This window comes from Lactuca serriola, chromosome 2, assembly GCF_051521515.1.
Source record: "Lactuca serriola cultivar US96UC23 chromosome 2, Lser_US96UC23_V15, whole genome shotgun sequence".
Taxonomy (NCBI): domain Eukaryota; kingdom Viridiplantae; phylum Streptophyta; class Magnoliopsida; order Asterales; family Asteraceae; genus Lactuca; species Lactuca serriola.
In genome coordinates this window covers 172,540,606-172,592,333 of record NC_136409.1, presented here as the reverse complement: position 1 = coordinate 172,592,333, position 51,728 = coordinate 172,540,606, and the positions used below count along the sequence as shown (strand labels likewise).

The 51,728-nt window shown below is 33.3% G+C and overlaps 6 protein-coding genes and 2 non-coding genes across 8 annotated transcripts; 6 read left to right on the top strand and 2 right to left on the bottom strand.

The window, feature by feature from the left end:
• The first annotated feature begins 16,387 nt into the window (after window positions 1-16,387).
• Window positions 16,388-17,902, top strand: LOC145087426 (protein C2-DOMAIN ABA-RELATED 3-like). The gene is made up of 3 exons (XM_079025372.1): window positions 16,388-16,660; window positions 17,215-17,307; window positions 17,414-17,902. Exons 1-3 carry the CDS (start codon window positions 16,550-16,552, stop codon window positions 17,702-17,704), a joined length of 495 nt encoding a protein of 164 aa, XP_078881498.1. The 5' UTR covers window positions 16,388-16,549; the 3' UTR covers window positions 17,705-17,902.
• A 231-nt stretch (window positions 17,903-18,133) lies between these two features.
• Window positions 18,134-20,347, top strand: LOC145087424 (pfkB-like carbohydrate kinase family protein). The gene is made up of 6 exons (XM_079025371.1): window positions 18,134-18,609; window positions 18,853-19,064; window positions 19,152-19,364; window positions 19,456-19,653; window positions 19,737-19,874; window positions 19,967-20,347. Exons 1-6 carry the CDS (start codon window positions 18,417-18,419, stop codon window positions 20,216-20,218), a joined length of 1,206 nt encoding a protein of 401 aa, XP_078881497.1. The 5' UTR covers window positions 18,134-18,416; the 3' UTR covers window positions 20,219-20,347.
• Window positions 20,348-22,863: 2,516 nt separating this feature from the next.
• LOC145090597 (polcalcin Syr v 3-like) lies at window positions 22,864-23,418 on the top strand. Its single transcript, XM_079028742.1, has one exon. The coding sequence runs from the start codon at window positions 22,905-22,907 to the stop codon at window positions 23,151-23,153; it is 249 nt and encodes an 82-aa protein (XP_078884868.1). The 5' UTR covers window positions 22,864-22,904; the 3' UTR covers window positions 23,154-23,418.
• Window positions 23,419-24,787: 1,369 nt separating this feature from the next.
• Window positions 24,788-24,861, bottom strand: TRNAN-GUU (transfer RNA asparagine (anticodon GUU)). The gene has a single exon. It is a non-coding gene; the product is annotated as a tRNA-Asn (tRNA).
• An 811-nt stretch (window positions 24,862-25,672) lies between these two features.
• LOC145087423 (pentatricopeptide repeat-containing protein At5g15010, mitochondrial-like) lies at window positions 25,673-28,245 on the bottom strand. Its single transcript, XM_079025370.1, has 2 exons — window positions 26,593-28,245; window positions 25,673-26,504 (listed from the first exon to the last, which is right to left on the bottom strand). Exons 1-2 carry the CDS (start codon window positions 28,150-28,152, stop codon window positions 25,938-25,940), a joined length of 2,127 nt encoding a protein of 708 aa, XP_078881496.1. The 5' UTR covers window positions 28,153-28,245; the 3' UTR covers window positions 25,673-25,937.
• A 13,783-nt stretch (window positions 28,246-42,028) lies between these two features.
• LOC145087421 (uncharacterized) lies at window positions 42,029-44,686 on the top strand. Its single transcript, XM_079025368.1, has 6 exons — window positions 42,029-42,214; window positions 42,910-43,169; window positions 43,250-43,460; window positions 43,552-44,296; window positions 44,389-44,464; window positions 44,549-44,686. Exons 1-5 carry the CDS (start codon window positions 42,166-42,168, stop codon window positions 44,441-44,443), a joined length of 1,320 nt encoding a protein of 439 aa, XP_078881494.1. The 5' UTR covers window positions 42,029-42,165; the 3' UTR covers window positions 44,444-44,464; window positions 44,549-44,686.
• Window positions 44,687-45,189: 503 nt separating this feature from the next.
• TRNAL-CAA (transfer RNA leucine (anticodon CAA)) lies at window positions 45,190-45,273 on the top strand. The gene has a single exon. It is a non-coding gene; the product is annotated as a tRNA-Leu (tRNA).
• Window positions 45,274-47,101: 1,828 nt separating this feature from the next.
• LOC145087422 (putative aquaporin NIP-type) lies at window positions 47,102-48,355 on the top strand. Its single transcript, XM_079025369.1, has 5 exons — window positions 47,102-47,265; window positions 47,331-47,552; window positions 47,654-47,851; window positions 47,935-47,996; window positions 48,089-48,355. Exons 1-5 carry the CDS (start codon window positions 47,170-47,172, stop codon window positions 48,273-48,275), a joined length of 765 nt encoding a protein of 254 aa, XP_078881495.1. The 5' UTR covers window positions 47,102-47,169; the 3' UTR covers window positions 48,276-48,355.
• Window positions 48,356-51,728: the final 3,373 nt, after the last annotated feature.

The following is a 51,728-nucleotide window of genomic DNA, read 5'->3' as shown; positions in this document are numbered from 1 at the left end:
TTGTTTTAACAGAAAAAAGTACAACAATACTAATGAAGTGGGCTGAAGATATGGTTAAAAAAAAATAAAGAGGGGATTCAAGGATGGTTGGTATCCAGTGTTGACAATACAACATATCAAGTGCATGACTTCAAAAGCGGTGGCATAGTGAATTTAAGGGAAAAGACTTGTTCTTGCAGATATTGGCAACTAACTGGTTTGCCATGTGGTCATGTGATAATGGTTTTAACGCACTTGAAAAATGATCATTGTGACCATATAGCTATAGATGCTTATAAAATTGAAACATATCGAAGAACGTACAAGCAGGCCGTATACCCTCTTTCAGAACTTAGTGATTAGGAGGTTCCGAATGACCTTATGGTTGTTAACCCTTCTGTGATGGAAATACGTCAAGTCGGTAGGCCAAAAAACACCAATCGTATTCCATCTTAAGGTGAGGAACCAAAAATAAAAAGGTGTACTAGATGCCATAGCACAACTCATAATGCAAGGACGTGTAAGGAAATCGTTCCAAAGAACCAAAGTAAAACTAAAAAAACGTATTGGGGCTTCAGGGAGTGGGACAAAAGCGACAGAAGAGGAACAAACGCAAGCGACCGAAAACCAATGGCAGCATGAGCCAGAGAACCAATGGACACAACTTACCGAACAACAATGGCAGCAGCAGCCAGACAACCAATGGACACAACAAACCGAACATCAATGGCAGCAGCATCCAGACAACCAATGGACACAACAGACCGAACATCAATGCCAGCAGGAGCTACATAACCAATGGGCGCAAGAGACCGAATACTAACCGCAGGAAGAGCTACAGAACCAATGGCAGGGTTGCACCGAGTACCAATTGCAGCAAGAGCCAGATAACCAATGGACGCAAAAGACAGTAAACCTAGGGACACAAGCAACAGATAACCCATGGTCAGAATACGAAAACAGATCAAAGTTTATGTGGTTCGATTTGAATGAATGAAGTTTATTTCAAAGTATGTTTATTATGAGGGTTGTATGTTTATGTTTTTTAAGGTATGTTTTGTAACCTATAAAAAACATGGAATATTTGTATAATTTTAATTAGGTTATTTATATGCACCGATTTGTATTACGTTATTTATATGTATTTGGTTTGTATTAGTGTGTTTTAAAAAGAAATTAATATTAATAAACTAAAATTAACGGGAAAAAAAACGAAAAAAAAAACTTTTTTTGTCAAATTTTTTACATAATAATCACACAATGTATTAGTGTATTTAAAAAAAAATTAATATTAATAAACTAAAATTAACGCAAAAACATGAAACAAAAATTTTTAAAAAAAATTAAAAAAACAACATTCCGCAGAGGTTTAGCAATTCTGCAGAGGGCTTAATAGATTCGTAGAGGGTGCTCTGCGGATCCTTTGGTCATTTTTTGAAATGTGTTTTTCCTTGATTATTTTCTTCAAACCATCTATTGTTTTTTGTTATTATCCGAATTTTCTCTACTAAAAAACATTAAAGTAAATAATTTGTGAAAAAACATTATATATATATATATATATATATATATATATATATATATATATATATATATATATATATATATATATATATATATATATAGAGGGGAACGTTCAATCGAGAACATTTCTTATCGCGAGAACATTTGAGAACAAAATTGGACAACACGATTTTTTAATTAAAATTATAAAATGCTATTCATATAAATCGAAAAATTAGTTACAAACAATTAAAAAACTCACTAACTAACACCACTCACCACCCAACCAACACCACCCACCACCAACCACCACCCGCCACCACCATCACCACCCAACCACCACTACCCACCTCCACCGCATGCCACTACCACCCACAACCCCTACCTACCACCCATCACCACCACCGGCCGCCACCATCCATCACTACCCACCACCACCAGCCACCACCACCAACCACCACTCACCACCCATCACTACCCACCCACCACCACCACCATCACCATCACCACCCACCACCATCACCACCCAACCACCACCACCCACCACCACCACCAACAACAACTCCTACCTACCACCCATCACCACCACCAGCCACCACCACCCGCCGCCACCACCCACCACCCTCCACCACCACCACCAACCGCCACCCGCCACCACCACCCATCACTACCCACCATCACCAACCACCACCACCTATCACTACCCACAACCCACCACCATCACCACCAACCACCCACCACTCATCACCACCCACCACAACCACCAACCACCACTCGCCACCACCATCACCCACCACCCACATCCACTAGCCATCACCACCGCCTGCCACCACTACCCACAACCACTACTTACCACCCATCACCACCACCACCAACCACCACCCGCCACCACCACCCATCACTAACCACCACCAACAACCACCACCCACCACCCATCACTACCCACCACTACCACCAACCACTACGCACCAACACCTAACCACCACCACCCATCACTACCCACCACCACCTGCCACCCATCTTATCCATCACCTACTACTACCCACCACCATCACCACCCACCACAAACACCACCACCACCAACCGCCACTACCATCATCACCACCTAACGAGCACCACTTGCCACCACCACCCAGCAAAACCATCACCTGTCAGGCCGTCACTATCACCACAACTTGCAACCATCACCACCAATCACCACCACCCTGCCTCCACCACCCGTCGCCACCACCCCCACCCCCACCTACAAAGATTTTATTATTGTGTTTTTGATTCATTAGGTTTTCTCTTATATATAATCACATGTGATTGTATGTATCGAGTCCCATGTGATTATATGTATCGAATTATACATCTAACTCCTCAAAATTCTGCAAGAATCATCGAAGCAACAATGGTGGGTTGGAGGATTAGAGCAAACATGGAAGAAATAGACGTTGAAAAATATTACGGGAACCCCTTATCTTCTCCATCAGATTATTCTAGGTGGGAAAACTTTCCACGTCCAACCACTTTGCTTCCTCCCAATCATCATGTCCCTATTGGAAGACCAAGGAAGAAAAGAAGGAAGTCAGTTGTTGAATTAGAAGATATGGTGAAGGGTGGTAAGGCATCAAGGAAGGACAAGAGTGTGACATGTTCAAAATGCAAAAAGCTTGGTCATAATAAAAGAAGCTGCAAAGGTCAAAGTGTATGTGATGATAGTTCGAGCAAGAAAGGGAAGGCTGGGCAAAAAGCTAAAAGTGTAGGTGATGGTAGTTCAATCAAGAAAGGGGAGGATGGGAAGAAAGATCAAAGTGCAGGTGATGGTATGTCACACCCCAAAACCAAGAACGGTGGAAACGTTCTGGGGCAGAGGACGTCATGTACAGTATCACAACCCAGTAAATGTAAATAAGCAAACAACATCATCCATTGCATTAAATATATAATTTTAATACAAGCGTGTTCTGTACAGTTTTAGACACCAAAATATAATGTAAATCAAAATAATATGATGAGTCTTGAAGGCGCTCCATCTTCTCAAAAGCTGGCATCGGTACCTGTCTACTGATGACCTGAGAATACAAGTTATTTTGAAAGAGTTTATCAGCATTAAGCTGGTGAGTTCATAAGTATTTTAGTGTCGATGTTTGTTATCAAAACGTTTGAACGTGTCTCAAGTATAAGTTTGTAAAATGTATGTAAGTGTTTGTAAAAGTTTGAATCTCTCAGAAAAACCTATATTTTCTATTAAAGTAGCCTTCTACCAAGGCTTAACTGTTTTGTATGTTCGTTTGTTGTAAAAGTGTGTAATTTCCCAAGTGTAACTATCATTTAACAAAATATAGTTTGTACATTAACGTTTAAGTGAGGTTATCACTAAAAATATGTAATGGGTAAATCATTGTAGTACTGTAGTTTTGTATTATAGGAACTACTGCTGTACTAACTACCTTAAACCGGATTTATAATAAGGTATAATGTGATAATTGCACCATACTATCGACTGGTAACAACGACATACGAATGGTCGTAATAACGAAATGACGTTTGGCAGCCGCAGACCTGCAGGTCCGGCTGTAGCTAGCAGCAAGGTGTAGGATAGTCAATCCAGTATAGATCTATATGCAAACTCACGCTCTCCCTCCAAGAGAATTTTGGCTACAACTCAGGCCATGACATTTAAGGCATGCTCCGATTCAGTGGATCACAATTGTTATCGTATTCTTGTATATGTAATGTTTCTCGTTCTAGTATAGTTGTATATGTTCTCCTCCTAGTATAGTTGTATATGTTCTCTTTCTAGTATAGTTGTATATGTTCTCCTCCTAGTATAGTTGTATATGTTCTCATAGTAATGTAATGTATAGACTCATGAATGAACTGACTCATTGATCTAACAGTTGTAGTAGTATGATCCTGTGTTACCCCGATGGTAACTTACTAGTAATGTGTATAGTACGCATGAATATGGAAGTACTTTTATGTCTATATATGTATAATTGATATATAACTAATATTGAAACGACCTTCGGATGGTCACCCGAAATCCCACCAGACCACATCCAAATCGAGAAAAAGGAAATAGGGCGGATGGCCTTCCTAAGCCCTTTAAACATTGCTTATATATCTATACATGTATGGGCATGCAATTTATAAGAAGTATAACAAAGTTTAAATAAAAGTATTTGGTAAGTAAAAGAGTTTGTAAAACATTTCAAAGTAAAGCAGTTTGATAAACAGTTTGAACAGTGATAAAAATCATTGGTTTTCTAGTTATTAATCACATGTGATTAATGCAATCACATGTGATTGGTTTCAATAACTATAAGCATTGAACTTGTATCCCCCCCATAAAGTATTTCAAACATTTAAAGTATTTCAAAGGTTAATTTAAAGGGTTATGAACTCACATGCGGTGAGTGGTTTGGATTGTAGTGTCGGATACCGTGCTAGGTGGCAAATGGAGACTTGTTCACACGCACGAGCCTAGTTATCATATAATAAGCATATATATAACTAATTAGCCAAATAATAACTTAATGAAATAAGTTGGGACACTTAGGAACATGTAAACACTTTGTATAAGTGTTATAGGTCCTAATGGTTGCATCTAAGTTGCTACGGGACAAGGCTAAAGGGGGTTTAATGTACCAAATGACCTTGTATATGAGTTTACCACCCAACAAAACCCACCTTTGGAGTTTACGGTCGTAAACCCTTGAGTTTACGGCCGTGAACTCTTGACTTGGTGGTTTTGGGTGTTTTAAAGTGTTAAATGAATTCTAGAATAAGCCTAGCATTTGTGGTTTAATCCTTTAAGTAGTTTAGGGCCTTAGAATGCTCCTTTGAGGAGTTTAAGGCCTAAAGACCATATCCACTAGAGTTTACGGCCGTAAACTCCTATGGGGTGGGTGTTTTAATTCTTTTAAGCCTCTTGCACACAAAGGATAAATTCTAGACTTTTGTTTAAGGCTAAAAGGGACTTTAGGCACACTTTGGTGCCTTCACTTGGAGTTTACGGCCCAAGAGTATTTATTGGCCGTAAACTCCCTTTTAGGGATGATTTTGATGTGATTTACTCCCCATTCAAGCTACAAGTAATAGAGGGTTATTGTCTAAAGCCTTAAGGGGTGTTTAGGGCACTTTAAGCCCTTGAAAAATGGTGTTTACGGTCCAAGAAGCTCTTGGGCCGTAAACTCCAAAAGATAAGTGTTCTTGATTATGTTCTAGCCTTAAAAGATCATACATAATGTCCTTAACTAGTTACCTAACAAGGAAATGGGACTAGGTAGCTTTTAGGCTTCGTTTTGGAGTTTACTCCCCAAGAACGTTCTTGGGCGGTAAACTCCCGGATCTTACAAATTTGACATGTAAACTATGTTATTAAGCATATAACATGCATTAAAACACAACTAGGAAAGTAGACTCACGATTTGGGATGAAAACCCGAAGATCCGTGAGAGAGAAATTGGCTTTTCTCTAGTTGGAAATGTGAATAATGAATAATTTAGTTCAAAAATCTATTTATAGTCCTGAAATATTTTGGCAGAAAATATTTTATTCTGGAATTGGACTCTAACATGATGAAGTGTTGAAATGCTCAAGTTTCACAAACCCATGAGCATCCACTCTCCTGATATCTCCTTAATTGTAAACCCTAATGTACACAAACTTATTCGGAAAAGTCTGAAGTTCATTGAAACTGGACTAGCTTCTATTGAATAATTAGTGTTCGTACAAAATGGAAATTTTGGGTTGTCACATGGTAGTTCAAGCAAGAAAGGAAATGTTAGGAAGAAAGCTCAAAGTACAGGTGGTGGTAGGCAAAGTTGAACTCAAAGTGCATGTGATGGAATTTCAAGCAGGATAAGGAAGGTTGGGAAGAAAGGGAAGAGTATTGCATAGTTATGATTGTGTTTTCATATGTTTTGTCTGTGTTATGAACCAATTATGGTGTTATGATCTTTTGTGTTTGTTATATTTGTCATTATGTTTTGTGTCTGTGTTATGAACAATTAGGGTATGACTTTTGGGACCTGTTGTCTATGTATGGTATGACTTTTAATGTATCTCTATTTTCAATTATGGTATGAACAATTGGTGCTATTAATATGTTGCTATGTTTTTGTTTTAATTCCATTCCATCTAATTCAATTATATCCAATCATTCAATTCAATTCCATTATAATTCAATAATATTCAGTTCTATTCAATCATTCAATTCAATTCAATTCCATTCCAATAGAAAACCAATCAATTGCATTCCATTACAAACCACTCACTTCCGTTCCATTATAAAACAGTCAAGTCAATTCCATTCGATTATAAAACAGTCAACTGCATTACAGTAAAAACCACTCAATTCCATTCCATTACAAACCACTAAATTCCATTCCGTTATAAAACAATCAATTACATTCCAAAAGAAAATTGCAATCCAACAGACAATTCTATTCCAATAGTCAATGTCATTCATACATTGTCATTCTATTACATTACTGCCTTGATGAAACAAAAGATAAATACATTGATAGCATAAATTAAAGCTTGTAAATTAAAATTGACACAAAAAACCCAACTGGACACAAATAACAGCCTCAAGGCCCTATACTCATGTTGAAGCTCGTCCAATGACTTTTACAAATCAGGGGAGATACTTTTTTCAGTTTTTTCATCATTAAAGTTGTCCTCATCAACCCAATCTATGAAACCACATGTTGCTTCTTGCATTTTGAGTAATTTGTTGTATGTTAAAGGTATGTGATATATAGATATACTTAAGAAGAAATTGCCCTTACCTTCCAAATACAACACTAGAAAAGTCTTCCAGGGTTTTTCTTAGTAGTCGATCTTCGTATCACACCAACTTGACACACTTGCAGGTTTTTTCTATTAGGGTCGATTGACACTTCACAAAAGAGGAAATGAAAGAGACGAAGAAATGGTGCATTTGAAAATAGAGAGAATCAGGGTTTAGGGGTGTTCTAATAGATTTTTATATAAAATGACAAAAATACCCCTCATATGCAAAGCACGTGGGGGGACTTAACGTTTGGAATTGACGACTAACGTACCAAGGGACCAGGTGGGTAAAAAAAGAAAACCTGAGGATGGTCCGAGTGTAAAACAAAAGATAGAGACCAAACCCACAACTTTAACCAAACCACAGGGACTATTTTCAGTATATATATATATATATATATATATATATATATATATATATATATATATATATATATATATATATATATATATTGAAAGAGGATACATTTTTACATATTGAATTTAAGGGTATTGAAAAAGAGTAAATCGTGTATTTAGTCCCTAACTTTTTTTTTTTTTTTTTTTTTGCATTCGAACCATTCCTATGATATGATTTTGTTACGTTTCTCGTCCATGTACTACGTAAAAAGACTATGGAAAATCTCCAATAAAATCCCAATATTTTGTGTTAGTTATGGTTTAATCTCATCTTTTATTTTTTGAACAAAAAAATCTCGATTATTTTATATTTTGTCCAAATTAACATAACAATTCTTTTTTTTTCAACAGAAAATAACATATTATCGTATAAGTTTAGATAATCAGGATTTTTTTTTTAAATGTTCGGTTAAACCGTAAACTGACCCAAAATATTAGAAATTTATCGAAGATTTCCTAAAAGATTATTTTACCCTTTCTATATTTTCTTAAACTCTTTTAATTATTAATGTTGCTTTTTATATTACTATTAAATGTCGTGGGCCCACCCATACCACAAACACAAACCTAATAACCGCTTCCTTCTTACTCTCCTCCATCGGTCAGTCCTCCTTCCTCTTTACCACTGGAGTTGCCGCCTGAACCACCATCGGAGTTGTTGTCGGAGTCGTCAACTCTGTCACTCCATCGCCACTCGCTTCAACAAAATAGTCAATCTTCGGTCCGATCAATACCCATCTTTGCCACCTGTAAGATCCTGTTTTTGGGGCTAAAAGTTTTAGGCTTTCTGGTAAAATAATAATCTTTCTTTAATTTGAAATAAAATAAATCAAAGTGAAATAAATTAAATAATGGAAATGTGAGGTTAGGATGGAAAGGGGCAATTTTGGAAAGTTGTTGGTTGTTCCTTAGTTAGTTTGGAGTAATTTTGAAAAGGTTTTTTCAAGGAAGGACCAAAGTTGCTTAAGTAACCAAAGATGGGTCTATTTGAAGTCTTCTTCTTCTTCTACATTTTCCCCTCAATCACGTTTTCAACCATTTTCCTCCCATTTGAACAATTTGCCACCTTAAATCCATGGTTTTTTTTTGTTGATTGGAATTGTTTGATGAATCTCTACTCAAATCCTTCCAAAATATTGCATCAAAGGTATTCTTCTTCCTCTTTTTCCCCAAATTTGAATTAGGGTTTGGATGAAATGGTAAATATGAATTTCATACTATAATTGTGATGTTTACATGATTTTAATGATGTATTTCCTTTTCCTTAATCCATCTCCAAGCTCCAACCAATAAATGGTTGAGAGATTTGTGAGGTTGGAGTTGTTTTGATGAGTTTCCTTAACCATCAATGGTGAAATCCAAATTCATGATTAAATTGGGTTTTTGTTGTGAAATAATTGATGTGGTTATACTCCTTGATCCATCTCCAAGCTCTAACCAACAAATGGTTGTGATATTTGTGAGATTAGAGGTTGTTTGATGGATTTTCAAACCCTTGCTCTTAAAATTCAAATTTGATGCTCCAAGAAATGATATGAGCTTGAGCTTATCGTTAGATGCTACATTTCACTTCAATCGATGATCCATTTGTCAACCCTTGACTTATGGCAAGATTCCATGATGTTTGAATCAAGTTCTAGTACAAATGGTAATAATTTGGGTATTTTCAATTCTAGGGTTCATTGATTCAAATTATTAATTTGAAGCAATGATATAAGCTTAGATTGTGACTAGATTGCTTATGTTCTTTCAAATCCATAATCCGTTTGTTAATCCATGACTAATGGTGATATTTCTAGTGTTTTATTCAAGTTTAGCTTTCATGTGATGGTTTGGGCACTTTTAAATCCTAAGTGTTTTAGATCAAGTTTCGGACTTCGATCCGATGTAGCGGGCAAGGCCCTAGTTATTCTGGACTTCGGTCCGATGCAATGGGCGAGACCCTAGTTAGTTCGGACCTCGGTCCGATGCAGTGGGCGAGGCCATAGTTAGTCTGGACTTCAGTCCGATGCAGCGGGCAAGGCCCTAGTTATTCCGGACTTCGGTCCGATGCATGGGGCGAGGCCCTAGTTAGCCCGGACTTCGGTTCAATGCAGCGGGCAAGGCCCTAGTTATTCCGGAATTCGGTCCGATGCAACGGGTGAGGCCCTAGTTAGTCCGGACTTCGGTCCGATGCAGTGGGCGAGGCCCTAGTTAGTCTGGACTTCGGTCCGATGCAGTGGGCGAGGCCCTAGTTAGTCCGGACTTCGGTCGGATGCAGTGGGCAAGGCCCAGTATTTTCTTTATATATTATTGTATGGTATGTGGTAGTTTGGGGGAGCTCACTGAGATTCGTGCTTGCAATTTTCAGTTTTGGTTTCAGGTAATTTCACTAGCAAAGGGAAGGGCTCGGGATGATCGAATGGCACACACCACAATCTTTAGCCTGGGAGTTTTACTCTGATATTTTGATATGACATTTGATATGTGATAGATATTGTGAGATTTTGAAACACATAGTTTATGATTTTATACTTTGGTGATGAAATGATGGTTTTAATGATGTTTTAAAAACGAAATTTTTGGGTTGTATTTTTGGGATGTTACAATAAAGTTGGAAACTTTATCCATCTAAACATCATATTGATTCAGATCTAAAGGTTGGAGACTTGGATTTAATGGATTAAGTTGATAAAGATGCATTTTTGGTCCCCTTGAGACTTAAAGACTAAATCTTGGTTGTTTGGACCATTTTAATGGATAAAGTTGGAAACTTTATCCATTATGGAGTTATTAGGAACCATAAAAATGTGATCTTAGTCCTTCTATTCCTTCCATGCATGATTTGGTGGTCTTTTGTTGAAGTTAGAGATTTAGGGCTTTGGTTTGGAGACCATTAAGCCATGCAAAGTCATAAAGTCAGGAACTTTATGACTTAGGACGTCCCATAAGAATAAGATTTGGAAGTTATGCATGTTGTCTTAAGGCATTAAGAGGTCTGGAACGGTTTTTTTTAGGAATCATCATTATACGCTGGGCATACCAGGTTGGTATGTTGTACTTACGTACCTGAATGGATTTTGGGCCTTGAGTCATTTTGGGTTTGGGCCTTGCTTTGTTGGGCCAAGTATAGGAGGGGTAAAATAGTCTTTTACCTATTGTTATGAGGAGACATGAATTGGACTTTGGATTATGGGAAATTACCTTAATTATTGATTAGGAATAATTTGGTTGTGTTTAGTGTGAGGAGCCCGGTAGCAGCTGCGTGTGAGTTTCGATTATCTTGGATTGAGGTGAGTCTCCTCACTGTACCCATGGGTTGAAGGCACCACTGTCGGCTTACTAGGATATGTTATATGCTAGCTGTCTTTGTGACTCTTGTATGATATGTTGGGCGAGGCTCATTGTATGACAGGATAGGCACATTGTATGACGGGCTAGGCCCATTTGTATGATGGGTTGGATTCATGGATTAGGAAGAGCTAGGCCCAATGTAAGTTATGTAGGATGCTAGCTGTCTCTGTAACTCTTGTATTGTAAGTTGGGGCTAGGCCTATTGGTTAGGAAGGGTTAAGCCCATTATTGTAGGTTAGGCCCATTGCTAAGGTTATGCTCAAGGATATGTATGGTATGTGGTATTTTGGGGGACTCACTAAGTTTTGTGCTTATGTTTATGGTTTCAGGTACTTCCGGTTCGAAATGGAAGGGACCGACGTGACTGCACAACATCACCCAGAGTTTATTCTGCATTGATAATTTTTACTCTAATGTTGAAATGTTATTTTTATCTTGAATGGTTTTAAGACCAATTTGTTATATAAATTATTGTTTTAAAAATAAAAATTCGGGACGTTACAGATCCGAACACTCTAACCCACAAGAACATGAAGATTTAGGGACAACAAATAAGATCTAGCAACATAACATGATAAAAATTGAGTGTTAGACACTTACAAATGTCCAGAAGATTGCTAACACCAAGGATGAGGACTAGTTTATGAGTCTTAGCTCACTTATTCTTATTTCTTCTTTCCAAGGCTTCAAGAACACCAACAAAGGCTCAAAATGTGAGAGAGAGAGAGAGAGAGAGAGAGATAAAGATATATATATATATATATATATATATATATATATATAAAGGGGGATTTAGTTGTAACGACCCAATTTTCACGTCCAAAAATTTCATTTTTGATTAAGTGATTTGCAAAACATTTGTAACAAAATATCATCTGATCATATCATTTAATAAAAACATGTCTCGTATCTGAAAACCGAATCATAAAAACATAATAATGTCAGAGTACAAATCCCAGAATATCTCATAGTGCGGAAAACAAAGAGCGTGTGTATGATGTGCTGCTACCGCGCCAGCTCCTTCTCATTCGCTGAAGAGGTACCTGAAACCAAAACTGTAAACTGTAAGCACGAAGCTTAGTGAGTTCCCCCATCGTACCACATACCATAAAATCACATAGCATACATACTGCCATACAATTATGGGGTGCCCGACCTACCCGGTATGGCCATTCTGGGGCGCCGACCTACCCGTACAGCCATTATGGGGTGCCGACCTACCCATGCGGCCATTCTGGGGTGCCATCCTACCCATGCGGCCATTCTGGGGTGCCGTCCTACCCGTGTCAAGCCATTCTGGGGTGTTGACCTACCCGTCGGTCCTAACAACCGACCCTCGGGGACTATTCCACCCCTTACTGCTACTATCACATATATCATAACATAAACATATTATCAGACATATTTGGGGTGTCCAAACTACCCTTCAGTCCTAACAACCGAACTTGGGGACTATTCCCCTTTTACTACCACTATCATATATAACATATCATGCCAACATATAATCATATCATCACGTACTGTCAGACATATCTGGGGTGTCTGACCTACCCTTCGGTCCTAACAACGGGAACTCTACCACTATCACATATAACATATCATGCTAGCATATAACATATCAGGTAGTAGCAAACCTAGATGAATATCACAAAGACAATCATCTAACATACGACTCCTACTGGTGGCCCGGCATTGTGGTCGTAGACCCACCGCTACTGGAAGGTAACTCACCTCGAACAAGTAGTTGTTGATAATCTGTGTGGGAAGTCTCTGTCTGCTGCTGCTCTGGAAATCCTTCGGCTACAATCCCCCACAAACACTTAGTCAGAAACTGACATCTACTCTCAGGGTAAAATGACTATTCTACCCCCCCCCCCCCATTTAAGTCCAAGCCAAAGTCAACTTCAAGTTGACCCGACTCGCTGAGTTGGGTCGTCAACTCACCGAGTCCCTCACCCTTTACTCGTCCTTATCCATGACCCCACTCGTCGAGTTGGGCCGTCAACTCGACGAGTTCTTCCCTTATATGAACATCACATGAAAACTCATCCGACTCGCCGAGTTGATGAACAACTCATCGAGTTCACCTTCATCTGAAGAACAAGTTCTATCCTCGACTCGCCGAGTTGATGAACAACTCGTCGAGTTCATCTTCATCCTTAAGAAGATTGCCTTGGACTCGCCGAGTCTGCTCATGCACTCGCCGAGTCCCATGAATTTCCAGAACAATGGCTTGACCCAGAATGTTGGGTCACTCCCCAGGACTCCCTCAAACCTTTCCACACTCAACTGGGTCCTTTTGACCCTCAACTGATATGGGACAGAAACCTTGGACTCGCCGAGTCCAAGGATGGAATCGTCGAGTCGGCCACATCTTCTCACTAAATCTTCGATTTCTGAAGTACAACCCTTGATCAAAAGATAGATCTATGCTTCTACAATCGATCTAGCATGTAAAGTTACAACCTTTACGTGCTTGCATGGGACTTTGAGCTCAAAAGGTCCTTAAACAAGCTCTTACAATGCATGGGGCCTTCTTTGAGTGCAAAAGCCACTCCTTTCTGACTTGCAACCCCTCCAAGGACCTAGATCTGAAACATCAACCCCTAACCATGCTTGCAATCATGGTTGGTGACCAAAATGGCTTATAAAAGCCCTAAAACTCCACAAAATGGGATTTATCAAAAGAACAAACGAGGTATAGACTTTATACCTTCTGTGGACTGCAAATAATGCTCAAAATCGGATCCCTCTAGCCTCCTCTTGATCCTTCAAGCCTTTCCTTCCTTCCTTGGGTCACAAAAGCACCAAAATCACTCCAAATGCCTTAGATTGCTTCAATAACGGCTAGGGTTTGCTATGGGGGTCTTCTGGGAGCAAATGGGACGAAGGAGGCCGAGTTAAGGTGTTTAAATAGGGTGCAAACCCTCGGATTAGGGTTTTTGTCCAGACAGGGCCTACTCGCCGAGTCCGGGACCCGAGTCGTCGAGTCCACTGCTTAAACCCCGCGTCTCATCCCGCTTCTACTCGGCGAGTTGGTCCTTCAACTCGCTGAGTCCAAGGCCAAAATGCAAAATATTAATAAAAGAATATGTACCAAGAACCAGATGCTACATTAGTGTTTCATAGGTCTGATAGAGGCTGGTGGTGAGCAAACCCTAGCCCCCCTCATTCCTTTAAATAGGGAGCAAAACCCAAAAAATATGGTTTCTCACTTCCCAACTGCCACGTTGTGGCGACTTAAAGGAAACACGCGGGCAAATCTTAACATGCCACGTCGTGGTGCCTCTCCACCACGTCGTGGCGACCCTATAAAATGCCAAATTTTGCAAAATGTAAAGTACTTCGGGATCCGGATCACCGGATGTTACATTATTTTCATGAGGAGAGACTATATGTTATGTTTTTTTTCTACAAGGTACAATCGAAAAGAAATCAATGTATTGTCATTTTCATTCTTTTAATAAAGGTTAATATTATAAAATGTTTTATATATTAATGTTTTTTCTTATTAAATCTCAATTTTATTTTATTTTCTAAAAAAAACCTTTTATTTTTATTTTTATTTTTGATTTCACCATTTTGTAGTTTTTTTTTTCCTAAAAGATTGATCTCAAAGATCTTTTTCCTAAAATTCTCGTTTGGTGCATTTATATCATAATCATACTTTCCCCTCAATGAATATTGAATTTAGATTGGTCATCGAATCCGAATATGAACTATTCGGAGTCGTAATTTGACAAAGAAGTCTTGTACAATGTGTGATTAAATAAAAAAATAGGTTCCTCTCTCCATCGGAACAATAGGGACGTTATGCTCATTACTAAACTTGTTGAAGAGATGAAATATAACCAAGGTATATCTTTTTGATCAGAGGTTGAATCGATCATCAGAAGAAGAATTAGGCCAAAAATTAGGATACATTCTGGGAAAATCAAACTTCCATCAAAGAGAAGCAAATGAAAGGATTTCATAAAAATTCTTGTAGAATCGAGAATGAAGTTTTCATTCTGTACATGCCAGATCATGAATTAGTAACTGCATCCGATTTCTAAAAAAATCTCAAAGAACCAGCAGGTTGATGGATCATTACCCTGATGATATAAGAAAATAAAAGGTTTCTTTATTTCGCATGATAAAGGGAAGATAAAACAAAGATAAAATAATAACAAGAAAAAAGATAGAATCGAACAACCGTGCGGGCATTATGCATTGCATACCGCTCTACAATAAAATAGACCCTTACCTTACATCAAATAAAGAAAAAAATATGATCGATCAGACCCCGATCGGTAAATGATCAACTTACCACCCTTCCTTACGGAGGAATTCAAAAATACTATGATGGCTCCGTTGCGTTATATATTTATTTCATTATATTTTTTTTTGTCTGTGATTTGTCTGTGGTTAAGCAATCCCAAAGTTGCTTTTTTATTTGATCAAATAAACTAAGAAAAAAATAATCTTTTTTTTTCGCTCTATAAATATTGTTAAGAGACATATGGTATGCATTTTATGACATTTTAATCTGCCAATAGCAACATAATAACATCACCTCAAATTTTTATTAAAAAAAAAACAAAAACAAAGAAAGAATGGGTCAAGTCAAATAGTCTTCTTCACAATCTAGATACCGTGGCTAGGAATGTGGTACAAAGAATTCCTGGCATCTCGTAGAAAAAAAGTATAAACAAACAAAAAGCTTTTTACAATTTTATTTTTTATCATAGATAATCATAATTACTAAAAAAAATTGGTTCTTAAGGGTTTCTCTATGGAAAAAAGGATTTTTTTCAAAAAAAAAATAATAGTATATTTTTTTTAATATTTGGGATCGGTATAATTTTAAAAAAAATGTTTGTGAATGGAGACTTATTAAAGAGTATAAAATAGTTTTATAAATATTTAAAAATGTTTTCTAAAAGAAATTGAACAAAATGCGGTTTTATCATTTGTTGCTATTTAAATTCTAAATCCATTCACAAAAGTAAAACCCAAGGAGAAATATTAGAAATAATAGAATTCAAATCAATTTTAGTTCTGCCAACCAAACGTATGATTAAAATTGAATTCTTATGAATTTCAAAACCTTTGAACTTCAATTTTTTAAGAAATTCCAAATCTTTTCAAAACAATCTACGAAGTCCTTCAGTTTAAAGAGGCAACTTTTTACAAATAATATTCAATAATCGTGGGGTTATTTTTACAAATATCATGATAACTTTAGTGTTAGCCAACTTTGCAATTTAATCTTTTAAGCCGTGTCTATTAAACTTCAATTCAATAAAAAAAAATCACCACATTCAAACAACTAATTAATATAACTTCAAACAATGTAAACACATCTAAAATAATTTCTCATTAAAGTCGCTTTTATTACAAGTGATTATCGGAATCTATTACTTTCACTAAAACAAAATAATTGGATCCTTCTTTTTGTTTGGTCTAAAGGACATCTTCCACCATATCTCCCTTCCCAATTCTTCTGATCCTCACAAATTTGCAGGTTAAAACTTTCAGAAAACACTCACACAGACATCGATCTTCAATGGATTCCTTATTGGGATTATTAAGCATTCATGTACACAAAGGAGTAAACCTTGCATCTCGAGATATCGGAGGCAGTGACCCTTACATCATTTTCAAATTGGGTGATCAGGTCAAGCTTTTGTTCATCTTAACTCTGTCAAACTACTTGTGTTCTTCTTCTTCTTCATCTTTGATACGATCAAATATTATACTGCTAAGATACGCCCTCCCACCACCACCACCACCTATGTGAAATTCTTGAATACATCGATGGTGGTGGTTGCAGTTTCTGTTTATTCATTACTCTGTCTCCGGTGGCTGTTGATCGAGTAAAGGGGTGCTTTTCATTTTAATATGATTTTGTTTCTATCTTTTTAGATATTTATATCAGGATACACTATACAGGCATTATAAACAGAATATCTAATTCTCTTTTTCTTTTACTATTTTACTTGTCTTTCTAATTATAAGTGCGAGACTTTTTTAACAAGAAAAGAGCATATCACAATTTTTTTAATCTATTGTTAAATAATACGATAAAAGTATTATTGCAAATAAAAGAACTAAGAAGATATATATTTTATATCTAATATTAAATAATAAAATAATTTTTTTAAAGGTGATTTTATATTTATCTATTAGATTTTAGATAATTGAAATTTATCATATATTTATATGATGCAGAAAGTGAAGACTAAAGTGGTGAAGAATAATAACAATCCTGTGTGGGATGAAGTTTTAACTCTTGCCATGTTTGAACCTCTCCCAATCAAAATGGTAATTTTCTTAGTTTTATTATAGTTTTATATTTATTTCTCAGATTTCAATTTCTTTTATAGCTTTTCTATATTGATTATATGTTTTGATGAATTTAATATTAAAGGAAGTCTATGATAAAGATACATTTTCACAAGATGATGAGTTGGGGGATGCAGAATTTGATATTAACCCGTTCCTCGAAGCATTAAAAATGCATTTCAATGATCTTCCAGATGAGACAATCATTGCAACTGTAAAACCAGCCAGGAACAATTGTATAGCTGAAGAGAGTCACATAAAATGGACAAACGGAAAAGTTATCCAAAAATTGGTTCTCCGATTACAAAATGTCGTATCAGGTGAAATTGAGATTCAACTAGAATGGGCTAATGTTCCTGGTTCTAGAGGTCTCTGATGATTTCATTTGAACATGTATTATAGATACCTATTTGTCTAATAAAAACATGTATTAGTATATTCATTAAGTTTGTGTGTTACATGTATCTTATATTTTGGTTCGGATATAATTTCATAAACGGGTTGTAACGAGTATATGTTTAGGAATCAAGTTAAATAATGAAATAAATGATTTTTATCTTTTTTTTTTTGTTAATTTCGCCATATGATCTGCATAATATTTGGCTATGACATTGTATTTATGTGTATTATTTCTAATAACTTATAAGAAAAAAAAAATTATGGATGACAATAGTTTTATTCCATTTATCATGTTTTATAAAATCTTTTAAAAATAAATAAATAATGGTTCATGGATACAAAAAAGAAAAGAATTTAAATAATGAAGGGACGTTAAATTGCCGTTAAGACCGAAGGCCGTTGGTTTGGAGTTTGGACACACTTGACTCGACACTACTACTACTATCCTCCTCCCTACCTTGGCATTCTCCGCATCTCTTGGCCTCATAAGAACTAGGGTTTCTGTTTTTTTCTTGAATTTTATACGGTTATTTCAATGCGAATGTAACTTCAATAACCAGATTCCATTCGATATCCTTATTCCTTACTACCAAGCTGTTTTTAATTTGTAACGAAACTTGATTAGTTGCTGAGAATTGGGATCTCTGGTAATTTGTTTGATCCACAATCATCGATCAACTCTGTGATTTATGGCTTTAGTTCAGTCCTCTGCTCTCTGCTTTAGTGCTATTCCTTCAAATTTTCGACCGTCTTCTTGGTCGAATCGGTTGTCGAGTTCATTAGATTCGAGATCGTGTAGTACTGTTAAAGCCTCCGGCTTAACTTCAACGCCATCGACTCCTCCATCCTTCCGGTTTTCTTCTTCATCTTGCTCACAACCAGGTACTGCTGATCACTTGATTTTTCCTTTACCCATGCTATTTGCTAATTAAACTACTAAGCCGATTGCTTTCTTCATATTATTGAATCTGGTATGATACCCGATGTAAATTAAACATAACATTGATCTCTATGTTGAAAGGAGTAAACAAGAGACAGCAGAGTTTTTTACGCTTTACATCATCCTTTCTAATCATAGTTCATTTCCATGCTTTGACTGGTAACTTTTTGCCTAATTCCTTTCAGGAAAAGTTTTTGCAAGTATTAAAGGATCAGCTGAAACCGATGAATCCTCACTTGTGGTCTGCTTTGGGGAAATGCTGATAGATTTCGTCCCTACAATAAATGGGCTGGCATTAGCTGAAGCCCCTGCCTTTAAAAAAGCACCTGGTGGTGCACCTGCAAATGTTGCTGTAGGTATTGCTCGCCTTGGTGGTTCATCTGCTTTCATTGGAAAGGTAATCCACCATATTCATTTCAATCTTCATCAAGTTATAAATGAAAGTGTTTATCTTGATTAATTTCATATATCATCTGGTTTTCAGGTTGGAGAAGATGAGTTTGGTTACATGCTTGCTGATATTCTAAAAGAAAACAATGTAAACAATGAAGGAATGCGGTTTGATCCTGGTGCTCGAACTGCTTTGGCTTTTGTGACACTAAAGAAAAATGGTGAACGTGAATTCATGTTTTACAGAAACCCTAGTGCTGATATGCTTTTACAAGAATCTGAACTTGATCTTGACTTAATAAAAAAGGTATTCAAATTCAAATTACATCAATCTCCTTACATACACTCAACTAAAACCAAACATCAAATGCTCAACATACACTTCATGACTCTTTCAGGCAAAAATATTTCATTATGGATCCATAAGTTTGATTACAGAACCATGCAAATCGGCTCATATTGCTGCAACAAAAGTTGCAAAAGATGCTGGTGTTCTTTTGTCTTATGATCCCAATCTTCGGCTTCCTTTATGGCCATCTGCAGAGAGTGCAAGAGAAGGAATCTTGAGCATTTGGGATACTGCCGACATCATCAAGGTAAAAACTATTTTCTTTATCTTGGACGCTTTTACCCTTTTGTCCTATGGTATTGAACTATTGATAATATTGTTGATGATTAGATAAGTGAAGAGGAGATTGGCTTTTTGACAAATGGAGAAGATCCATATGATGACAATGTTGTACGAAAATTATACCATAAAAACCTCAAATTGCTACTTGTGACAGAAGGACCAGATGGATGCAGATACTACACCAAGGTAATAACTTTTCATTCTTTTTTTGTGTAATCATTTTATAAAGATTAAAGTTATTTAACTAATTGTGATTTTTTTGATTAAAAATTTTATAGGAGTTTAGTGGGAGAGTGAAGGGTATGAAGGTGGATCCTGTGGACACAACGGGTGCAGGGGATGCTTTTGTGGCTGGAGTTTTATCAAAACTTGCTGAAGATTTGTCACTGTTGCAGGATGAGAAGAGGCTGAGAGAGGCTTTGAGTTTTGCAAATGCTTGTGGTGCAATTACTGTGACAGAGAGAGGGGCAATTCCGGCATTACCCACTAGAGAAGCTGTTATGGATGCTTTGCTCAAGGCTGTTGCGTAACTTTGCTTGCTAATTGAGGTTGTATATTAGTTGCTTTTAAAACCACCTTCTATTTTTTTCAAACTAAGTAATTTTTAATAAAATGTATGACGTGGCTAAATTAATAAAATTTATACTTGGCCCCCAGTATCCCAATTTCTTCACTCAGAGCTCTAAGCCTCTAACCCATAAATATGTTCCTTTCCAGACAAAAGGTTATACAACTCCCAAGGAATGACTCATCAAGTTATGGATATTGGATCCACTAAGGCCCAATAATTCAATTCAACCATAGAAACGGATTAACTCCAACAGATTAACAATATAACACTAAAATTAAATCATAAACATATAGAATCATGGAGTGTCAACATCAATTCGAGATTAGTGAACTAAATTTGTGGGTTGTCATTGATGGAAGCTCCAATTCTACAACTAAGCAACAACAATGGAGAAAAAAGCTACCTCAAAGTCGTCACTATAAGTATTTGTTGCTAGCTCTTGATTTGGATCACTAAATGCTCCATAAATTTGAAATCTCCTTAATGTTTCATGCCCTCCTTCTCATATTTAAGTGTCAATCATTCAAACGAGGGAAAGAAGAGAATTTAGCGCTTAAGAGATATGCAATTTCAACATTTTGCAAGAGTAGTCCCTTATTTCCCATTTTTTGCAATTTAACCCCTTGGGGGATTTTTATCAACAAACTAAGTCCCTTTGTTTCAAGTTTTCCCAAAATCCAATATTTTTACAGATGAAATCCCAATCTCATTCAAAAAGGTTAAGTCAAATTACATATCTCAGTTTCTATGCTCAGACTCAAACCTTTTCTTCAGTTTATTAAAACTTAAATTATAATCCTTCAAATTAACATGTTTAACTAATTACAAGTGTTTAACTTATATTTTAAAAAATCTACATGCTAAGATTTACACTTAAAGGTTAAATCCTCTGGCCCCAAATTACGAGTGTTACAAATCTCATCTACCACTTGTAATGCATAAGTCATCATGTCCTCGAAACCATATTGAACCAGCTAAATTATTTGACTCCTTGACCTATCTTGAGTTATAAGAGAAAATGAGTTTCACTACCAGCTTGTGAACTCAAACCACCTTCACTATTTCAGACTTCGAAACCACGATATTGTTCGGTATGCTTAATGACCCCAATTTGGTCACTATTTTTATGTCACACGCATCATATGATCCATGCCAATTTCATTTCGTCCAAGTTTCCTCCCCAACGAAAATCACCATAAGCACTTTCGAGAACCTCCAAAATTGCCAATAGTATATAAAAACAAAAAAAGAAGTAAACCCCCAAGACTTCTCAAAACTACTTTGAGAGGAGGTAGGATATCCACCTTACCCCATAGAAAAATTTTGTACTTTCCACCTCGAAAGCTTACGATTAATTTTTTGAAGAATTGGAAGTTATGTCAAATTTTTTGTCGTAGGATTCCCAAATAGTTAAAAGGAAGGATATCCACCTTACAACCCAAAATACTCACAAAATCGTTACTTTCCTCCGTAGGGATGCTAATGTGAAACTACCTACTTTTTGCTAGATTTATGCATAGGTGCGAAACCAGATAAAAAAGGTGCAAAATATGAACAATGATATACTGAATTTTAACAACCAAACTCCATCATTAAGAGCATCATGGGCATAAAATAGACTAGACAACTCCATCCCCTTCGAACGCACCATGAAAAGTTTATAAAACATCTTAATGTACGTCTCTTTGGTTGATCGCCATGTTAAGACCTTCCATCACAACTAAAAAAAAAACGGGGAAAGTGGATCACCTCGACAAGGCCTCATTCAAGAGGGAATTGTTTTGAAGGTGGCCCGTTTACTAAAATGGAAGCCATTGATACATCTTTTCCATCTTGTGCCAAAAATAATATCTTCCATAGTATTAATTAGATACTTTCAAGTAATTGTACGACATGTCTTTTCGAAATCAAATTTAAAAAGCATCAACTGCTCTCTTTTTTTCTTTGCCCAAGAAACAACCTTGTTAACGATCATCAAACTATATATGAAGAATGGTATGTTTTATTATTGACAAACGTTATACATACATTTGATATTTTGTCTTGTCATGACATGTCATGTTGGTTTTGTTTAGTCTTATATTATTCTTTCTCATGTAGCATGTTAATGAGGTAAATCACAATGTAGAGACAAAAAATCGAAGTTTGAGTATTATTTAAATATCTATATATATAACCTTAATAAAAGCAAAAATAAAAACCTTGCGGACTAAAAGTCGGTTAGTATATTGTAGTTACAGTTATTATAAGGTTGACTAAGCATTTATAAATTTATATAGAAAAATAATGACAAAGATAATGTTATCATAATATCATGTGTTAAGACAATCCTTTTTTTTCTATTTAGGACAGAGTATAAGAATAAAGTAAACTATTTCGTATTTCCTCAAAAGAAATGAAGTACAAAAATTAGAAAACAATTTTAGATTATGCTTGAAAACATGCATCAAAGGTGGAGAACCCAAGAAACCATCTTTAACCCTTTTCTCTCGGACAGTTTAATGATGCATTCTTTGTTTACACTCCGAAGTCTAAGGCCAACCACAATCTTTGTTCTATACAACCAATTTATAAAGCCATATTTTCCTTAATCTTTTAACAAAGAAAAAAGAACCAAACAACCACAAATAAATTAACCAGATAAAATGGCTGAGGATGACCAGGCTCACCTTGATCGAATCTTCAAGCGGTTTGATACAAATGGAGATGGTCAGATCTCTTCAACCGAGCTTGGAGAAGCTTTGAAGGCACTCGGCTCTGTGTCAGGAGATGAAGTACTACGTATGATGGGTGAAATTGATACAGATGGAGATGGGTTTATTTCGTATCAAGAGTACATGGATTTTTGTAATGCTAACAAGGGATTAATGAGAGACGTTGCTAAAATCTTATGAGTCTTTTTGATGTGGTTTCACCATATATATAGTTCATGTTTTTTTGCATGTAATTTACTCCTATTGATCGTCAAAAGAGATGTTGAATATTTCATTCATATTTTAAGAAACAAAAACGTAAATGTGAAGGTGAAGTTGTGTCGTTTATGAAGAAGGAAAAGGTGTCTTGGTCATTGTGATTTTAGAATTTTGACACTTGAGTCGTATAATTTGTATTCTCAATGATTTGATCAATGTGATTGATGTATTTTACTTTCAACAATGGACCATCATTATTAGTTGTTTACTTAATGTATAGAGGTGTATATGTTGTTTCTCTTATACATTGTCCAATATAGTTTAATACAAATTATTCATGAGACTTGCTCTAAAAATTACATATTTTTTTGAAACAAAGTGAATGTAAAATATTTGAATTGTTAAAAGTGCCACTTTTATTCCATACTAATATATATCTTACAAGTTACAACCAAATGTTTTAGAATGTGTTTGAGACACAGCTTTTAAAAGATTTTAGCTATTAGCTTTTAAGAAAAAAAAAAACTTAAGGTTTTTTAGAGCTTTTTAATTACTTTTAGTTTGTAACAAATTTTATACATACAAAAGGTAACAATTATTTTTGTCAAACGTTTTTACATTACTAACTGCAAACTAACAAGCTATCAGTTCCCAGCATAAACTTTTAATTTTTATTTTAAACAAAAATATATTAGATTTCAAAAAGCTAAGACCCAAAATGTGTTTTTTAAACTTAAAGGCTTTATACATTTATAAATTTAAATATGTCATTCTTATAGAAATTTACACATAAATTATGTTTTATCATCTTATTGTTGATTATTTTTTTATCATATAAAAAGATTATTTTTCATAAATAAATCTTCAAATTTAAATCTTGCTATTATAATTCTCAAATTAAATTATGACATAAAAAATATGTTCTATTTTTCTTTTTTGATTGATTTACTTTTCTTTAGAACAAATGATCATTAAAAAACTAATGAGGCGTTAGAAAAAGTTATATATTTAATATCATCCACCGTCTTAACAAGATTGCACCTCAAGTTTTTGAAACTAACATCAGATCATTTCAATTCAAATCATCTACAGAACAAAGTAAGACAAGGCCAAAAACCACCCCCAAATGGTTTTAACATACTGCCAATTATACAAGAGACAATCAACTTCTTCCTCATCGTACAAACAAAACAGGCAAAGTGAGTTGTTTTAACTTCTTACACATTTATCTTGAATTGACTTTTTACCTCTAAAATAAAAATAGTTTATCATCTTACTCTCAAATTTCTTTTAGACAAACACATAATGAGATAGTGTTGCCTTTTTAATTGATTAACTCTAAGTTTATATAAATTGTATTATTCTGACTACTAAATGTCTAAAACGGGCAGTTATTAGGATAAAACTTTCTATGATGATTTATGAAAGAAACTTCAAATAAATATTAGATTTATTTATGTTAATTATATACTATTAATTTTATGAGGGGACGTTTGGTGATTATCTGATACGAGTTTACTACATTTAAAGTTTTAAACTGGGTAAAAATATAATTTTATACAAAAAAAAAAAAAAAAAAAAAAAAAAAATCATCAGCGAAAACCGGCAAAAAATATCGCTAGAAGGAGGGGTCGAACCTCCGACCTTGTGGTTAACAGCCACACGCTCTAACCAACTGAGCTATTCCAGCTTTTGTTTATCACGCACTCATTTATAGATAAGCATGTTAATGAATTTGCAGAATTCCATGAACACCATACAAAAAGAAAACTAAATTTATGTTTTATTTATTTTCAGCAACCAACAACAAAAAATACTTAAAATTTTTAAACTTTGTTTTAAGGTTTTAATAAGGATATTGTTTTAATATGATGGGAAAAATGTGTTAAGTCGGTTAGAAACTTAACACGTGAAATAGTTGTCAAATGTCAAGTATGTATATTCTATTCCTATTTCCTACCTCTAAATATTACAAAATTATTTTGTTGATATAGACAATCACTATTATTCAAGAAAATTAAGTCAGTGCTTTCACGACTTTTGCCATAATAAAATAAAAAGCTAACACACCATCATCTATATCAAATCTTTTTCCATAAGTAAATGAAATAACTAAACCAATGGGAAAAAAATGTTATCCTATAATATAAAAACATTATTTATAATGACAAAGTATTTGGAATGTCTAAAATAGCACTCCATGTGGATCTTCTCACTCCAACAACATAAAAAGCATTTGTCCAGTGAAACCATGAAATAAAGAATATATACCCATCTATTTAGTAGGTCATTTACCAGTTTAAAAACCTAGAATGTACAAAAGAAAAAGAAATTACCAATGACGAAGATCAAAATGAATTAAAAGTGATCAAAAGGAGCATACAATCCCTGGGGTTTTTTTTTAAAAATAAAAAAAATAAATAAATAAAAAAAAAAAAAAAAAAACGCTATCACCATACTTCCCACAGTTATTTTGAATATTTTGACCACCAAATTTAAGATTTTCGTATAACATAAACATGCAATAGCACCCAAAGTAGGATTTTAAGTTAAATACATCTGCCATCATACACAAGTATTCTAACGTTAAAAGGGTGAACATCTTGAACATCATCTTTCTGGTTTAAAAAAAAAAACATTTCATGTATGTAACATATTTACCACTACATCAACATTATAATTAATAGCTAACATAAAAATTACAAAGAAATCATACATGTATACATTTTTTTTTTTGTGTCGGATTTGCAACCATGTTACACTCATTTATTTACCCATGTTCTTGTTACCATCTTGGGGACAATCCGCTTTTACATGGTCAGGGGATTTACAAACAAAACATAATTTTGCTTTGCAATCCCTACTAATATGATCCTTCTCCCCACACTTGAAACACATCCTCTGTCCTACCAAGCATTCTCCCTTGTGGGCCCGCTTGCATTTCACACACCACTTTGACTCAGTCGCAGTCACAGTCACAGTCTCAGTCTTTTTCCCATTTTTTTTATCTTGCGGACAATTGGCTTTCACATGGTTAGGTGAATTGCACACAAAACATAATCTCGCTTCTTCCACGCAATCACTACTTTTATGACCATGCTTCCCACACTTGTAACATGTTTTTTGCCCTAATTTGCATTCTCCCTTGTGGAAATTGTTACATTGTTGACATGCATTTTTGCTCCTTTTTGGTTTCTCATTCTTCACCTCTTCCAACTTTCTCTTCTCCAAATTTATCTTCTCACCCTCACTATTCCCCAAATTTACGTCCTCACCCTGGTGATTATTCACCTGTTCACTACACGCCTTTTGGGATGTACTTGGATTCTCAATCTGCACACGTTTCAACAAAATGTCAATAAAGCAGAAAGCAGATACTAGCAATTGTATTTGTAGCAATAAAACTTGTCTAAAAACTAACCTGATGAAGACTCCACTTCTTCCAAAGAGCATCATAAACAGGTCCTTTTCCAGCTTTTGCAAGACCTTGTCTTATCTTTGACAATGTATCAGAAGTCAACTTAATCCCTCGGTCAATAATATCTTCTGCATACTTTGCTGCTTCAGGAAGCCAATTATGATCACGTAAACCACTAACCAAAATATTCCCCGTTTCCTCAAGGTCAGTTTTGTAATTTTCAACTGTACATTTCCAAACTTTTATAGCAGTATAAGGGTCTCCACCCTCTACAAAAACCCTAACTGCCATACAACAATTGTCATGAGTTGGGACAAATTCGTTTTTAATCATCTCAGTAAACACCAATTCAGATTCTTGAACTTTATTTGTGTTAATCAAGAACTGAAATAAAAGATTATAACTTTGGGAATCAGGGAATACCCCATTCAAAACCATGTCATCTAACATTCTTCCAGCTAGCTCATCGTCTTCAAGATTCAAATATACAGAAATCATCAAATTGTACATTTCAGTGTCTGGTTTGCAACCTTCTTGCAACTTCACTACACCCCATAGCACAATAGCAGACTTCATATCGCCCTTTTTCACACACTCATTTAATGCAGTTTTGAAAAATCTCATACCTGGATAACACCTTCTATCCTTTAAAGATTCAAAGAACTTCATAGCCTCTTTTAACCCATCAGAACCCTTGAGTAAAGTGTTTAAAAGAGAATCATACGCAGGGAAATTGTTGGGGTCCCACCCGATTTCATCAACCATTTCTTCAAAAGTTTGTCTAGCGTTAACTGCATCTTGTTCATTCTCCCATCCCTCTAACAAGATCGCATATGTATCAGCATCTGGTCTAATGTCAGACTTGGCAACCTGCAAAAACTCCTTGGCGTCTATGGTTTTTCCATCTCTACAAATGGCACTGAGAAGCGAGTTCAAAGCTACAATATCGCGTACACAGCCATAGCGTTCCATTTCATAGAATGTCTTGAAGGCTCCTTTCACCTTATCAGCAATGACATAACTACCAAAAACAGAAGCGAATGTGGCGAGAGAAAGTAACCCTTCTTTATGCATAGACTCGATTGCTTTCCACATGGCGTCGAATGACCCATTCTTTCCTAACATATCGACGATTAAATTCCAAGCGTAAGGACTATGTCTATCGTGCAATTGATATCCCGACCACCGGAAAAACTTACCGGCGGCGGATGGGTGTGCATATGATAACTTGAGGACATCTTCAACAATGTCTGTAGAAACCCTAATTCCAGCATCTTCTAAAACCCTATCTACTTCTAGTGGTGGCGTCTGTACGATGATTTCACATAGCAACTTCACTTTAACGGGTAAATTAGGGGTGTCGATATATGAAGCGAAAGTGGGACGCTTACCCGTTGGTTCTTGTTGGTTGATCCGATGGTGCTTCGGCTCCGAACTTATCGGGGGACGGTGTGAGGCTGAATATGGTGAATGATCGGCCTTTTGGCTGCTCCGATAACGCGAGGGGCGTGGTGGAGAATCATGACGTTTCCGCTTTCTTCTGGTTTCTTTGGTTCTCGTCATAATCTTTCCGGTTGATCGTCGTTTACAGAAAACCCTAACCAAAGAAGAAAGGTGGAGACCGTAATGGAACAAAAATAATAATAGGGTAAAAAAAGAAAAATATAAAACTCCATTCAATTAATTGAATAGACAAATCTGCAAAAATAGTTTTGTCTTTGTAGTTTTTGGCAAAATCAAATAGTTTTGTGGTTTTAAATTCTATCGTGTTTTTATATAAAATGACATTTATATCATTTTTAATTTATTTTACATTAATTAAACCATTTTTAAACCAACGGTGGTATCTTGCCGCCTACTTCCTACTTCTAACATCATTTGTGACTTTCGTCGTTAAAGTGGTTGCCCCCTCCATCCTCGATGATTTGGATTTCCCCAAAATCAAACCTCCTTGTCGCGTGACAATACATCACATCTATAAATTTCGTTATGTTTTTTTTTACGATCCTTGTTATCAAGCAAATCACCAATATCTCCTTCATGTTCTCCGGTAAGAACTATTTTTCCTACAAACACTTTTAACACTAAAATTTCCGGCAATAACTCCACACTCCCCATTTCTTCACTCATCTCTCTTCCATTGCAATTATATGTAGGCATGGAGGATCAAACCATTTATCTCTTGATTGCAATATTTCTACCTTAGAAAGGTTAAATTTCTTTAGTTCTTGTAGTAAAAAATATCAAATTTTGAATCTTTTTGTGGGTGGGTTTTGATTGAAACATAATACCAAGGAGTTAACAGAGTCTTTTCTGGTCACAACAATGGAGCTTGAAGCAGCGAGGTTCAAAGCTCAAGAACTTCAGCTAAAAGAAGATCAATTTATTCAACTCAAGCATCTTCTGAACACCGCCATTAATGAAAGAAATGAAGCTTAAGATATATATATTTGATGCGTAAATAGTTATGCACTAGTTTAACCTACTAATGTAACTAATTATTACTCCTAAGACAGTACCTAATTGAAAATAGAACAGCACAAATAGTCGGGTATCGAATACAGGGAACCGAATGATTAGCTAATTTTATCTACTAATTACCTAAATTACTATTTAAATAAGGAAATGGGGTTTTCTTTAGTTTTGCAATACTAGAAACTTAATTAATCAAGCTAAACTAACTATCAACTAATGAAACAAAAACTAAAATTAAAAGCAAGAAACACAAAAGACGATTTTAACCAAGATAATTGAGAGACTTTCGTTTAGCTTCGATATACTTGTTATTATGGTTGATTTAATGGAAGTGCAATGGATTAATGTTTCGTTAGTTACTGATTCCTAAGATGACCAGGTTAATGTTCACTAACCTAATCTTTTAGCAAATAAGTTAATTCATAAGGTGATCAGACGGATAAACTAACAGTTAGTAGTGTTTGGTTCGAGTTAAATTATACTTATAATGGATCGGTCAATTTGGTTCATTAAATCATTTCAATATATGATTGTTCGTCATATATTAGTTTCTACAATTAATTACCCACTTTTATATTTAACCTTAGGTTTTGGTCAAAACATTAGTCCTATAATTTTGCAATTCACAAAGATCATAAGATTCAAGTTTAATGAGGAATGATGGTCATGCAAACTAAATTAAACTCAACAATAAACAGAAAAGTGGTTCTCATGAGCATAGAGAGGTTTTTTAATAAGCTAAAGTAACAAATAACCAGCTAATCATAATCCAAACCATAAATCAAACCATAAAAAGTCAAGTAATCTAATCTAAATGAAATCATAGGTTTTTAGCCCTTAATTTCAGCAGGTAAACACATAAAAACGAAGTTCAACTTAATATTCATGATTAAACACAAGAAGAAAAATGTAATAGGAAGTTGTTTTCCCTCAAATCTCTCAAATCTAAGCTCTAATAAATCTTCTGCAACTCCAAGCTTCAAAGTATGTTCTTGGCCTTCAGAAGTCAACAATATCTCCGGTAGAAGTTTTGTTTTCGGAGGAATGTGTCTTCTATTTATAATTTTCTCGAAGTCGGTCCACCACGATTTGGTCTTCAAGTTTATCACGTAATTCGCAAGTCTTTGGGGTTTGACAGGAAACTTTAAAACATCACGTCGTGGTAATGTCACCACGTCGTGGGAATGGGTTTTTTCTTCATTTAGCCTTGATCAAAGATCCTAGCTTCCAGCTTCCAACTTCCTTTTTGCTCTGAACATGTCTTTTACCACTACAACATAACATACAATAGATTAAGTATCTTTTCTTCTATAATGGGCATAAAAATGACTAGTAATATTAAGATATGATGTGAAATATATGTATAGATATGCACATATCAAAATACCCCACACTTAATATTTGCTTTCCCCTAAGCAAACTGATTTTTATCTTACCAATATTGCATAAAACAATCCACTTTAAACTCAGCCATTATCCAAGACCACAATGCATGTATTTGTGTCTATAATTCCTAAAAACTTCACATTCCTAAATACTCATAATCCTTATGAACTTTCACCCTTAGCTTATACGAAATTCATTTTTGCAACCCTCCGAATCCATCCCCAAAAATCTTTCTTAACCTCAAGGTATTTTTAGTTAAACTACCAAGCATACATAAATTATAGAAAGAATTACAACTTTGATACCGCGATGGAGCTCTTTTGAATTCATATCTTCTTTGATATTTGCTCTTCGATTTCTTTGAATTCAACATCTTCTTGATTGATTTTTGGTATCTTTGATTTTTGATTCTGCAAAATTTTTGATCTTTTGATTTTCATACTTTGACAGCTCCAAAATTCCTTCAACTTTTTGTGATTTCTTTTTTTTTCATCTCAATTTTTTATCACTCAAATCCTACATGCTTAAGCAAGGAGCTTAACTTCAACATTTATTGGTTAGAATTATTAGTCTAAGTGCAATGACTACATAAGCTCTCTTCGATGGACTTCAGTTACAAGTTGTAAAGCTTATTACATCATACAAACTACCAAATTATATTTCATATCTCATGAATTTTCACTCAGAATGGGAAGCCACAAATACACTATAACATATGTTGGCCCAGGTAAACATTTGGGCGTTCATCGGATCATCCCATACAATACTAGCCACAAAAAATTTTAATACTAGATTTTCCTAAATTCTAAACCAACGGCGGTATCTCGCTGCCTACCTCCTACCTCCAACATCATCGGTGACTTCCATTGTTAGAGGGGTTTCTCCCTCCATCGTCGATAACTTGGATTTTCCCAAAATCAAACCTTCTTATCGCGTGACAATACATTGCATATGCAAATTTCGCTATGTTTCTTTTACGGTCCTTCGTTTGGCGAACCATCAATATCCCCTTCGTGTTCTCCGGTAAGAACCTTTATCATTATTATGCAAACAACTTTTTCCTACAATCACTTTTAACAATACAATTTTCGGTAACAGCTCCACCCACTCCTCATTTCTTCACTCATCTCTCATCCATTGCAGTTACACCTAACCATGGAGGATCAAACAATTTATCTTCTTGATTGTTATATTTCTACCTTGGAAAGTTAATTTTCTTTAGTTCTTGTAGTAAAAAATATCGAATTTTGAATCTTTTTGTGGGTGGGTTTTGATTGAAACGGAGTACAAAGGAATTAGCATAGTCTCTTCTTATCCAACGATGGAGCTTGAAACAACAAGGTTCAAAGCTTAAGAAGAACTTCGGCTAAAAAATATCAGTTGATGCAACTCAAGCAACTTCTAAACACCGCCATTAGTGAAAGAAATGAAGCTTACGATAGATACTAGTCACTCTTTTAGCATCACCCTAATGATCGCCACTAGACCCACCATCAAACCACCACACCTCCATCATACTCTTTCGTTCAACCATGGAATATGAACCCATCATCAATGGTGCCTTCTCTTCCTTAAATTGTAACAAAAGTGTTGTTTCATCATCACTGACTAAAACCCCAATTTGATTAACACCGTCAACGTTGTCGCTGGAGTAATAATTAGGATTTCTGGTGAAAGCATTACCGAAAAAGGGAAAGCTTTTGGAAGCGGTGATAAAATCATGGTCGTTGTTACAAAACCTCATCCTTGTTGGACCACTTCCACATTGGTGACACCCACCTCCGTCACTAGACACCTGTCATATTTCCAACATTGTTAGTGGTGCTACAAACTCCTTTATCGATCAACCATTTGTCGAGACATTTAACAATAAAAGGGCATCTCCAGAAGGTTCTGATTCTTCCATAGATAGGCGGTGGCGATGATTTCCACCGTCGAGAAGAGAGATTAACGAGAGAGTGGCAGGAGGGTATGGGTAGATGGGGTTATGGTGAATATGATTGCCTTTAGGATTGGGGATATGGGTTGTTATTTATTTTGTTTTTTTTCAAAATAATTTAATTAACGAATATATAAAATAAATTAAAAAGGGGATAAAGGTCACTTTTTATGGTGGGGGGTCAACCACGATAGAAATTGAACCATAAAGAACTTTCATGAGACCGAAAAAATAAAGACTAAACTTGATATTATAAAAAACCACATGGACCATTTATGTAGATATGTTAAAATAATACTACCATAATTAAACTAAAACTTTATGGGGAACATAAATAAAACTAGGAGAGAACTTTGTATTCAAATGAGTGTTTTAAGATCCTTCTATGTTACCAGTTTAAACAGTATTTTTTGTGAATACTTACTATGTTGGAGATAATGAAGGAAAATTTGTTCGACAAAAACAAAAATAGCAATGTAATTTATGTTTTGCCACACACATACACATCCATACATGCACATAACAAAGTCATGCATGCACACATACATAGTCACATGCAAAAAGACACACACATTTTAAAAAACTGAAAATTGATAATCCATTTGGCAGTAATTGATAATCCATTTGGTTGGTCCATCCCTAATCAACTTTATCACTCATAACAATTTTCTTAAATGATGATATTTGAAATTAACGTTGACATACATCTCACTAAGAGAAATTCAATTTGAAAAGACTTTAGTGAAGGAAAAAGGCCAAATATAGTTGACTTCCCTTATTTAGATATCTATTACCCGTTATTTGTTGTGCGCATGTAACATTTAGATACCGTAAACCTTTTTTCTAGAATATTGAAGCACGGTGTGCCTTCATGAGAAGATTTTATGCATTATTGCTAGTTTGTATATATTTTAGTACAAATTGTTTGTCCTTTATCAGCTTTTGAGTGTATACAAAGAATCTTGAAGGTATACATTCCATCCTATCACTTTTGATATACCATTCTTTTATTTGAGTGACACATGTTGCGTTATCTTCGTATATTAAAGTTGGAGTTTTATCATTATCTAGTTCAAGCCAAGTTGAGTTGCATTAACACTAAAGTTGGAGCTTTATTATTATCACTCACAACTATTGTTTCGCCAAGCTTAATTGTAGCGGTTTTTACATGTATAATATTGGATTATGATGTTATTTACTGGATACCTTTTTTTTCAAATTTGTAGTTCACAGTAATATGTTTCTTTTTTATTTTATTTTTTTGTTAGAGTTGACTAAGTTAACTATGTGGAATTTAATCTTGATAACTAAAGTTTGTTTAATGTTAAAGTATGTATTTTTTGGAATGTATGAGCTCTTGAAACCCTGATTGTGAAAACATATATAATCGAATTGTAATTTTGTTGATCTATATTGGATTTTGATTTAGTTTGTATTATTCTGATGCATATTTGGAAAATCACAATCAATTTGGATTCACTTGATTGGATTAAATCGATGCATTCAAACAAACACCATAACCACATATGAGCAAAACCTTGCTAGCAAATTCATATGAAAATAAGTGGCAGGTAGGTTTAGTATAATTGGCTAGATACATAAGAGCCCCGGTTCCGTTAATGTTTACTTCTTTACTAAGATGTTCTTCAATTATCCGAATGACCAAAATAGACTATTGATTTATTGTTAATATTTAATGATTAAACAAATAACTATTAGAATGCTTAAAAAAGGTTTGACATTGTTGGGTCGTATTTTGTGTTGCATCTATTGGGCTCGTTAGCTAGTCCAATATATATCTCTGGTATGGGCCTGTCCATCCGTGAGTTTTGTAGGGTTTAGTATAAATAGATGCTTGCATGCATCTTAGAACAAGATGATGATTAGTATCGATTAGAAAAGTATTGTTCAGCAATATCATTGTTCTTATTTTGTAACCCTAGAATCCTCTATAGTGGAAGTTCTTAGTCGAGCTCTGCTGAGGATCGAGTAATCTAATCATTCGACACATTTTGATTCATACTTGTGTTTTGTTTACTGTTTTTACGTTCATCGCTTACCTGTTACGAAGATCTAATCGATCATCGAGTTTATTATTAACTCATCAGACATTCTTCATATTGATACGTTTCAAGACATTTTTTGTATAGTTTAATTGATGCAAATGTACTCAATTAGACACACCTCAATCTTTAAGACAAGACAAATAGTTGGTTTTTCCAATATTTTAAATTTGAAATTATTTCTTTAAAATTCAACCATTTTATGGATTTCCTTATTCGTCAAAATGATGTTTTATCATCAACATAGACAACGATGATCATATATATATATATATATATATATATATATATATATATATATATATATATATATATATATGAGAGAAGTTTTATGTACAAATAGTATTATCTATATAACATATGTGTAAATAGTAGTATTGTATAGCATATCTATCCACGCCTTCCAATATACCGGTTAAAGAAAGAGAATACTACTGGATTCAAATCAATAATGTAGACTAATGGGTAAAATGCTACAAGATTTTGATGTTGTTCTATGTTTTGCTTTTCGGTTCAAATTATGAGTGGATGTGTTTTTTCATAGCCTGCAGATAGGACTGGAACATACGCCAAGTCTTGTCGGGTTCATGTCAAGCTTAAACATTAAATTGAGAGAGTTGGACCGTAATTTGATATGTTTAATTAACACGTTATGTCATATCAACTTGTTTATTTTTTTTTTTGTCTTGTTTGTGTTGGGTTAGCATGTTAGGGTTTAGGCTTTGTAAATATGTTGTTTCATGTCAAGTTGACGCACTAAACAAGTTGAAAGAGTAGGAGTTGCGAATAAGAGAAATAAACATGAAAAATAAAAAGCTTAGGAGTTGGAGTTGGAGTTGGGAGTTGGAAGGGAGAGGTCATGAGGAAGATGGATTGTTTGAATGAGACATTGGAGTATGGAAGAAAAAAGAAAAACTTACAAAATAACTAAACCCAAAAATTTTCTTTTATACATGGTTTTCATTTTGTGTCTATTCAATTTATCTATAAATTAAAAAAAAATGCATATAAATAAACAAGACATTTTCGAGTATAAATTATCAACCATAACCTTATATGTTTAATTTTTGTGTCATGTTATGTCAACCATTAAATAGATTGAAACCTTTTACCTAAACATGTTTATTTGATGTCGAGTTCGTGTTAGATTAACATGTCGTATCAATTTTTGATATCTTTTTATCTATTAGAGGGAATGAATCCAAGAAAGAGAAATACATTAAAAAAATGTCATATGATACATAAGTATTTAGTTGTTGATATTACTAACAAGCAGCAAAGTTGACTTCAAGATAGTTTGTGATGGAAATGAAAGTTAAGTTAAAGATAAGAACATAAATAATAATTAATGTTAATTCGAGCTGAACGATGTTGCTATGTTTCACTATACACTCCGATCTTTACTAGCTAGAAATGAATGAAGTGAGTGGACAAGAATAGAACTAAAGCAACTTGATATATTTTTAATGAATTATTTGAAGTGTGTGATTATAAAAAATATTGATCTTTATATATAATAATTATTTATAGTTATTTGTTTAATCACTATAATCTATTATATGATAATGTTGTAAAATTTATGTTTTTGTTTTATATAAGTATTTTTTTCATTGTTAGCTATATTCATTTTATTTATCTGTTATATCTCACACTAATGGTTCATCAAATTATTAAATCTGTTTAATAAACATTACGATAAAATTATAACAATTAATTATACATTGACTATTTTCACTCATTTGTGATTCTATTTCAATCAAATACCAAAGCCCTTTTGTCATCCGTTTTACAAATGTGAAATGTCCCTCTAGCTTTTCCGTTTTTTATGACCACAAATCGACCCCTTTAATACAATGATCTATCGTTATTTAATCACATAATATCTTTGTCTTTTACTCGTTTTTTTATAACTAAATTTAGTACATGGTAAAAAGAATTTTTTATTCTGTTTTCGTCAATAATTATGGTATCATTATATTCTTTTCCATTAATAATCAAACTTTACTATTAATATGAAAAAAAAAAAAAATGCAAATTCCATGTTTGGAGTACGTTGAATATGGATTTCGATAGAAGCGCACTTTTGTGATTTTGTCTTTAGAACAGTTATAGGGGCCCATTCGATCAAGTATCCAAACAATGAAGGGCGTATTTTTGTTAAACTAACATAACGGAGGGCTGTTTGTGAATAGTTTCAAAAAAGAGTTCATCTTCAGCGAAGCCTCTGGACTTGATGACATTCGACCTGAAAATATAAAGTTCCTAAATTGAAGTCTCGCCTTTCGCCACTCCTCGCCGTCGAGTACGCGAGAAACCAGACAAATAAAGATGCCGACAGTCGACTCTTCATCTCAGCCTTTAGCCACCGGTAGATTTATCATCTCTTCTTCGTCTTCCTCTCTCTCTTTCCTTCATCTGTGAGAAGTTTTTAGAGAATGCAAGTACAATAACCACGTTTCTCTTCATACTTTTTCATTATTCTTGAGATGCGAAGTGATTTTTCACTAAAACAAGTTGAAGGCATGACTATCTAAGAGTATTTTAACATTTACTAGTTACATAAGTTTTAATTTACTTTGATTATATTTTCAGTCATCATGCAAAGAACAATCAACATGTACAACGATTATGTAACTAGTAAATGAGTTCCTTATATTTGATGGGAACATATACAGCAATTTAGACTTTGTATGATTATACAATACAACTTTTTAAAGTATAAATATGGAGAATTTTTTTTGTATACAATGAACCTCGATTTCTGTTTTTTTTTTTTTTGGAAGTTTGGTCTACAAATTCTTACATTTTGACTGCAATTTCCAACAAGAAATTATTCCAATAAATCAAACTACTCCTGTGCCTATACAGACTCCTCCAGTTACTTTTTCTAATGTAGTTCAGCAAGGCACTACAATCAGTGAAACACAAACACCCACTCCAATTGTTTTGGAAGAAACCCCATTTTCAGGAACAGATGATGCAGCTTTTATTCCTCGACTCAGGCTTCTAGAAATGTTGTTCAACCAATAAACTCAGAGCCCCACTTGTAACTGTTGCTTCTTCACTTCCAATATCGGCTCCAATCACTGTCAACAACAGGAAAAGTGAAAACAAGAAAGTATGGAAGATTGATATGTATATTGACTTATTTAACCCTCCACTTGGTTTCTCTAATTTTTCGGTGGCGGTGTGTTGGAAAGACATTGATATTAGGTCTCTTCCAAACCTGTCCTCTCTGTTTGACCAAATTGTATAAATCTCAAAATTTTGTATGTAAAGGAATTTCAACAATGAAGTTGTTCTAACGTATATCAATTCCATATTTTATAACTGCCACAAACAACCCCGATACAAACCCATGTTATATTAACAAGATCAAAAATGGTAACCTGGACAAATTTGATGATGAAATCAGATAAAAAAAGATATAAAAAATTGGCTCAAAAAATCAGACAAACAGACAAATGAAAGTGGATAATATATATATTTTTTTATCAAAACAATTTCTTATAAGACAACAGTCCTCTACATTGTACCGATTTTTGCAATATGGATTTTGATTATCGCACTCAACATGACAAAGACAATACATGTTTTTTCAGAATATATAATATTTTACAGGTTTTCACAGATGACGTCATTTTTCGTATATGCCCTAAAATTAAAAACGTGGAATTTAAGAAAACTCACACGCCACCTAGATTTTCGTTGATGATGGCCCATAAAAATGGTTGTCATTTTGGGAATTTTTCTGATTTATGGCTATTTTATGGAAAACTTTGGAAAATTAGCTATTATGATCATTTTCTCAACAGTAAAAGTTCATTAAATTAAAATAAGATTACCATAATTAAACTAAAGCTTCATGGGCATAAATAAGACTTTTAGAGAATTTTGTATTCAAATAAAGTATTTTTCATTAAAAGACATTTGATCTAATAGTATCGTGAAGTGTTATATTTTAATAGGTAGTTTTAATAGTAGATTAAAGTGTCTGACCCGTTCTAAAAAAATAAAGAGTGTTTGAAATTAAAAATCTTTTTAATTAATTACTATTTATATTACAAAATAGAGTTATATATTGTTCATCGTATCATCAAAATAGAAAGTACATAATTAAAAATGTTTAAAATTGATAATCGATTTGGTTGGTCGATCCCTAATCAACTAGATCAAATTTAAATAACGCTCTGCATATAATCACTTTTTTTAATAATAAATTTGAGTTCAACGTTGAGTCTTTGATATACCATCACATTAGAAACCATGCTAACAAAAACTCAACATGAAAAACTTTAGTGAAGGAAAAAAGAATGTACTATAGTTGACTCCCTCATTTGCATATCTATTACTCATTATGTGTTGTGCACATGTCGCATTTTGATACCGTTGACATGTTTTCTAACTATTATACTAGGATGAGTATTCGTAAAAAGATTTGTTGCATTACAACTAGATTGCACATATTTTACTTTAATTTGTCTGTCCTTTATAAGCATACCAGAGTACACAAAATTTTGGAGGTATACATTTCATCATATCGTCATGTTGCATGTTGCGTTATCTTCATATATTAAAGTTCAAGCTTTATCACTATATACTCCAAACGAAGTCAAAATGAGTTGTATTGATTCTAAAGTTGGGTTATTATTATTATTATTATCACCGACAACTCTTTCTACATTAAGCTTAATTGTAGCAATTTTTATATGTATAATACTACATTTTGAAGCTATTTACTTTGTACCTTTTTTTAAATTTCTAGTTCACAACTAGCATGGTTCTTTTTACTTATTTTCATATAGTTGACTAAGTTAACTAGGTGGACATTAATCTTGATAACTAAAGTTTGTTAATATTAAAGTATTTATTTTTTAAAATGTGTAGGCTCTTGAAATCCGAATTGTGAAAACTGATCCAACTGGATTATAATTTGTTCAAATTGGATTTTGATTTAGTTTGTACTATTCCAATCGAAAATCAAATTGGATTGACTTGGTTGAATGGGATCGAACTAAACCATTCAAATAAACACGATTGTTGCAGATGCACAAACCCTTGCTAGCAAATTTATATGAAAAGAAGTGACATATCTAGTATATATCGGTGAGATACATAAGAGCCCCAACTGCATTAAGGTATGGTACTTGTTTCCCAAGACCTTTATTTTCTTCGGATGACTGAAATGAATTATTATCAATATTTAGCGATTAAACAACCATTGGAGTGTTATGGTTGTCTTCTTCTAAGTTGTTGGTGGAGCAACGTTAGAGTGGTCTTCTTCCAAGGAAATGCTATTAATTAGTGCAAGTTATGTGATCAGTCAGAATGTACAGATTCATTAGTCCTTTTGAGGATTGTATGGGTTAGTTGTAGTTTATCACAAATTTCGTCTTCTTCTTAGGAGTTCCCATAATTGGTGTTGAGGCAACGTAAGGGGGTGATCCTCCATAAGGTATAACTTTTTATTTTGTATAAGTATGATCAATATCTTATGTTTTTCCTTGTGTCCTTATCTAAACATTGGCAATGAGGACATTAATTTTACTAAATGATCATTACATGGAAATGTAAGTAGGGATAAGTGTGACATCTTTTGTGTCTAAGAGAGTTTACATAGATGGTAGGTGGGTCACTTGACCCACCTCAATTTTCATATCTTATACTAAGTTATATAGGAAAAAATTTAGGAACCATCTTGAAAAATTTGTAGGGCCTATCTTATAATGTTTGATCAAAATGGTTGATCGGTTTTAACAACCTAATTAGTTGATTTATAAATTTATCTATACCTAACCCATATTGGAATCAAAGTAAAAGTTATGTGATTTTTGTTAGTTACAAAAGGGAAGGGTGATGGGAAGGTTTATTATGGATTGTTTAAGCAATACATTTTTCTATCTCCCACTCCAACATTATTGAATGGAGTTATTAAGGGAAAATGTTAACGATTAAAATCTTAGACTTGGTTTATTACAAGTTTAAATTGGTTTTAGTCATTTAATATTATTTTTTCATGTTGAACCGATTTTATTAGTTTAACCATACTTTAGTCTAAAAAGTGATTGTTTTTTAGGTTGAATCGGTCTGAGTTGTATTGAGTTTGAAAGACTTGTGATTCTCTTGGTCAAGTAGGAAAAACTCGCCTTTGTAGAAAGCTGAGCACGAGGAGTACTCGATCGAGTTATCCGAGTTTTACAATAGTATACATGACCCAACCGACAATTAGTAATTTTATTTATTTCATTTTTCCTGGTTTCACTTAAATAGGGAATAACATAGTTTTGTTTAAAACTCGCCACTATCTAAGAGATAGGATCTTGATTCATTTGTGTTTTCCATTGGTTTGCCATTAGTTTGACTATGCTTCCAAAGTTTTGAGCATGTATTTCATTATCTCGGTTCATCTCATTTTGGACGTCATTTTTGTTGGTGCTTGTATTCTTATTCGAGTAGCCAAGTACATAGCAAGTTATATGGTTTGATTTGGTAGGAAGGCTGGTGATGTAGTTCTTTTGTTTGACTAGTAGTCGTTTGACTTCTAGTTCGTTTAGGGTGCATCGACCATTCCATGTGATTACATGGATGGTTTTGTTTATTTGTGTATCTTTTGGTCTTATTTTTCTTTATGAGTATTTTTTTTTTCTTTTGGCTCGGTGTTATGATTTAAAATCTTTTTTCTTTTTCAGTGCCTTAATAATCATATTTGAACTTAAATGGATAAATGGTGACGATTTTCATAACTTTGATGGTCAACTAATTCATAAGTATTTATAGAAATGAGAATACGTGAAATAGCAAGTAAATTGAAGCAAAAATGATAGGTTAGTGGCTTAATTATCAAAATTAAAACTTTGATGACGAAATAGTGACATTCTTGAAACTTTGATTATCAATTAAGACAAAACTTTTATTTATTTCATTCATTTATTATGTCTTACCTACCAATCAACATGGAATAATGATACAATATGTAACAAAATACGACAATAAAGTGATAGTAATTAGTTTCATTATTTGGTTTACTCAATTATATTAACTATTTTATTCATTTGCCATTCTGTTCCATATGATCAAAAGGGCTTTTCTGCGTCTCGTTTTCACAAAATGCCCCTCTAGTTTTTCTATTTTTTTTACGACAATCAAATCTACCACTATAACACTATGATATACCATGTATTTAAACAAACAATATCTTTGCCTTTTCTTTGTTTTTATATAGCTTAAATTGTATATGGTAAAAAAAGATTTCTTCTTCATCAGTTATGGTATCATTATATATATATATATATATATATATATATATATATATATATATATATATATATATATATATATATGTTTAATCAAACTTTACTATTTATACATATATATAAAAAATGCAATTTCCATGTTTGGAGTATGTTGAATATGGATTTCAATATAAGAGCAGTTTTGTCTTTTGAACAATTCTAGGGGGCTATTCCATGAAGTACCCAAATGATGAAGGGTGTATTTTTGTTAAAATAACATAACAGAGGGTTGTTATGAATAGTTTCAAATAAGAGTTCATCTTCAATGTTGGAATTAATGACATTCGACCTGAAAATATAAAATCCCTAAATTGAACTTTCGCTTACTCCTCACATTGTTCACAAGTACACCAGTTACGTGAAAACCCTCGTCTGACCACCACTGCCGTCGTCAAGTACTTGAGAAACCAGACACATAGAGATGCCGGAGCCGGAGAAAGTCGACGCTTCGTCTCAGCCTTTAGCCACCGGTAGATTTATCATCTCTTCTTCTTCATCTCTCTCTCTCTCTCTCTCTCTCTCTCTCTCTCTGTGAAAAGTTTTTTGAGAATGCAAGTACAATAACCTCGTTTCTTTTCATAATTTTTCATTATTCTTGAGATGCGAAGTGATTTATCAGTAAAAGAAAAATCATACCCGTACATAATTAACTAAGATATGTTCAAGATATGACTTATCTAAGAGTATTTTAACCTTTACAAGTTGCACAATTTTTATTGTTCTTGATTCTGTTTTCAGTCATCATGCAAAGAACGATTAACATGTGTAACGATTATGTAACTAGTACTTGAGTTCATTCTATTCTATGGCTCTTCCGAAATTTCATCACATCCTTCTATTGAACGGACTATGAATGTTGTTTTCCTCATCAATGGATATATTATATGGAAAAAGCTATCTGCTGTCAAACATCAGGAAAGTTCTGATCTTGTAGCTGTATGGTAAAATTTACAAGTCAAACTCACTTCAAAAAACTTATAAATTAATCGGACTTCTGGCTGATATCAGAAAGTGAAGGTCAAGAATCAATTACTACAACCAAGAACAAACAAGAACATTGTCTTTCTTAAACTTGATGTGTAGTATAAGTATATCACAATAACAATATAACATAGCTAAGATATGATCTAATTTCATATTCCTTTTTTGTTTGGTTTGTTTGTAGGAATGCAACAACAATTATACAAACGTCTTCTGAATGAACAGGTTCAAAAGCTAAGGAAACAAGTTCCAGTATATCAAACTAACAATGAAGGAGCTGGACATCAACCAAAATTCAGAACTACCATTTGGATTGATGGAGTGAAATACACATCCCCAAACACATTTCACAACCGTAAACTGGCCGAGACAGATGCTTCTAAATTCACACTTTTTGCTATAAGACAGAAGCTAAAAGACGAAGCATTGAATCATCTTTGTGAGGTTTGTGCATACACTGAATCTTGCTTTTGATTTGAGTATATAAATTTAATGTACAAATTTCCCTTTACATATATGTTCAGGATAAAATTTTCTGCAAGGCTATTCTTATGGAATATGCTGTGAGGATGAATACACAGAGACCCACTTATCAGACAACTCAATTGGGGTCATCACCTCCAGTTTTCCGTTGTTGTTTAGTTTTTAATGGCGCTTCTTTTACTGGAGATGACTGTAGAAGCAAGAAGGAAGCTGAACAGTCTGCAGCACGTGCTGTTATTTTGAAATACTTAGGTACCTTTACCTAGCTTTCTATATGTTGTTTACCATTTTGTTACTCAAAACTCACATACATAATTGTTACTGTTTCTTGATTCTTGTGCAGAGTCTGAAACAGGAATCATGTTGTCAGAGATAATTAAGTCTAAGTTCAATCATATTCCAACAAAGGATATTCAAATTGCTCAGAGTGACACCAATGTGGTAAATGGCCTTGTTGCATTGAATGAGGCAAAAAGCAATGAAGTAACCAAAATCCCTTTACTCATTACTACTACTACTTCTACTTCTACCCCTGTAAACATAACTCAAACCCTAGAAACACCAATTATCCCAGTGTCTACATCTACACTTCCAACTTACTCACCACCCTTAATGACTCCACAAATACCCACTCAAACCACCACCCCAGTGTCTACAGTTTTGGCACAGACCCCATTAATCCAATCCATTCAGACACCCACTCAAACTACTCCTGTGCCTATACAGACTCCTCCGGTTGTTGTTGGAACTACTTTTTCTAATGTAGTTCAACAAGACACTGCTATCCCTGTAACACAAACACCCACTCAAACTCTTTCAATGCCTACAGTCATGGCACAAACACCAACTCCAAATGTTTTGGCACAAACCCCCTCGATTTCTGTAACAAGTATTGCGCCTTATAATCCTGCAATTCAGGTTTCTAATAATAGTAGTAATAGTGTAGCTCAACCAATAAACTCAGAGGCCTTGCTGCCACCTGTAACTGTTGCTGCTTCTTCACTTCCAGTATCGACTCCAGTTACTGGTAAGAAGAGGAAAAATAAAAACAAGAAAAATGCCCAAAAGAGAATGCGAGCTGAGAATCAGTAAGTTTTGAGTTTTGAGTATGGAAAAGATTGATCATTTATGTATATTGACTTATTTAACCTCAACCCACTTGGGTTTCTGTAATTTTCAGGGTGGCAATGTCTGCCATGTTTCATGGTCAAGTTCCCACTTTTTCTGCACAATAAGTCGAGCTCTGTATCTGTAAGGTCAGCAAACTTGATTTTTTTTTTTTTTTTTTTTTTTTTTTTTTTAAGTTGAAGAGTGTTGATGATTTCTTATGTTTATTGCAGAATGATGGATAAAGTTCCGTTTTGTTTGTGGAAGGTGTGTGTAATGAATGATGATGATTCATGAAGTAGACTTTTTTAGTATAAAAGCAAGTGATTTGTGATGCTGCTAGTGGCTTTGTAGTGATAAAAGCCGTATTTTAAAGTTGTAGGATTATAGTTACTGTTTTTTTGGGTAATAACTTTTACTATGTAACAATATCATATGTTGGTTTTCTACGTCATTGTAGGTTGTTACTATAGTATAGTTTCTTTTTTAATATGGTAATATGTTATAGATTTGTTTTTCTTTTCTCCAAATCATCCGTTAAGTTGCAGGATTTCATATGTTTTTAAATTTAGTTAGTTTTTTTTTATATGAGCTTTATTTAATAAATATTATTTGTACAAAAAGAATTAATAAATTTAGTGTCAGATATGATCGGTATACACCCATCGTTAAACGAACTTGGAGTCAAAGCATTTGTCCATTTAAATATTTATACATAAAGAATAAAATTTTAGAAAAAAAGTTTATTCTTATTATGCAACAAATTATACCAAATTAACCACGGTTTTCTTGTTACAGGAATCATGAATAATATTTGATATCTCGAAATTGGAATTTTCAATATATATTAGATATGCACAAATAAAACATCAAAGTCAGGATGGCCGAGTGGTCTAAGGCGCCAGACTCAAGTTCTGGTCTTCGAGAGAGGGCGTGGGTTCAAATCCCACTTCTGACATTTTTTGTTTCTTTTTCTGATTTTTTCCCCTTCTTTATGAAATCAAAAAAATTTCTTTCCTATAAAAAGTAAGATAAAAACTTTGAAATAAAAAAAACATACTAGGTTTAGGACTTCATTTCATTAAATCATATGACTGTTTTGCATTCTTTTTTTTTTGTAAACAATGACAATATATAATTGTCCCTTTTTATGTTTTATAGATTGATTTCCGCATTATATTCTGAATATATATCCTTCAACATTATATGTAAGTTGAAAATTTTATAATAAATGAAACAACTTATTACGAACATTTTTTTTTTATGATGGCATCCTCTATTCTACCATCCATCATAGTATCATACTATTAGAATGATATAATGAGTTTAGTTTGGATGATGTTTTTAGAACATCGATATTTGTATATTTGTACTTTTTTTTTCTTATTTATTTTACTTATTATTATTATTATTATTTTTTTATCATTTCTACGCCAACTTAAAAGCACATTATATTAATTAAGATATTTTCTCAACTTAAAAACCTCATAATATTGAGCGATACATCTACTTATTTATTATGTACTTTTCTTATTATAATAAATATAAAAGCTATACGAAATAACTATTTAAAGTAGCTTATATGATTTTTTTTTCTTTTTTGTAATGTGCAAAATTTCCCCACCAATAGTTACGAATAATTAGAGGATGTTTGGTTAAAAAGCTTATTGTTTATTAGTTTATAAGTTATTAGCTTAATCGGCTAATAAGTTAGAATGAGTTAACTTATAAAAAATTGATTTGTTAGCGGTTTGCCATTATAAGTTATTTTTATCCAAACACTATTTTAACTTATAACGGTATGAAACCGATAATTAAGTAATAAACTAGTTCCCCAAACATTCCCTTAGTTACTGATAATTTAATCATCTTCATACATGTAATTGCACCTTCGTAGTAATAAATATTCATTTTTAACATAACGTGAAACTATATTAATAAAAACTACTATCTTCAAGTCGTAGAAGCACTTTAATCTTAAATTTGCAAATTTTCCATTTAACAGAAAAAACTCGCGCATGATAAAGGTATATCCAAACCTTATCGGAATAAAAGGATCGAAAATGATTTAAAATAATTTAATAAATTGGCTTATATAAGATTTTTAAACTCAAAATAAACAAAATGAGACTACCAAAAACTTATTTTACGTTTCAATTTTTACCACTTTAGGTCACGACTCACGAGAAAATCACTTTCCAAAAAAAATGTTGGTCAAAATTGATCAATAAATTGATAACGTTAGCAGACTATTCAAAATCATAAGCACACATGATTCTTATGAATACAAATTATCAATTATAATAATTACTTGATATAATTTGCATGCCACCAATATAACCAAAAAAATATGTAAATATAAAGATATCATCATATCTCTACTCTATAGAAGTTTAAAAATAAAAATGAACTAGAAAAGTTAATATAAAATAGAACATATGCAAATATAACTCCTTATTGACATATAAGTGTCATAAATCCACTTTGTATCTTTATAAAATAATAATAATAATAATAATAATAATAATAATAATAATAATAATAATAATACGCAATCAAATAATAATTTCAAAGCAATATCTATGATATATAATGGATAGTAGTTTATAATGTCCGAATTACAAGTGATTATAGAAAAAAGTTTACAACTAATTTTGACTTCATGGATAAACATCAAAGATAACTTATCCACTCTCAATCTCTTAAAAAATAAACGTTAGAATCATAACGGATTTACTATTCCTTCTCTCTCTATATAAGCCATACTCATGGACCTTCAAAACCTAATCCAAAATTTATAAAAAAAGAAATCTGATTTCTCTCAAAATTTTCCGCTTACTAGCTTCTTCCCACCATGGGTCTTGATGATTCTCAAATCTCAAATATGGAAAACCGCAATCTTCTTCCTTTGATGGTCTCCACAAACCCTAAAATACATTTAGCTCAAAAGGTATATATAGATATACATATATCGATAATTATGAATGCAATCAACTAATGTAACGCATGCTGTAGTTGTTAGCAGAATTCATCGGAACATATTGTATCATATTCGCCGGATGTGGATCTGTCGCCGTTAATAAGCTTTATGGTGGCACTGTAACTTTCCCCGGAATTTGTGTGACTTGGGGTTTGATCGTCATGGCAATGATTTACACCGTCGGCCATGTTTCAGCCCACTTTAATCCGGCTGTCACTATTACTTTGTCTCTTTTAGGGTTGCATTCGTTTCAAGAGGTATTTTGTTAATTAAAAGCTGTTTAACTTAATAATTAATTTTATGATAGTTGTTGAATGCATTATATAGTGACGTACATGCATATGACAATTCTTTGCAGGTTATTTTTTATATATTATCACAGTTATTAGGATCGATTTCTGCAAGTGGAACATTGTCGTTGATAATGGATGTGACTCCAGAAGCATTTTTTGGAACTACACCAGTTGCATCAACAACACAGTCGTTTGTTGTTGAGATCATCATTACGTTTATTCTAATGTTTGTAATTTCGGGTGCTACTAATGATCATAGAGCGGTATGTTTTTTTAATTGGCTTTTTTTGTTTTAAAATAAAATATTCTTGTTTATTACTGAGTAATATTTGATTCAAAATTGCAGATAAAGAAGCATGGAGGGATTGCAGTTGGAATGACGATTATGTTAAATGTCTTTGTGGGAGGGTTGGTTTTTTTGTTTTCTTGATATATTTATGAATTAAATTAACTTAAAATTTTGATTTTTTTAAAGATTTATATATAATTGACTAATCTAGACCAATTTCTGGAGCATCGATGAATCCTGCAAGGAGTCTCGGACCAGCTATTGTGAAGCTTAACTTCAAAGGGATTTGGGCGTACATCTTTGGTCCACTCATTGGAGCAATTTCTGGAGGATTTGTTTATAATTTGTTGAAGCCGACTAATAAATCTTTTTGTGAGCTTTTTAATAAAAGAAGTTAATTGTTTATTGTGAGAGATTTGATGTAGTTTTAGGTGTATTGGTAATAATTGTTTTTAGAGTTTGAGATAAATTTGTTTGATTGAAGGTGATGTTATTCCTTTTAAAAGTTTCTTATCGTATATATATTTTGACTTATTTAATGTACTTTACCGATGTTAATATAGGTTATAGCAAGTACATAAAAAATTAAAAATAACTATATTTTTGCTAGTTTCAAGGATTAAACATTTACTAACTCCGTCCCAAATTGATAGTCAATTTTTGACTTTTGAAGTTTTTTTTCTTAAACTTTGACCTTAAATATTTTTGTGTTTGATAGATAATATTTGATGCAAAATATATGAATGATTGTATTTTAAATGTTTTTTCATTGTTATAAGTTTTATCAAGTAATATATAACACAAATAAAAATATTTAAGGTCCAAGTTGAAAAAAAAAAATTTCAAAAGTCAAAAGTGGACTATCAATTCGGAACAAAGGGAATATATTTTATTAAGTGAAAAAGACAAATCTAAACAATCATCATAAGCTTCAATCTAAAAGATCTTTGGAGGATTTGCGAAATGCTTGGCAGTGGCGAAAGTATATATCACGAGGAAATTATCGAAAATAAGGAAGCGATTCTCTTTCTTTCCGTTCATAAGGGTGGGAGATGACAATAACTTAATAAAGAATATGTAAGGGAAAATGATATAAAGACCCTTAAATTTTCACAAAAATGTCCGTTTTATCTTTGTACGTGTTTAAGGTCTAGTAAAACCGGATGTTTTGTTTAATTTATTCATTTATACTTTTAGCCGGTTACCTAATGTCAATAAAGCGATAAAAATAATAATAATAATAATAATAAAAATAATAATAATAATAATAATAATAATAATAATAATAATAATAATAATAAAAGCTGGATGTTTTGTTTAATTTGTTCATCTGTGATCTATCAGTTTTTTCAATAATGTTTTGAACTCTACGAAGTTCAATAAAATATATTTTAAACATTTATTTATGAATTAGATAACTTTTCTTTTTTCAGGTGAAAAGTTTAATGGTCAATAAATTCTAAATTCATTGAATGTTAAAAATGATATCTCACAATGATAATATTTCATCTATTGAATGATAGCTAAGTTTACCACCTTATTGAAATCTCTCATTAAACCATAGATGTTCTTAAGAGCAACATGCAAATCCATATGATATATGCAAAGGTTGTAAAGGGAGGAGTAATTAATGGTAATGGCATGGGTGCTAATCATATTACTATAAAAGAAAGGCCTCTCACAAAAGTGTACTTTAGTCCATAAGACATACCAATCTTTTATCATTTCAATATTTCATATCATGTCAACGTTACATCACTTTCCTCGTCAACATTTTACAATCATTCTTTCAATATATACACAAAATTTAACCATTTCATTAAAAAACGATTAAATTTCACGGTGGTTAACCACCAAATTTCTCCAACTTGTGCATCGGACATATGCAGGTGTAATGTAGCCACACATTCAAGTCCCGTATGAGACATACGAAATCTAAAAGTAGATTAGAGTCTTTCCAAATCACTGTTCTATAATAATAATAATAATAATAATAATAATAATAATAAAATAACCATGTTTGAGGGTTTTGATAAAATAAATTTTCAAAATGGACTTTGTAAAATTTATTTATTTATTCTAGACGATTTGTATCTCCTACAAATTTTTTCTTTTGAAAAAACAGCAAACTTTTTCTATACGAAGTGATGTCATTTCATAAAAAGATAACATATTTTGTGAAATAAAAAATGAAAATACGATATGAAATAAAAAAAATTTGCTAATATTATTTATCAAATAAATAATTAAATTATTATAAATATTTAAAAGATAATTATCTCGTAACCGGTATCCATTTTTTTTTATCATTTTAGTGATTAATCCTTGAAGACGATGTTACAAATTAAGAACCAAAAGCAACATCGATCCTAGGGATGAAAGTGGGTCCAAACCCGGACCCGGAACCGTTTAACGATATTTTTTAGAACCGAAAACAGGACAGGTATATAGGAACCGGTTTCGGTTCGGTTCCGGGTACGGTACCGGGTAAAGTGGGTCTAGAACCGAAAAACCCAGAAATAGGAAAGTGGGTAAGGTGGAACCGGGTAAAATGGGTTTAGAACCGGAAAACCCATATTTTTTTATTATTACTTTTTGTAATTACCTCAATCGCATAATATTTCAACCGTTATAAAAAAATTAATAAACAAAAAATTACATTTAGGTTATTGCGACATTGATTTTTTTTTTTAAAAAAGTAACATAATATAACAAAGTTGGTTTAATATTACTGTGAAATATGAGCTTTTAGTTATGTGATTGTAATATATATTGTTCATTCATAGGGATGAGTTAATTGTAACATGATTAGAGGTTCTAATTAAAAAAAATAGTTAGAATAATTAAACAACAAAATGAATATATAACCTTTTGTAAAAGATCCACTGTAAATAGGCTAAAAGTTTATAGAACTTTAACGCATTAAGCCAACAAAACAAGTTGATACTAAAAATAATAAAATTTTCGATTTCACTCTTTTTTATCAAATACACTATTATATAGTCAAATTCACTCAAATAAAACACCATAAGCCAATTTTTCAAAATTTCCTACAAATGACGAAATCACCATTTTTAATTAAACCATTGTTTAACATATAAAACCAAACTTATAACCATTTATCTAATATTAATATTACATATAAATTATGGTTCTTACAAATAAAGTTCACCACAGAGGGGAATAAGAGATAGACTGAAATTTTGTTAGATGAATGTCATATCTAAATGTTTTCTCTTTTTTATTATTATTATTATTATTATGAGAGCTCATATGCAAATTAAGATTATTATAAACAACCATCTCCAATCCTACATCCATTTTCTTTAGATCAAAAATATATAAATAATATTTCATCTTTAATCGACACAATTTTTTATATAAATTTCTATACCAAAAATATATTCCTAGTATATTCATTTTTTAAAACGTATATAGATTATTATAAAATACTCATCAACTTATAATCTTTTTTTTACATATTTATTTATATTTCCTATATAAAAACTTTATAAAATATACAAAAATCGGTTCCGGTCCATTAAACCCGGTTCCGGTTTTTTTACATATCCGGTTCCAAAAACCGGTTCCGGTTTTTTTACCCGGAATACCCGGACCCGTTGGACCTGTACCCGGAACCCGGATAAGACTAAATTTGGAACCCAATACCCGGACCGTTTAAATATTTTCCGGTTATACCGGTTCCGGTTCCGGTCTGATTCTGATTCCGGTCCGGTTTTTCAGTTTTATAACTCATCCCTAATCCATCCCAACTTTTTCTTAATAATCATGGTTTCTCCTTTTGTTTTCATTATAGTTTTATATGACATTATGGTGTATGGTGTGGAAGT

What these genes read in the sequence shown, in the direction of transcription:
- LOC145087424 (XM_079025371.1), top strand. Translation starts at nt 18,417, where the DNA reads ATGGCTTTAGTTCAGTCCTCTGCTCTCTGCTTTAGTGCTATTCCTTCA. An exon ending in CATCTGCTTTCATTGGAAAG is followed by an intron (nt 19,065 to 19,151) that starts GTAATCCACCAT and finishes TCTGGTTTTCAG; the next exon opens with GTTGGAGAAGATGAGTTTGG. An exon ending in ATCTTGACTTAATAAAAAAG is followed by an intron (nt 19,365 to 19,455) that starts GTATTCAAATTC and finishes TGACTCTTTCAG; the next exon opens with GCAAAAATATTTCATTATGG.
- LOC145087423 (XM_079025370.1), bottom strand. Translation starts at nt 28,152, where the DNA reads ATGACGAGAACCAAAGAAACCAGAAGAAAGCGGAAACGTCATGATTCT. An exon ending in AGAAGTGGAGTCTTCATCAG is followed by an intron (nt 26,505 to 26,592) that starts GTTAGTTTTTAG and finishes AAACGTGTGCAG; the next exon opens with ATTGAGAATCCAAGTACATC.
- LOC145090597 (XM_079028742.1), top strand. Translation starts at nt 22,905, where the DNA reads ATGGCTGAGGATGACCAGGCTCACCTTGATCGAATCTTCAAGCGGTTT.
- LOC145087422 (XM_079025369.1), top strand. Translation starts at nt 47,170, where the DNA reads ATGGGTCTTGATGATTCTCAAATCTCAAATATGGAAAACCGCAATCTT. An exon ending in GGTTGCATTCGTTTCAAGAG is followed by an intron (nt 47,553 to 47,653) that starts GTATTTTGTTAA and finishes AATTCTTTGCAG; the next exon opens with GTTATTTTTTATATATTATC. An exon ending in CTACTAATGATCATAGAGCG is followed by an intron (nt 47,852 to 47,934) that starts GTATGTTTTTTT and finishes TCAAAATTGCAG; the next exon opens with ATAAAGAAGCATGGAGGGAT.
- LOC145087421 (XM_079025368.1), top strand. Translation starts at nt 42,166, where the DNA reads ATGCCGGAGCCGGAGAAAGTCGACGCTTCGTCTCAGCCTTTAGCCACC. An exon ending in GTCTCAGCCTTTAGCCACCG is followed by an intron (nt 42,215 to 42,909) that starts GTAGATTTATCA and finishes GTTTGTTTGTAG; the next exon opens with GAATGCAACAACAATTATAC. An exon ending in CATTGAATCATCTTTGTGAG is followed by an intron (nt 43,170 to 43,249) that starts GTTTGTGCATAC and finishes ATATATGTTCAG; the next exon opens with GATAAAATTTTCTGCAAGGC.
- LOC145087426 (XM_079025372.1), top strand. Translation starts at nt 16,550, where the DNA reads ATGGATTCCTTATTGGGATTATTAAGCATTCATGTACACAAAGGAGTA. An exon ending in TTTTCAAATTGGGTGATCAG is followed by an intron (nt 16,661 to 17,214) that starts GTCAAGCTTTTG and finishes TATATGATGCAG; the next exon opens with AAAGTGAAGACTAAAGTGGT. An exon ending in AACCTCTCCCAATCAAAATG is followed by an intron (nt 17,308 to 17,413) that starts GTAATTTTCTTA and finishes TTAATATTAAAG; the next exon opens with GAAGTCTATGATAAAGATAC.